This window comes from Aulonocara sp. 'chitande type north' Nkhata Bay, linkage group LG11 (assembly GCF_057382095.1).
Source record: "Aulonocara sp. 'chitande type north' Nkhata Bay isolate Kocher_YH1m ecotype deep benthic linkage group LG11, A_spYH_male_GT1.1, whole genome shotgun sequence".
NCBI classification, from domain to species: Eukaryota; Metazoa; Chordata; class Actinopteri; order Cichliformes; family Cichlidae; genus Aulonocara; species Aulonocara sp. 'chitande type north' Nkhata Bay.
This window is the reverse complement of record NC_141354.1, coordinates 32406913-32479001: the sequence shown is the minus strand read 5'-3', so window position 1 is coordinate 32479001 and position 72089 is coordinate 32406913. Positions and strand designations below refer to the sequence as shown.

General features: G+C 37.8%; 3 protein-coding genes across 7 annotated transcripts in view; all 3 read left to right on the top strand.

Annotated features, from left to right (window-relative positions):
* The first annotated feature begins 110 nt into the window (after positions 1–110).
* On the top strand, positions 111–18490 carry lingo4b (leucine rich repeat and Ig domain containing 4b). Of its 4 annotated transcripts, XM_086312196.1 has the most exons (4): positions 111–471; positions 1644–1677; positions 15507–15612; positions 15766–18490. In XM_086312196.1, the coding sequence occupies exon 4, from the start codon at positions 15778–15780 to the stop codon at positions 17590–17592; it is 1815 nt and encodes a 604-aa protein (XP_086168322.1). In that variant the 5' UTR covers positions 111–471; positions 1644–1677; positions 15507–15612; positions 15766–15777; the 3' UTR covers positions 17593–18490. The 4 variants fall into 4 exon arrangements, with proteins under 4 accessions (XP_086168322.1, XP_086168320.1, XP_086168321.1 ...); XM_086312194.1 differs by lacking the exon at positions 1644–1677; XM_086312195.1 differs by lacking the exons at positions 111–471; positions 1644–1677 and adding an exon at positions 14137–14340.
* A 5977-nt stretch (positions 18491–24467) lies between these two features.
* On the top strand, positions 24468–67167 carry LOC147319522 (semaphorin-7A). The gene is made up of 14 exons (XM_086312192.1): positions 24468–24880; positions 34912–35051; positions 37717–37779; positions 41134–41229; positions 41574–41679; positions 45630–45737; positions 45995–46134; positions 46883–47061; positions 50501–50609; positions 50791–51001; positions 59327–59442; positions 60701–60873; positions 61305–61360; positions 62621–67167. The coding sequence occupies exons 1-14, from the start codon at positions 24802–24804 to the stop codon at positions 62965–62967; spliced, it is 1923 nt and encodes a 640-aa protein (XP_086168318.1). The 5' UTR covers positions 24468–24801; the 3' UTR covers positions 62968–67167.
* A 4119-nt stretch (positions 67168–71286) lies between these two features.
* Positions 71287–72089, top strand: part of tlr18 (toll-like receptor 18) — an 18117-nt gene continuing 17314 nt past the window's right edge. Inside the window, exon 1 of one of the 2 annotated variants that reach the window (XM_086312190.1) lies at positions 71287–71441. In XM_086312190.1, the coding sequence (XP_086168316.1) occupies positions 71398–71441 (44 nt within the window). In that variant the 5' untranslated portion in view covers positions 71287–71397. The remainder of the gene's footprint in view (positions 71442–72089) is intronic. The other variant, XM_086312191.1, reaches the window with a different exon arrangement.

The following is a 72089-nucleotide window of genomic DNA, read 5'->3' as shown; positions in this document are numbered from 1 at the left end:
GGACCAATAGACTCATTCTTCGTTACGTGCGGATTTGCAGCTCCGACGCATGGCACCGCTCCAGCCTTAAATCTGTGTGACTTTTGCTCCGTGAGCTGAGCAGAGGGATGGAGATGCGGAGAGCGCAGCATCAGTAGCACCGCGGTTTGAGCGCAGGAGCTTCTCCACAGACTCAACCACTCACAACAACACAGACAGAGACACAGCCGACCTAAATTACTTTAGTAGCGCAATTATTGGAAAACTCCCGGAGGTATTCGGCAGTTGGAAAAGGAAATTAATGAAGAAGGAGGGCGAAGTAAATTGCGCGACTCTAGCGTGACAGATGTTGGAAAAGTCTGGCTGAATGTAGACCAACCGAAAAGGGAGAGGAGGGAGAGGGAAACCGTCCTTAACAGAGATGAGTACGCCTTTCTGTGGGAGATGGGCAGTGAGAGTTTAAGCGCTGAAGGCTTTAATGCGATGATTCAGGTGAGTTTCTTTATTTTCCTACAAACTACTTTGTAGGGTTCCATGAACCAGTCATAACAGAAATAGGCCACACTATATTTATTTAAAGCACGAGTTGAGCTTAGGTTTGGTCTTCATCTTAGGGTAGGTGACTCTAAAACGAGCCAGTGTTTACTTTATATTTTATTTTTATGTGGAATCGCTAAAGTTCGCATTCTTACCACTAGTCGCAGTTCTGTGAGAACTTAAACAAAATTGAAAAAAAAAAAAAATGAACCAAACATTTATATTATTTATGTATTTGTAGCCTACACCGTGTTTCTATAACATTTAGTCCAAACCAAGTCTGTAGAATTGCAAAACAGATAGTAAAAATATCATAACAGTTATAATGTGAAGAACTTTTGTGCCATTTATTGTGAGTTGTCTGGAGATTGCCAGGGCTGAGTTTAAACACTGACCTATATTCATGCTATTATTCCTTTTTTTCCTGTATGCGTTTATTTATTTTATTACTTGAAACCACAAAGATAAACATACCTTTAATGTCACTTTAATGTTCAGCCAAGTTTTTTCTAGAGGTCTGCTTGTTTCTTGTTGTTGTTGTTTGTGTTGTGGAGTTAGAGTGTCCATGGGAACAGTAATCCTCAGGATAGTTTGTTCCATAAACCTAAAAAAGGGCCACAGCAGACTTTGTTTTAACAGCGTTTAGGCAGGATTACTGACAGCTGTAACTGCAGCCTCATTTCCACTACTTTGTAGTATACGCCACAGTATTTTCAGTACTGTCGCTGAAAGATATGTTTGTCAGTTTGCTATTATTAAAGATATGATCATCACCTCACCTGTAGTCAGGATCCACATTTCAGTGAAGGTACAGATATGAACTCAGACCAGCAGCCAACTCTTTGTCCCCCCCTCCTGTCATAATGAGGACACACATCATATCGGTTGTGGCTCAGGAGGAGCAGATCACCATCAAGGGAGAACCAAGGATTTGACACTTGGGATTCTGCCAAATGGCAATTTAATCAGAGGGCATTTTATGCACAGGAAGTATGTCAGTCTCCTTGTTAGAAACTGATTTATCTGGACTGTTATATTGGGCAGCCACTCCAGACCTCAGTTGATTGGAGCCTTAGGCAAAGAAGTACAAGACAAGTTTTTAATTGTTTTTCACTTTTATTGCACAGCTTCAGTGGCAGATATATGCAGCTGGGTCTTGAGGTATGTTGGTTAGACAGTGACTTTGCATGCTAATGTTGTGGTGAGTTTATACATTTATCTGTATTATTGCTTGCATGATATCATAAAGAATGAAAATTTTCTCCTTTGTTTTAATGTTAAAAAAACTTTGATGATGAATATTAAGGGCTTTTTTGTACTGCGGGAAACTCAGAACCTTTGAATTTAAATTTCAGATCCCACTTTAGGTCAAAGTAGGTAAAATTAAGTGGAGTATAATCAGCTTTGGTCTGCTTTCTATATGCTCCCAGGTAGAATCCAGACATTCATTTTATACCTGCCAAAGAAATGATCTTGAAGAGCTTGGCCAGATAAATAGTGTAGTTGGCTCTTTGGTGGAAAGAAATATCATCACCCCTTCAGTTATATATATATATATGTGACTCACATGAAGACTGAAATTATTATAAATTTAAATTAAAACATACTTTCTCTTCAACTGTCAACACTGTCAACCATCCCACTTGTTTTCTGAGGTAGAGATTTTAGACAACGTTTTGCTTAATTAGAGTGTGCTGTCTACACGATTAAAAAAACATGTTTAGCTGTTATTTGGCAGCTTGAACCTAAAACATTTGTGGAAATAAATATTCTGTAGAAAGAGAAAAAATCTTTACGAAGAAAAAGCAAGCTGTTGTATAATATTAGGTTTGTATTAATCCTAACACACTGTTTGGGTCAAATTTGACACATTTTGACATAGTCAAAAAATAGTCTAATTGTTTACTGTTGTATTGCTCTTATACATTTTTTCTACATTTTCCTTGTTTTTGAGCAGATTTGACCCATATCTTTTTAGATGGATTTTAGATCTATCAGTGTGGGTCAAATCGAATAAATGATGGTTTTAGGGGATCTTTGAAACTGTAACACTGTATATTGTTATGCGACATTGGTGACAGAGGACAAGAGAGACCTTTACACTGTAACAAGAGCATCACATCACCTATAGCCCTTTATTATTTCCTCACATATCGCACAGAGACAGGCACTGACTGATCATGGGGTAATCTGAAAAACAGTGAAACAGTAAAACAACATATATAGGAACAGAAATCATACAGAGGTCAGAGGGTGATTTGAGACATGGTGCCTTGACATGAGATCTGGAATAGATAGACAGACAGACAGACTATTTACACATTAAAACTAATCTGTAGTTCAAAAACTCTTTTACGCACGTATTATGAGGGAATCCTTGGCTTTACATACTGTAAAGGCACAGATTAAATTGGGCACTTTTGTAAATTTTGATTTGATTTATTATATAGCACAACTTTTGCTCATGTATTTATGGAACTTGTGTTTTCCTAACTTGTATGGTTAATTACAAGCAAACTTTTTTGTTCAGCATCCGTGAAGACAGCTTAAAAAGAATACTTTACAATACTTCAAAATGACACACATTTCCATATAAACCCATCACATGAGGAAAAAAAGAGACATGTAGGTGGGAGATTACTTCACTGCAGCTTTGACTTCTTTCCAACAGCAGCTTCTTAATACCAGGCTCCGCCAAAGAGCTGTCTGGGAGAAGGTATATTTTAGCCTGGAACAATGCATCCTCATTTCCCCAGCCGCAGTTTCAATCTTAACAGCTATGAGATTAACATCACAGTTCCATTTAGGAAGGGCCAGAGTCGTCTCTATTTTTTGAGGCGACTGAGGTCCTTCAACATCTGCCAGAAAATGCTGAGGATTTTCTATGAGTCTGTTGTGGCCAGTGCGATCCTCTATGCTGTTGCATGCTGGGGGAGCAGGCTGAGGGTCGCAGATGCCAACAGACTTAATAAACTGATCCGTAAGGCCAGCAATGTTGTGGGGATGGAGCTGGACTCCCTCAAGGTGGTGTCGGAGAGGCGGATCAAAGTCAAAGTCAAAGTCAACTTTATTTGTCGATTCTGCCACATGTACAGGACATACGGAGAATAGAAATTGCGTTACTCTTCAATCCCTAGATAAATAGCAAATGAACATTTAAATATATTTAAATATAAAAGTGATTAAAAAATGCAAGTAAAATAATTAAAAAGTAAAAATTTAAATAAATACAATTTTACATATAACAAGAAAGCTATATAATATACAATATAATGGGTAAGTGCTGTCCAAGATAAAGACAATGTTGGATAACACCTCCCACCCACTCCATGACATGTTGGTCAGTCACAGGAGCACGTTCAGTGAGAGACTGAGATTACCGAAAAGCACCACTGAACGACACAGGAAATCATTCCTGCCTGTGGCCATCTCCCTGTACAACGCATCCACTTAACACACTGTTTGCTGCTACAACTACACATGTTTCTTTTCCAAATATTTATTTATAAGTGACTTATGTATGTATGTATGTATATATATGTATATATTGTACTATTCTTAGTTAGCGTATTGTCTGTCTTGTCTTAATGTTGGTTTAAAATGGAGCACTGTAACAAAAAATAATTTCCCCCAGGGATCAATAAAGTATTCTGATTCTGATTCTGCCCCCCCCCCCCCCCCCCTTTCCTTTTTGTGCAAAAGCTAAATCTCTTAATCATGTGCGGTTTGCCTTTTCATCAGTCTTAACTTATCCTGGTTTTGGAGGGATTGCACATGAAAACGACTCGTGTACTGTATCCAGGGCAGAATCTGCACAGCACATTTGAACTCACAGTACACAACACTCACTATTCAGGCCACATAGTCATTTGAAGTCCTTTTGTAGATGAACAGAAACATCAGATGTTTACTGCCACTGGAGGAATGTAGTCAGGGCTTGAGTAAAGACTTGAAAGCCACTGGCCCATTGCTTGTGTTAGCAGCAGTCTTGTGTTGTTTGGCCATGAAAAAGAAAAAAATATGTAATAGAGGATTTCTTTCATGCTACATGTTTTTCTAGGTTGTGTTTCCATTTTCATGATGCATGCGTCCTTTCCGGTTTATTCTATTATTTTATTCATCTGTAAGCCATTAACCCATTTCACATGCGAAGACTAACCCAACGTCCAACAAAGAGTAAAGCATAGGCACTTCCTAAGCTTTTCTATGGTAAGCGTCCCGGATTGTTTCCTTCAGGGTAAGATATTGTGAGGGCAAGGAAAGAGAAAATCAAAAGGGGCATGTTACAGTATGTTACTCTTATTCTGTTTGTGTATTTTTATGACTCTGATGTTTTTTTGATCTACTTAATTCTACTGGTTGTCAGTCAGTGAGTGTGCTTAATTTTATCATCAAGTAGTTGTTGAGTCATACACTGGGGCCATTCAAAGCACCTCACTTCAGAAAAAATAATGTATAGTGTGGTGGTAACACAGTTGCTAGTTTAATTCCAGACAAGGACATAAATCCCCTTTGGGTGTTGCAGCAGGAAGGTCATCCAACCTAAAACTCTGCCAAATCAAACATGCAGAGCTGAAAGTTAGCATGCTTCAAACCATTGTTGTGGTTACTGGAAGCTCGATATGTCATATACAGATTGAAACCACAGTAGGTCTCAAGCTTCTCGATCAAGCTGTTTTGTTGTCATTCACACAACTACTTTCATCAGTTTTTGTATGTATAACTGCGTGCAATTTCATGAATGTCTACAAGGACATGCTGTTCAAAAGCACTTCCTCATTTGTATTATTCATTGAATCAAGTCTACAAAGGCACACAGAAAACAGTCTGTGAAGAGATAAAGAGAATCCAGTTTGATGCAGTTAGTATAAATAAGGCTGTGACCTCAGGGCTTTTGCTCCCCCTTTTAGTGCAGACATTGTGAACACGTATAAAGGGTTTAGGCTTTAGAATTTGGGCTACATTAAACATGAACTAGTTTTTCTGAAGCAAACTCAACTTCTTAGTAACCTACCCTATCTTTATTCGCTTTATCCGCTATTGAAAATATCACTTCCTGTCCGCTAGGAAGATTTAAAAAAGCAAACGTCTTCAGGCCATTAACCGGGTCCTTTTTCTGACCCCATTTAGCCATAGTCATAAAGGCTGGACAATATTTGCTCTAGGTCAAAAAATAAACAAATAGAGAACTAGATGGAGTGGCCAATCAGAAATTTTCAAAGAAATAATTAAAAGTAATTAATACAGTATTGTGAACTGGAGTAGTCAAAAGCTTATGTCCTTCTTGTCACATTCATGGCTACTGCTGGGCCTCACATTGTAGTATTTCTTTCCATCTACATGGTGTAATTGATTGCTTCTCAATGTAAAAATACAAAACTATGTATATTAGACCTAAAATTTCCCTCTTTCAGAAAAAGAAAAAGCCGTATTGTTTAATGCTGTTACTCCATCAAGACGTCTTCACTGTGTTTTGGTGGAAGATCTAATGACAGAGCGTGTTGTACGCTGTTCAAATCACCAAGCTCTTTAAAAGAATACTGTCTCGAATTTAGCAGTGCAGTTCTTATCAGAACTTTATCAGACAATTTGGGTCATTCCATCTCAAATCTATGCGGGTCTTCTACTCGACCATCTCCAATTTGCATAAAAATGTTATGGTCCAAAGTTTTTTCTTCTCAGTCAATTTGTATTTTTTCTTACTTTTGTTCTCTTTGGACAGATTTAGGACAAAAATTATGCAGAAGTTGGATGGCAAAATTCTACCATGTTCATAAATATTCATTATGTCCAATTCGTCATTGACGATGACGAAGAGTCCCACTCAAGGCACTGACAATAAACCCCCATTTTATGAAATTAATAAGAAAGGGGACTTGACCAAGTTTTTTTTTCTTTCCCTTTTTTCTGGTGAGATGGGACTAAGTCACTTTCTGAATAGCATTGATTTGTTTCCGTTTGCTTTTGTGTTGCTAAGACTGTCTAGGCAGGCTTGTGGTAGTAGCCTTGGCTGCTATCAGATTAGCATTAGCATTAGGTCTTCTAAAAAAGAAAAGCTCAACCTGCATAAAAGGGAAGATTATGGAGTTGGTGGATTTCTGTGAAGTAAAAGTTCATTCTGTCTTTGGTGTTTGTAGTGATTTTATAATTTGGCTTATTTTAGATAAAAAAAAAAAATTATATCGGGAAATGTGATCAGAAATGTCTTTTTAAGACATTTTTTAAGGACTTTTAAATTTCATTTGTTTTCTAGTTTTCAGTTCTCAATTTTCTCAATTTAGGCCTTTTAGCTATTTTACCTCTTAATTGTTTTCCTTTCCCAGATTCCTCCAGATCATTCTTTTCTCCTACTGTTACTTATTTCTACTATTTTCTCTTCCCTTTGGTTCTTTTCACCGTACTTTTCAGTATTTCTTTATTTCATACTTTATATTTCTTCTTTTTACCTCACACATTAGTTTTCTCTTTAATGTTTAATGTGTTAAAGTGTATTTTTTTTTATAATTTTCTTTGCACGTTACTTTTGCTGGTAATCTTTAATTCATTGGAATTGTGTAGGATCCAGGTAGTTCTCCTGTCTTTTGTCTTTCATCACTATAGAAACATAATTTATCAATAAGCAGTTTAAGACCCATTCTGCTGTTCTGATTGCAGCTATATTCTGCACTCGGTATGTAAGTTGTCCTGAATTATTGAGTTTTTCATCTATGATCTGTTGCAGGTTAAGAGCCCTCAGCTCCCTATTAATGTGTGACCTCCCATTATCTCTTTGTTGTATAATGATGGATCCAGTGCATCATATCAGTTAGCTGAGATGACCTCATTTGTCACATCACATAGGGTGCTGCGCTGAATCTAATTCCCTTCCCTCATTTATTTGTGCTATTATTAATATTGCAGACGGTGCACTTTGCATGACGTTGCACAGAGTCTTAACTCTCTCCTTGTCGGAATGAGGAATTACAGCAAAGTGCTTTACCCAACACACAGTCTGGAACAAGGCTGATATGAGTGAATCTGTCACTGTGACCCAGTTCCACCACACATTAAATTGGTAATCACACCAATATTCAATCACACCATACTTAATGTGTCTGTTCTTTGTTCCGTCTTTTTTTCTCTTGGCAAAATCAATGATAGTGACATGCATACACCAAGAGATAATAGAAACAGAAAAAATACACAACTCTTGAAGACAGAGGCACAGAGACACACGCTAATTATTTATAACCAAGAGCTTTTAAAATTTGGACACTGTTATGATGGGCGATAATGGAGTTTGTACTTGAGAAAAATCTTTACCATGTTAAAATTAGCTTCATAAATCAATCAGTGATCTTTGGCAAACAATTTATACAGTCCTATTTGTCCCAAGCAAAAGCTTATAACCATACTGAGATATTTTCTTCTTTGTTGGATGTGTCAATTTCAAACATGCAACCAGGCAAGAACAATCCTCCTTTGCTATACTCATATATTCACAGGTCTTTGCTTTCCTCCCAGCATTTTAGAAGGTGATCAAATTAGAAATGTCTTGCATGTGCTCCACACAGTTTGTAAAATGTTGGCAATGAATGCAGAGATTGCGTAATGTAGACATGAATTATGTGAAGATTAGATTCTACCATCACAAACTGGATTACGTAACAACACCTGGCACCTGATATGTAACTGCCTATTATTGTTTCATTCATTAAAATTTGCATAACATATCTTAAGTCCCGCAAATTATATATATATATAGATATATATATAGATATAGATATATAGATAGATAGTAGCTACATGATTGTAGTATTAATCGTAATTTTAAACCTAAAGAACTATGAGAAAATATGAACCATATTTCATTTTGCATCTGTTATGTATATCTTTAACATTTCCGTTGGAGCTGTTTATAAACCCACGTGTTGCTCTTCGACTCTCCGATAGGCTGCTAACTGCAGCCAATAAATAATCGTGTAAGGTTTCTCCTATTTGGACAGTATTCATAAACCAGTTGTGCGGCCAACAGCAACTTTAGTTTCTTTAGAAGATACACAATGCTGTTGAGTTTATATACAATTTACAAAGCTACTGAGCCAAGCTTGCTAATGTTTAGCTGATGTAAAATACATCCATTGGCATATATTTTATGGCCATTATAAGCTTGTTTACGAGCATCATTATAAATACACAAAGACATTAAACAGAATTTTTTTATGGAGCACCAAATTTAAGTCTTTTAATATCAAACATTTTTTAAGCCTTTTTATAACTTTTTGTTTTTAAGACCAAGGAGAAAAAAGTAATAAAATGAAACATGTATGTACTTGAATAATACCGTACAAATTCATAGTATAGCGTGGCCTAGATGCAAGAACTCAGAGCGTTATGCTGGGTTAACATTATGCAATTTTGTGATGTACTCGATGAATGATGACAATGTAAAAGAATAGTGTCAATATTGTGTTTGTGGCTCTGTTATACTGTAAGAAAGTTCAGTATTGGATGGCATAACTGTGTTGTACAGTACACAGTGCTTTACTTTAAATTCAGAACAGTAAGGCATGCTAATCTGTTTGCCCTATTTTAAAATGCATTGTGTTTTCATGTAACCTTTAGATAAAACACAAAGTTAGTGTACCTCAGGTTGTTTCGCAAAATGTTTCACAACATGAAAAAACATAACCTCACATTATATCAGATCCAATATCAATTTTAAAAAATTAGGGCATTACATGTAAGTCCTTTGCTAAGTATAACTGCTCTTCTTTCTCCCCATCTTGTCTTTCTTACATTTTTCTCAACGACGTTATCCTGTACTCTTTTCTGTCCTTGGAAAATGCATTAGTGTGCCTTCAGATAGCAGACACATTGTGTGACAAACTGCACACTGCACAAACAGTTAGTGACATTTTTTGAGCTTATAAAAATATTGCATTTGAAATTGCTTGCCACTTAAAAAATGTTTCTGCCTTTGTGCTAGCTTCTCTTCTGTAGGTGCTGAAGTATTACAACCACAACTTATAAATATCCAAAAAAAAAAAAAATCCAAAACCACAGTTCCAGATCATCCCTCTGCATTTTAACCCCTGAGTACAGCACTATAAATGATGCATAAATTATGGTTTTGCTTCTTTCATCTCTTTGTATACAAGTGATCAATTCACCTTGTCTTTTGCCTTTTATGTGTTATATATTTATGTGTTAAAAAATTCTCAGAGATTTCATTGGAGAAGAAAACTGAGTTAAATTTATACAGCACATTTAAAAGTAGAGTGTTTTGTATGCTCCAGTCGTGGGACAGTATACAAACAAATAATGGAGGAACTATATTGTGGGCTGCAATTCATTTCTTATCATCCAACAGTTTGTGTGCACTAAGCTTGATGTCTGGGAGTAGTGTATGACGTCTCACAGTGTCCATTTAATTTATAGGATTGCTAAAATCTCAGAGTGTAGGCGTATTTAGAATACTAAAGAATCCTGTCACCCAGCTAAAAACCTTTTTAATTTCCTCCTTCTCACTAAGAAGCATTAAGAAAAGAACATCCATGTTCCAGAATAGCATCCTGAAACTTTACATCACTGTGAGACACTAAACTCAGTACAGCAGGCTAATCAGCAGGTTTAAACAACTGCACAATAAGGCACACAAAGGACTTCAACAAATGTTAATGCTTTTAAACTAGGCCTTTTTACCAAATTGCCTTTCGTTATATTTTGCAGGATAGATTTTGCAAGTTTATTATTTAAAATTAGCTCAGTTCAGAAGTTTAAAAAAAATAAATCTTGAGTTTTTTCACACTTGGGGCCATTTTTTCCATCAAGTGTGCAACGTGTTTCGGCTACAAGATTCTGCATTTTCTACATCTGAACACCAGATCGATAGATCTCTGCAATATTTTTAGTCCATCATACTCTTTGGCAACCTTGGGATCAAGATTTTTTATAAATTCAAATTATTTTGAATCTTTGTTTTTGTTGGTTTCAACAAGATTTCACTTATTAGCATAAGTTAGTGACCAAATGTGTGACCCTGCTCTCAATGGGGTAAAACTATAGTCGGTACTTTTGCAACTGTAGCTCCTTTTGTGATTCAGTTTTTCTCTGAGCTTTTACACTTGTATTTCAGATATTTTCTTTATAGATGTGCCTCCTGACATGAGCTTGTTTACAAAGACTTCCTCAGATACACCCAAAGGGGAAAGACCAGGAGACTTGTGTTTTCTTTCTATGCACTGAACAGCTGTTCTGCCAGTAAACCCTTTAATATTTGCTGCTTGCATGCAGGTCTCAGGGGCCGTCACATTGTAGCAGGTGCCAGAAACCCTTAAAAAAAAATGGAAATGCACAGCTCCACCATCTCCCCCATCAAACGTGCTTTTAACAACTTGAGTGCACACACCCACACAGAGAAGACACAAATTCATGCTCTGTGATCCCTGCACTGTTGTTCTGTTCCAGTCTTTTTAATTGGGGATTTGAGCCAGGCTCTTGTCTTTCTCACTGTGACAAGCTAAAAATAGCCCTTTGACAAGTGTCAGAAAACTCAACCGGGCTCAGACTGTGCATTCTGTGTCAGATGGGGCTGCTTGGCGCAGGGATTCAAGCTTGGGGCATCGAAATTCAGTGGAGTGGATACTGCCAAACTGTCATCCTGTGGCCCATGTGAGCTCATGTTCCTGTTCCATGCACCTGTTGCTAAAAGAACTTTTCTTTTCATCTCAGTAATTGGATTCTGTCTGTCACAATTCTTCACATTTTGCTTGAAGTCCTTTCGTGACAAAGCGATCGAACATTAAAGAACTCAGCTAAGGTGGAACTTTAAAGGGCTGAGTTTCAGAAAGACGTCCCTCAAAGCTAATGAAACCACAGTGCAGGCTACAAGAGAAGTTCAGGTTAATTGAGAGTCATTGCCTCTTTCTTCCTCGTGGCAGTGTTTTAGCAAAGTAATGATGCAAATTGCTTTTCAGTGAGTAAATACATGGATCATGTTAGGTTTGATGAATAAGAGGAACAGCAAAAATGTCTCATTTAAGCTGTGTTTCACATTTCTGGCATCAGCATAAACAAACAACATCCATACTCATGAAGCCATCTCAGTGACTTTAGTAGTCACAGCAATCATTAATGGTATGCTACTTTTAATTTAAATCATTATAATCTTAATTCCTGTGGAAGAACACAGCAACTTCGGACAGTGAAGAAATGACTGAACCTGCAGCAACACTAGGGCAAAGAAGAAAGTCCAAATGTTAACATGGGTTGGAAACTAACCACAGACTGATGTAAGGTGATAAGAGCCCGAACTGAGAGGCTTGATGAGTTATGTCTGATGAAAGAACAGAGAAAGGGAAAACTGAACAGAGTATGGAAGGTGAATTATGTCGAACAATTATGCGACAGTTGGAGCCCATCCAAAATACTCTGCCAAAGAATTGTCTGATGAGATGTTACATCACTGATATTGTTTGCATTTTGGCAATGTGAGGGGTTATTAGGTAAGAGCTGGCATCTTCTTGGCTTTAGGCAAGTGGATATTTTTGACTCATGCATAAAAAGGTTTTTGCAGGGTCATCAAATGGCAGCTTCATATTGGTCAATCAGAGTCTGCAGTATCTTGCCAGACTCTGGCAACATAAGCAAATCCCAGGAACTGGATGGAACAAGTTCTCACAGTGATCAAACAGCATGCTTACTAAACAGAATTAAACTGAAATGAACCTGAAGTGACTTCTTAGAAATGACTGCAGGGTATTTCTAAGAAAAATATATAATAAAGAAATACAAATATACATATATAATTGAATTAACCAGAAATAATAAAACACTTAGAAAGACTGAAAAGAAATACAGGAAACGTTTTATTATTAACAACTCATTGTGATTCAAAAATGAAACAAAATATAATAAAAATAAGTTATTTGCAGAGTGTGATTTTCAATAAATGATTTTTTAAATCTATTAATTTAAATTGGTAGCTTGTTTTGGAAAAAAATGTATCCATGAAAATAACTGCAACTATAGTAGGCAAGACTATTAAACCTGTTTTTGTATTCCCAAAGGTAACCACAGATTTGTATTTATTTATTTTATTAAATGGATTAATTTAACCCATAGTCTCCTCATCTTCAGTCTTCTTTTCTAATTCCCCCTGTAGGAGGTCTTCTGCAGTGTGTTGACCCTCGTTTGCCTGCATAACTGCAAACAGTACTGTAGTAAAATATGATGATCTGCTAAACTCTTTTCATCTTCATCTCATTCAGTTAGCTGTGTAGCTTTTGGACTGTAATGACCTATTGTTTCTTAGTGGCATATTGTAAAGCCACACATGGATCAAGGTAGATTTGGAACACAACCAGAATATCCCCCCATGCATGCAGCAGCAGCTGTACTTTCAAAGAAGCCCAGTCACTGACAGGGAAAGTCATTTGCACAAAAAACAAAATTGAAAGTTGCAGCACTAAGAAATGCTGAGGTAATATTTAAAAAAATAGATACCTCTGTATATATTCAAATTTTTAAAAACAGTAAAGCTTTTAGTATTTTTATTTTTGTGTATTTGTGTTTATCTTGACAGCTTAGCGTCTTAAACCAATAAAAACCATGCTGTAGTCAATTACTGTGCATGTGTGAGCAACTACAGAGTAACACATATTTAAATGCAGGGAGTTCTCCTGGAAATACAGATATAATGTCTGATTTATTTTCATTTGTGAAGGTTACAAAATTTAAGGGGGTACTCAGTTTTCCATTTGTGCCAGTCTTTGACAAATGCACTGACAGTGCACTTTTTGTGTATGTTTTTCATTCTAATGAGAAATTGTATTATTAATAGAAACAACAAGTGTTTCAGTATGATAGAAAATAGTTAAAACAATTAACACTGTAACATGACACTCATGTGACCACAATCCACACAGGGTGAGAAATAACAAATTCATTTATTTCCCACTTTCTAATTTGATGGATGGGTCAGTCCTGGGTATAACTCTGGAGTCGTGACCTTTGGCTGGACTGTATCTTTATGGTGTGCAGATAGACACAGGGGAGGTGTGAAACCAATTGCTGATTGGCTGGAAGGTCTCGGCAACTGACAGGGTACAGGCCTGGGATATCTCCCAGCTGTCAGTCTCTGTCTCTCACAACTTAGCTCAGGGGGGGGGTATCAGCATATTTAACTTGTGAACCCCATCAATGGACAAAGTAAACCAATGCAGTTTTGTAAAATACTATATTTGCTACTCATGGTCCATTTCTTTAGGTTTTTATTTTTTATTTTTTATTTTTTTTTACAGTTTTTAAAGAATATAAATTTAATACCATGTTATGTATTTTTTGCCATTTTTAATAGTTGAAGAACTTGAGCTTGAGATCACATATACTACATAAAATTAGCATAACAATTAACCTGCAGAAACAAAATAATAATAATAGTAATAATAACAATAATAATAATAATAGTTCACAAACACCAGTAATAAAACGTAGCATTTTACAGCCGATTTGACTTTAGCTGTGGTCAGTAAAAACTGGGAAATCACCAACTATGCCTGGCTGACGTCCAACATTTATTGGTATCTTTCTTGTGTGACTGCACTCTAATATATTGGTCTAAAAGGAGCCCTGTGAGTCTAAGAGCACAAGTGTTGGGTTTGTGAGTCAGCGCTCCCAGCCTGCCAGTATAAGAGCTGTTTGCATGAAGAACAAGGATGAGACAAAGACTGTAGAGCTCTGGGACTGTTGGCAACTCAGGCACTCAGAGGAGAGGCTGCAGCGAGGGTGGGTCCACACTCTGGAAACTGTTTGATGGTGAAGAGTAAGCTGCAGCTGCTGCAGGTCAGACACAGTTTGGCTTTAGTATTTTGAGGATTATTTTTGTATTGTATCTTTTTTTTTATATGAAAGGAAATATCCTGTGTGAGAGCAGTTCAACTTCTGGACTTGGAGGTTTTCATGCAGCTGTAGAAAAGTGTTAAGAATTAAGATTTGTTTCTTTTAACGTCTGTTAGGTAAGATTTGTTCTTCATATTTTAGCAGGTCTTAGTGGTAGTTGTTGGAGAAGGGATGCATAATTTATATTAGATTCTACATTCATCATTTTCTTAAATTCAACTGGCAAGCCAGACAGCAGCATTATGTAATTTACTGATATTTCACTTTGCAGCATTTTACAGACAGCAGGGCTCTTTTTTGACTCTGTTCCCTAAAGTTTGGAGGTTGCTTTTACTTATCACTCAGTTTCTTCACTGATTATTTTAGAATATGTTCATACAAGATTTATGCTGTTATATTTTCCTACTTAATTTGTACCAACAATGGAGGCTGCTTTGTGTTATCATGTCTTCTAAACATCTATATGAAAATATGTTTATCATTATAGTGCTTTACTCTAAAGCAACACCGTAGAGCAAATTAAGGTACAATTTAAACAAAAGATATTTGTGCACAAGTCTTGATGGATTCAATAGCTCTAACACTGACTGCATTAATATTCTGTTCATAGTTGTGAGTAATTAGAACAGATTGGCTATAAAAATAGGCACTTTCTGTTGTTCACTTCCTTATGTAAAAATGCTGTTGCAATGCACCTACTGACAAGCAGAATTAATTATGCAATATACTGATTGCAGGACTCAAAATTCACACAATCTTGAATTCTTGATTTCTTTCACTTTGGCAGTGATTGGTTTAACACACTGGTCAAATGGTTGTCTTCCCCTCATGTGAGGTGCACACTGGTGCCTCAGACACTATTCTGTGTGTTGCCAGATGCTACAAAATGAATCATTTAACTCACAGGACTGGGTTGCCTTCTGAGAAAGCTGTATTTGTGGTGGTTTTTAATCCATTTGGTTTGTCCTGCTAGGAACACTAAGCTGATTAAATAGATGGGGTTAATAGATCTTACAACTAATAAATGTTGAAACTTACTCAGCCTGTTGTGGAGTTGCCATTTTTTCACTTAGTTAACCTTGGTTTTTCTGATTTTCTTTTATCCTCAGGTGACACAAAAGGGCATGTTGTTAACAGAAAATCATCAGTGGACTTAAGCTTGACTCCAACTTGACTGCCACTGGTTATGAAAATCTGCACTTCAAAACTAAAACGGTATGTTTTGATTAAAATGTAAGCTTGTGAGGGCAGTGAATTCAATACAAATACATTTTGCTTACACTCTGTCTTAGAAACATTAAGCTCCTATAGAGAAAAACATCTTTATAAATGTTTTTAAAAAAGGTAATTATGTGCATCTCTTTTCAGGCCGGGCGTAAGATGTTTGTGGAGTCAGTCGTCCGATGGGGCTTGTGGAGCATCCTGCTCCAGTTTGGACTGGGCGTATCTGCAGGAGGCTGTACTCCAGGCTGTCTGTGTCGACCTGAGCCCAAAGAAGTGATCTGCTCTGGAAAACACTTAAATTCAGTGCCAGGGGCCTTGCCCAGTGATGCCAGACGTTTGGATTTATCCCGCAACAGGATTAAGACTGTGGGACGCCGCCAATTTTCTGGCCTTGTGAAACTTCAAGAGTTGGACCTCAGTGATAATATAATCTCCATGATTGAGGTAGAGGCTTTCCTGGGCCTACAGAATCTCAGGACACTTCGGCTTAAGAATAACCGCCTCAAGATCATCCCAGTTGGGGTGTTTTCTGGCCTGTCCAGTCTAAAATTTCTGGATTTGAGCCAAAATGAGATTTTGGTCTTTCTGGACTATACCTTTAAAGAAATGGTAAATCTGCAGACACTGGAAGCTAGTGAAAATGACTTGGTCTTCATCTCCCAGCGTGCTTTCTTTGGTCTGCAGAATCTACAGGAGCTCAACTTAGACCGTAGCAACCTGACCTCAATTCCCACTGAGGCATTGTCCCAGCTCCAGAGCCTGACACGTCTACGAATGCTACGCCTCACCATTTCTACACTTCCCAACAATGCTTTCCGTAAACTGCAACACCTGCGCAGCCTCCTGATCACAAACTGGCCAGCACTGGACACTATAGCTGGCAACAGCCTAATTGGTCTAAATTTGACCTCGCTTGTTATCAGTAGCTGTAACCTAAGTGCAGTTCCTTATTCTGCACTTCGTCACCTGGTGTATCTGCGCTTCCTGGACCTGTCCTATAACCCCATCACTGTTATCCAAGGTAACCTGCTTGGGGATCTCTTGAGACTTCAGGAGTTACACTTAGCAGGTGGCAGCCTACTACGAATAGAGCCGGGAGCCTTCAGGGGACTAGCCTATTTTCGCATGCTTAATGTGACATCCAATCAGCTCACTACTTTGGAAGAGAGCGCCTTCCATTCTGTTGGGAACCTTCAGGTGCTGCGGTTAGATGGGAATCCCCTAGCATGTGACTGCCGGCTTCTCTGGGTGTTTCGTCGCAGAGTGCGCTTGAACTTCGATGGACATCAGCCCACTTGCTCCTCTCCTGATACAGTAAGACAGCGTGAATTCAAAGACTTCTTAGAGAAGGAACTTCCAAGGGTTTTTACCTGCCGCCCTGCTCGCATCATGCACCGTAGGCCGCAAGAGGAAAGAGTAGAGGAGGGCACTACTGTTCTCTTTTCCTGCAAGGCTGATGGGGATCCATCACCATCTATCACCTGGATCTCATCCCATAAAAATGTGATTTCTCCAACAGGAAGAATCAGAGTTTTACCAAATGGAACTTTAGAAGTGCGTTTTGCCCAAGTTCAGGATAGTGGCACGTATCAGTGCCTGGCAAGTAATGCAGCTGGCAATGACAGTCTGACTGTCAGCTTGTATGTGAAGGGGCTCCCACGCAACCGAAACATGTCTTTCGTCACAGAGGAGGGCTTGGTAGAACCTTCAAATACCCAAGCTGCAAACTCCTCAGCTCAAATGGCTAAGCCATACCCATTCGATGCAAAGACCTTGATCATTGCAACCACCATGGGCTTCCTGTCGTTCCTTAGCTCAGTTGCCATCTGTTTTGTCTTCATGTTTTTCTGGAGCCAGAGCAAAGGTCAAATTAAACACACTGCAACTATTGACTTTGTTCCTCGGTCTTCCGTGGGTGGAGGGGGAGGGGATGGAGGTGATGGTGGCAGATTTACCATGAAACTCATTTAAAGCTGAGTTAGAATTAAAAGGAGCGTTTATATAGAATTTGAGTCCTTCTGTATCACTGGTGATTTCCACTGAGACACTCAAAAACCAACACTACTATTTAAACACCCCCTAAGAAGGCAAATCGGAGCCAGTGTGATGCACTTGTGCCAGTCCTCTTCTAATTTTAGAGTTGAAAGTTCCATCTCAGCACCAACATGGCTGTGTTATCTAACTAATGAATATCTTATGATCCAGGGATGGGATAATGTTAGCAGATTGTAGGTGGAGCTGTCTGCTGGTTGCTGTGCATTTATTTTCAAAGACTTGTACATGGAAAAAGCAATTCCTTTTTTTCTTTTTTGAAGCATGTATTTACTAAACAGTTATAAATCTCATAGGTTTATGTAGTGACTGAGACCACAGTTAGAATTTCACAACTATCATATTTAAAAAGTACCAGGTGCTTGTTTAATCATCTTTATTGTACTAATGTGCTAACTTTTGTTTTCTTTTGCCAACACAATATAAGCCAAGCTAATTCTGGTTAATTCTGCTTAACAATTGAGGTAAAAGACTGTCAATTCAGCATTGGTTGTAAGACTTTAACATGTACATATATAGCCATAAAGCTTTTGATACATGCAATAAATTATTGGAGTAGAGTAGCCAAATAATTTCTTATTCTTAATTCAATTGTTACATTTTGGACATTAGAACTTTTTAGAACATTTCAAGGTTGCTGCTTTGGAATTGATAGCTAACCCTAATGTACATAGGAATGTATCCTTTCCCTTTTCAAACAACACATTTTTCAGGTCTGTCAGTCTTTTTACAGATGTAGTTAGCATGTGATTGCATTTGATGAATCTTTGTTCAATCAAAAATTGCATTGATTTTGCTTTTTATATAAATATATACAGCAGGAAAAAATTTAGCTTTATATATATATATATATATATATATATATATATATATATATATATATATATATATATATGTATATATATATATATTTCTTTTGTAGCCATTCCACCCCACCCTCACCCCTTAAAGACACACACACACAAGCTAAAAAAACATGTGCCTCAGTAACATTCTCACCATTGACAGAGAGAATGCTCACCTGATCATTTTCATCTTGTAAATATTTAGGTCAAGGGCGTTTGTGTGTGCACTGTTCATTCTGTCATTTTATCTAGTTCTGCGGATTAGTGTCACTCAAATAATGCACTCTTTTTGTGTGTAAACTGAACCGTGTAGATGCACTACGCACAAAGCTTTATTATGCCATGAGAGAAGGATGTAGGTCTAAGGATGCAGCATCCACATGTTTGTCTATTATTTGATATCTTGTAAAAATGACTTTTCAGTGATATGTCATTAAAAGCCTACATTTAATTCTGGTGTGTATCCATGTACGATGATTTATTTGCAATGTTATTGAATTAGAGTGTTTAAAAAGCATCTTATCTCTGCCAGCAGATCTTTACCTGAAATTATTCTATTGTTGAAAAAATTGGCAGCTTTTAGCTTTTTTTACATAACGAAAGCGGTAAGTCTATTGTGAGAAATGGGTGTTTCAGTTTGATACAAAACGTAGCCTTGTTGCCTCACTGTAAGACCGCAAAGCTACAGCTGGCACTCAGCCACACAGATGTACATTTGTGTTTTTCTTTTCTGTGAAGTTGAATGATTATGTGTACAGAAGAATGCTGGTATGACTGCCTTTTATTTATTTATTTATTTTACATTTTTTTCCAGAGCCACGTGTACCACATACAAAATTACAAATAATCTATTTAGTTAGACATTTACTGTCTTTTTCCTTCCTCCTTACCTGCATACATAATTTTTAATGCTGACTCTCTGTTCACAACACAATATTCTCCCTGAGTGTGAGATAAATGTTAAATAATGAACCCTCGTTTCACCTTAGCACTCTTCAGAGACTTGCAGTAAATTCACTGGACAGAAAATAATTTTGTTTGTCTAATGCAGTTGCCCAGAATAACCCAGAAAAATGGAGGACAAAAAATGATAATCACGTGTATGAGCAGAGATTTAAACCCTTTTGGATTACCTCTGCATGTCTCAATCTGTTATATAGGTCTGTCTGGCGGGTGCTATCCTCCAGCCCAGCTTGGCCCGTCATATTATCTATTTTAATACAACTATGTGCTCCCATTGGACAGAAAGCCAAAAAGGCAGATTAAAGTGGTGTTTATAAGTCACTCCCCTCATGACTGGCATGCTCACACCACTGAGAACACCGTGGTCTTTGCTCTTAGTTCGTTTCAGACTCCTCTATTCTTAATGTAACTATGGAAACATTTCTTTACAACATAAGGTGCATTTTAAATTTATGACGTTGGTATTTATTTGACACTACCCTTAGTGACACGGGAACAGGCTTAACACCCAGACCATCTAAACTACAACCAACTAACAAAAGTCTCAAAGCAGAGTACTGGTTTTTTATTATTATTGTTCTTTATTTTTATCTTCAAAGAGTGAAAAGTCAAGCTCCATTAATTTAGAAAACACTTTTATCATGATGTTTTGTTGGGGCTGATATTCTTAACTATTTCAGTTTTGATTTAAAATTGGCTTTGTACCCTTAACTGCTGTAATTTTCTCGTTTTATCAGGTGTGACTCAGTTTCAATTGTCCTAGTGTGGACATAAACGGTCTCTGCAGCCCTTTAGATAAAAGACCCTCAGAAAAGAAAAGAAAGAGAAAGAAAGAAAAGACCTCGCTGGCAGTATTACTCTAACTAAATTGAACATGATGCTACATTTTCAAACAGAAAAAGGTGGCTTAAGGCAGATAGCAGGCTTTTTTGATATGAATGAATTTCTAATATGATTACTCCTTATGATGATTGCATACTAGAAAAAATAGTAAAACTACATTGTATAACAAAATGCTGTTACCACAACCAGATATTTTACTGCAAGATTTGCTATTTCATTAGAAAATGAACAACAAAGCTTTATATGTAATACTGACATGCTCAATATGAATATTTTTTCAGGCTTTCTACACACGTTTCTTTAAAGAACTGTTAAAACATTGAGTGAGTAGCAGTCAAAACGCAGGCATCAGCTCTGTTTATTGATGTTTTGTCCATGTAACTCATAGCTTTTTTATGCTGCTGAAGTAAATTACTGTGCTGACTGTTTAGTCACAATTACTAACTCTGTTTGATCACTAAACTCGTAGATGTTCTTTTATTTTATGTTCTATCCTGGTCTTATCCCAGCGCAACACAGTTGAAAAATGTTGGTGGCACTATGAAAATAAAGTCAAGTGAGGGAATCACCAAAGCTTTCAGGCCTAATCCTCTTTAGGGCATCAAGACTTGTACCAAATCTCATCACAATCCATTCAATATTTTAGATTTCTCGCCACACTGGACTGACTGACATTACTGTGCTGTGGTGTGCAGGATTTTTATTTCACCTGCTCAAAGAACTAATGAGCAATGCTATCAGTAATAATACATTACAGAATTTTATGTCACTTTATTACTGTGATATGAAATAACCAAACAAGACTGAAAGTATTCAGTATTGCCTGTTTCCACTGTTATTCTGCAGTTACTCCTACTGCAGAATAGAATAACAAGCATACTGTTATTTACATCACTAATCTTTAAGTGTTTCGTAACACTCTCTAAATAACCATTTTGCATCATTTAGCTTGAGAACCTTTGAACTAAAAGGGAAGAATTAAATTAATTACAAAGAAGACATAGGCACATGCACATACTCACACAAGGTATTTGCTAATTTAATACTAATTTACATGAAACTTTAAGTTTTTCAGATCAAGTTTTAATATGCTTACTTTTAAAGCCCGATCATTATACCTATGTAAACAAGTGCTTAACTAGATTCATTTTAGTTGGTGAGTTTTATTTAATGGTAATAAAATATCTTTCAATAATTTTCATTTTATTTTAATTAAAAAAGATTTTAAATAATTAATAAGTTATTAAAATGTCACAGTCAGAAATCATTGTTATTTACCACGACTACAAACTGTGTTGTTAACTGGTTGCTTCACACATTAATGGACTGGGACCCTTTGATGCAGATGACAGTGTTTGAAATATCTATGTGACAGTTTTAGGCTTGTTGTCTGTCCAACCATGGAGAAAACAAAATGAGCAAGCAAATTAATCATACTATCTGTTAAAGGTTAATTCATTATCATTAAATATCAGATTTATCTTGCTTCTGTAAATTGTGTTAACTGTAAACTGCAATTTGACAGAAAGACGGTCTTAAAACTGACAGGACAGCCTTGTTGTAATCCTTAGTTTTAAGTAATTCCCAAAAGGTTGATTCTGTTCAGCGTTTTCAATGAGAGAAACGTTTCCTCACTCTTCCAAGTGACTTCTTCAGTATTAGTTTGAATTAATGAAACCAAGACTAAAAACCCTGCTTTTGGCGCCATCTGGAGGTTGAACATTATACACCCAAATAAACGAGTACATGCATTATTTCATTGTTAAGCGAGGAGATTTGTTTAACAAACACATAAGGGTTTATTGTGTTAAATTGCTATTTGATCAGTAAGGAGTGAAAGCATAAAGAGTGGGAAACCAGTTAGCTAACTGTAATCTAGATACAGTGCATTACTGATACCAAAGCGGAACGCATGCCTCAAACAGACATTTTTTTCCCCTCCATGTCATACATGAATTGAGCCTCTGGATTTGCAAATATGTCTAGATTTGAATTGGTTTGTGGCATTTTCATGCAAAGCAAGATGATGTTGCCTAATTTGTATTATCTAGTTAAAGACTTCTTCCATGAATCCAGATCAAGACTGAGATCTGGATCAATTCCATAAAGTACTCACTTTGAGCTTGGGCCAAGCCCTACCTTTAGTAAATATTTCATGCAAATTTAACCTTAACTATTAACCTTAATCTTACAAAAATTGCTGGTGGATCCATTAAGGATAATAATAAGTAAACATACAGACCAAACACAGTACCGTACAATGCAAAATATGTTGCCATTTGATGGTAAGCTGTTGTGGCCTGAGTGTCCTAAGTTACGTATGTTGTGTACAGTCTATCTGAAATCTCCATATGCTTTTAATAACCATAAACATAAAAATAATAAATAAGTAACTAATCCACATATGGATCAGAATATATCCCCCATGTGCCCCTGTGTGAATTCAATAAAAAAAAAAAGCCAATTATGAATGAGTGTGTAGTTGATCTTCCATTAACAAGTGAGGGTGACTCTCTGACTAAGCTCAAAGGCCTTGATTATAAGGGGTTACACAAGGAGACAGTAAAGGCCTTTGAAAGAAGTTAAAAATGGTAAATTGCCCCCCTAGTGGGCGGGATTTCAGAGGCTTGTTTCTTCCAGGATCCACCTGTGTGCCTCATAACGTGCTTTCTCAGTGAGGGAAACACAGGAATGCCTCTAATTTGTTTCTCAATGTGCTATCCTGCTGATTTCCCTCCAAGGAGCTCACTGCTCATAGAAATTTCTCACAGAAGCCCAGATGAAGGTTTAGATAGCGCCTACAGAGAACGATTTTATGAAAATGGAAGCATCTGTTTAGTTGCCTACACTAAGAGGCATTCACCATTAAGAGTGGTTCAGTTTTTCAAATTTGAGTTAGCTTCCGTAATGCAAGCGCAGCAGAGTAAACCTGCTGATTCATTCTTATTCAGGCACTCAGGCAATTTATGGAGACATATTGATTAGATATTACAGTGAGGAAGTTGCTGAAATATCATCATTGGTTGATGGTAAAACTTGATATTTTTTCTGTTAAACTTCCAATCCCAGACATTTGGGGTCTCTCTGATGGTTGCTATGGGTTTCTGGGTATCTTGGGTAAAATATATCAATAGTGTCAAGGTTCGAGTTTTTGAGGAGGAGACAAACGACTGCATGGTCCTCAGTAGATGTCAAAATAGTGGTTTTTATTATACACATCTACATGTGGGGAAGATGAGCATCATAAACCTTTCAAAGCTGATCTCCCCCGAACAACCATGTCACAAGGCTTTTATTGCAATGATGACGTCAAATCACATGATAAGTATCAGTCAGTTGTCAGAACTCAAGAAGTTCTTCTTATATGGCCTCCAGATGTTTCCACTCAGTCCAGCACTCAGAGAAAACCAGTGTGTGCGGTGTGTATATCTATTCGTTTCGATTGTGAGTGTGTGTATGTCAAACAGGGAGCATGTCCTGAGACGCCCTCACAGTTCTCCATAAGTGTGTGCGTATCCTACATGACTATGTAGGTGCGTGTAGTGTGGACTTAAATGTGTGTACTCTGTGTAAGTGTATTCAATTGTTGTCCAAAACCAAATATGGGGTTGTCTTTAGTCGGCCTCAGTTTTGACAGCATTACATTGGAATGTGTGGGGAGTGTGTAGTGCATGTATCTGCAGACCTCTTATTATTGCTCAGTTTAACATAGATATAAATCAAAGATTATTCTGTCAACTGATTCGACAATGCTAAATGATTGATTAATGATAGTTCTGACTATAAACTGTCACCATAAGAATACAAAATAAAATATCTCTTGTCCACACTAGGCTTTTAAAGAAAACTCATTAAGTGAAAATGCTGACTCTTTTGCAGAATTATCAACCTCAAGGAAATCCTCTGCAGACATGTAATGATCATGTTACAATGCCTATAGGTGCATAATAGACTGGAATTAAAATTAGGTTGCTTATGATTAAGGACGTTTGAATAATTTAGTTTGCCATATATTTAATTGGCATTAGAACATTTTCAAGGCTGTACGATGACACAAATGTGCATTATACCTTTAAGAGATACCGTGTACGATTCAAAATATCTATGAAAATCATTTTTTATCAGCAACAGGTATAATGTGTAATGCCTACACGCGCCAGCTGTAAAGCAAAAGCGACGTGTTTGCGCTCGTTTTTGCACTCCGAGTTTTCATTCCAGCGCCCCTGCTGAAAGGCTGCGCTCCCCCCTGTGCCTTTTGTTTCTGAGGTGGAGCCTGATACCCCGACTTTACCAAACTGAATTGCCGGCGAAACAGACGGACAAGACAGGACCGGAACCAGCAGTCGTTCTCACGGCTCTGGGACGTGGCATATCTGGGGGGTCAGGCGGCTGCAAGGAAGAAGAAGGGTTTGGGGGAGCGCTTCGTACGGTTTAGTTAATTTCACAATCGACTTCACGCTACAGAGTGACGGGAAAGATGAATTATTTCGTACTGCTGTCGCTTTTCGCCACGGTTATCGTCGGAAAGTCACCTCGGCTGAAATTTGTTCTGCGTGGTAAGTAACTGCTGTAACCTTCATATATCGTGATGTTCTAATACATGCAGCAAATTATTTTTAGGAGTCAAGAATGTTTTGTGTTCTTATTTTGTGTACGGAATGAATGAGTGAATACTTGCACTGCTGGAGAGATGGACGGATGAGTGGATGGAGGGATGAGCAGATGTGAGTTATGTCATGGGGTAATGCACCCGTTTTTCAGTACTTCCTATTATCTTTTGTTTTCCTTTAATTGAAAAAAAAAAAACCCTGCACACATAAAGCCAATAAAAACAGGGCTACCTCTGGATTAATCTCTGAAAACACCCCCTCCCCCCCGATGTCCAAGTAGTAAATTACGCGCTCCGCCGTTCAGGCCCTGCACACATGTCCCCGGGCTATAATAAGACGAGCACCAAGAAGAAAGCGATTTTTTTTCCTGTATAAATCTCAGTTTTAACAACTGTTAATCTAATGTAGGCCTACTGAAATCAGTTTCTTTGTGTTACCATTTTTTCAGGTTTCTCCGTGAGCACGGTCTGTCCAATCTGTATAAATTGGATATAATTTGTGCAACTCGTGCCTTTCTATCCGTCTTTTTGCCAACTTGTGTGTTCCGTTTATCTCAGAGCATTACAAGTTAGCGGTGTGTTCGTGTCTAGTTTGCATAGACTCTTATTTTAGTGGCTGTCCCTCCATATCTTCACATCTTCCGGACGCACAGAGCGGAATAAAACCACAAGTGCTTAAAAGCAATATTTCCTCTGCCAAGAGGGGGAACATGGCGCCTTTCCCCCCCTAACGCACGTCAAGGCTGTACCCTTTAAACACCCGTCTGCCGCCGCCGAAAAACATCATTACTGTGAAATATGACTCTTTGGAGGTTGGCACAGTCACTGTGCCTCCCGCGTCCTTGCGGAGCTGCAATGCGGGACACGGCAGCTGCTTCACACTGCAGAGGAAGGGTCCTATTCAGTGAAAAAGAGAACTGCTTTAGTGTAGCAGACAAAATAAATAAATATATCCTATATGTGTACACATGTACAGAAAAGCCAAGATGAGGACAGGGAGTGTGGAGCAACGAATGGAAAATTCCAACCCGCCTCCTTGTTATCTATTCCACTCACGCCTTTTTACACCTCACACAGTCCTCTAATATATTCAACAATCAATAGAGATGGGTGCTGTGTGTCAAGGTATTGGTATCTCTAACCCTCCCCGCGGATGTACAAAACGCACAAGATGACGGCCTGGACGTGCGTGTCATATCAATCAAATTCATTGTTACGCAATTTCAGGGTTAGCAATGAACGCCTATCCTTAGGACACACAAATCCAGAGACACACACAATTACACATGGAACACTGTCAGAGGAAATCCATCAAAGGCGCAGTCTGAAGCTTCAGCACCTCGGACAGCTCCGAGGTGCTCTAATGGTGAAAATATTCTCATTTTGTAGGCGTTTGCCAAATGAGGACATTAAACAGGGTTTCATACCTTCACAGAGTTGTTTGAAGGTTATAATCTTTCTTTTTCTTTTTTTTTTTTATAGATTAAAATAGTATTTCCTTTAGTGGTTAAGATAGGAGCTGGTGCTTTTGATTACGATATTATAGAAGCAAGGGTTGGAATTACTTTGCATTCATTTGGTATAGACTACACCTTTGTCCAAGTCCATTACAATAAGTGCATTCAAGCTAAGCACAGCAAGCTTTCATCCAAACTGTAAATATCTCCCCCCCCCCAAATGACAAAGAGGATGCAGGTACAATACATTTGAATTTTATGGTGGTCATAATTTTAAGTTGTGGTTTTTAGAGTCTTGACCCTAATTAATTTAATTTGGCTACACATTTTCGATATCCATATCTCAGTATGAATCAAAGCAATGCTACTGCCCAATAAAATACAGCACCCAGAAGGATCTTTAGGCCGAAGAATGGTAAATAAATGGTAAATGGCCTGCATTTGAATAGCGCTTTTCTAGTCCCTAAGGACCCCAAAGCGCTTCACACTACATTCAGTCATTCACCCATTCACACACACATCCACACACTCTTAAGTAAAGTTAAGAAACACCTCTTTAGAACAGTCACTAAAATCAGTCTGTCGATATGTTCTCCATTGTTCTCTTTCTCTTTTTTGTGTGGATGTGTGGACTACCAAGGATGATACAGAGAATTAAACGACTAATAAATCATCATATCCAGTGCAATTATAGTATAACTTACATGTTTTTTTGCAGAGTGCTGTAAGATGTTAATATGCCAACTGTGTGAAAAATAATTGGATTGCTTTTTTACTTAAGAGTGGTCTTTCTGACTAGCTGATGATTCTAAATTGAGGAGTCACTCTATGTTTTCCTCTGTTTTTAACAACAACTACTAACAAGTTAAAATGATCAAATTAAAGGCCAGTTTAACCAAAGCAGCTGGCTGAAATATGCCAAAAAACAAAGCAGAGGGAAATTGCAGAGTAGCATGATAATGCTTTGTGAGCTGTACATAAAAACTACAGTTTATTAGGTAGACCTTGCTCGTACAGGGTTGGACACTGTTTTCTCTAAGCATAGATTCAACAAGGTGTTGGAAACATTCCTGGACATGCAAAGGAACAATAGGAAGGCTGTTGCCTTTAAATGATTCTAAATAGATTGTAAGGGGTCCAAGGTGCACCAAGAACATATGCTCAAGAAAGTGACACCACCATCAGCAGCCTCAAATGTTAATATTAGACAGGATGATGGTGGTTGTGGTGTAATGGTACTTTTAAGGTTTCATGTTGTTTATGCCAAATTCTGACCCTGTCATGGTCCTGCATCATTGCCTATTATTTTGAACTAATTTACTGTGTCATTTCTGTTTATTGATAAATATGTTCTGTTTCATTCTTAGTTTGCTTATTGTTGAAGTTTCCATCTTGTGTATTTCTTTGTTCTTTTGAGCCTCAAACCATTATTTCCAAATTATATTAGAGTTTATTTTTTGTCCTCAGTATTTCTTGTAACATCTTGTCATCTCCCCTAGGTTTGGTTATGGTTCTCACTTTCTGTTTTATTTTGGTTGTTCCTTGTTTCTAGTGTCTTTTGTTGGGTTAATTCCCCTCATGTCTCATTGTCTTTCATTATTAACACCTGCGTCTCATAACCCAGCTGTGTTCACTTTCCTTAACTGCTCTCTTTTTGCTCATTTTTTGTCTGCACTTAACCTGCACTTGTGTGCTCCCTGTAAACTCTGGATTCTATTTTCCCTTGCAGATTTTGTATTTTTTTTGGACTTTTTCAACTACCTTATCAAATGTCACTATTTGGGTCCCAATTCCACACTTCATGATAGCTGTTAGTTTAACTTCCTGTTACCTTCCTGCATTCTGACCATCCTCCTCTGACATTAAAAAGGAATCTTTGTCCAGAGAACTGCAGCTCACTGGATATTTTCTTCTTTTTTGGACCTTTCTCTATAAACCCTAGAGATGGTTGTGTGGGAAAGTCCCAGTAGATCAGAATTTTCTTAGATATTTAGACCAGCGCATCTGGGATAAACAAAAATGCCATGTTCTTCCCAATTATGATGCTCAGCTTCAGCAGGCATCGTGGCCATGTGCATTGAGTCACTGCCATGTGATTGGCTGATTGGATTATGAGCAGTGAACAGGTGTACCCACTCATTAGTGTGTAATGCACTAGTGAGTGTACAGCACATTACACATAGAGATTTAAGCCAGATATTTATGTAGAATAGTCATAACAGCAGCTTTAATATCATATCAGTAAAGCAGAAACCATCAATATTCACCCACTGTTTTGTTTGCACTTTTTTGTTTAATTGGGGAAAAACTGTTCTGTTCTCCTCACTTCCTTAAGGGACTGAAACATAATAAGGATTTGGAATAAGGTTAACAATAGTTGTTGTTTTTTTTAAAGCAAGCTTAAGCCATGCTTTCCTTTATATTGTGTGTACATACCTAATGAGTGACAGTCACATTTGGCAATTACATAAAATGCATATATTGGCAAAGTAGGACAAACAGAGAAATCAAGAGAGAGGAAGACAGCCAGCAGCAAAAGAGAGTGAACACAGAAAGATAATTTTAAAGAAACACCCTGAGAGAGAGGAACAGCTCCTCCTCTCAAATATAATTTGACATGTACAGCATCTTAAATATCAGACAATTTCCCAGAAGTTCAGCGATCTTTTGTGTTGACCTTTCTCTTGGAGACTTAAACACATCAATACAAAATACTCTTGAACTATGAGTCTTATGGATATTCTCTTGTCATGTTAATAATGTGAGACGTTGAGATCCACCTTTTAAAAAAAACTGAATTAAAAGCTTTTATGCAAGTAAAAACAAACAAACAAACAAACAAAAAGCAGCAAACAGAAAAGCTTCAAAAGATCCCTTACCTTGACTCTGCTGCTATCTGTCTTGCTAATTTTAAGACGCTGTTAAATAAACAACTGTGTTCTACTCTTCTTTAATGTGCACATTTTATTGCAAATAGAACTTAGCTTCTTTAAAAGTGACTCACTAATATGAAAAAAAAAAGTATTACATGCTCCTCCAAGAAGTTAAGTCTTCAGCCACTGAGTTTAATGAAGCTTTTTTTAAGCAACCAGCTAAAAAGGTTGTTTTTCTTAGTTCCTGGAAAGCTGACCTTTTGAAAATTCACGACTTCCAACCAGTAGTAATGATTAAGTGTCTGAGTAAAGAAAAAGGAAAGATACACACTGACACAGAACAGCAGAGAACATTTAGGAGCTCAGATTACACCCAGATGTGTCTGGCTCTTTGAAAAATTCTGTGGAGACATGGAAAAAGATGCTGTTAATATGAATGCACAATATGTTCCTACGCTCTGCTTTTGCTCTCGAGGCAGGCCACAGACACTCATATTCAAAAATGTTTTCTAATAAAGGATAGGTGGGGGAGGAGACTACCTGTAGTATAATTATGTTAACCCCTTAATGTCTAGTGTATCGTGTTTAATACATTAGTTTTGGTGGGCTTTTGAGACGTCTGCATCATTAGTGTAATTAAAAAAATTGTACAATACAATTTTATTCAATAAACAGAAAAAAAGAAGCTAAGTGTAGTGAATATGGTGCAAATTCATGTTCTCAATTATTATATACTTTGTATATTTGCCTTCCAAAGAACTTTTTGTGTGACAATATCTCCATCAAATGTTATAACACAACCCACGAATAAGGTGCAAGTACCCTGTACTTACATGCATTTTCCAGGCAAAAACTCAGGTTTTTGCAGGAAACAGTGAAACAATTACACTGTAAAACCTACAATAAAGGCGCAAATACCCTACTTGCATGCAATTTGCGAGCAACAAGGTGCAAGTAACCTGTACTTATGTGCGATTTGCAGGCCACAAATCAGGTTTTTGCAAGACACAATGAAACAAGTACACTGTAAGTACCCTGTTCTTTCTGGGGTGTGGGACGTGTTCGAGAGCGACTAAGGTGCATGAAATTTGCAGGCAACAAGGCGCTAGTACAACGTACTTATGTGTAATTTGCAGGCAACAATTGAGGTTTTTGCAGGATACAATTACGCTGTAAGTAACATGCATTTTCTGGGGTTCAGGCCTTACTACGGAGTCACTTAATCTTGTCTAATTTCCAGGTATTTTACAGGGAAAGAGTGTGAGGTTGAGCATTTTTATAAATCTTACTTTATGTGCATTTTTTGTGATTTTGCCTGCAGCTTGGTTGGCAGTGATGAAGCCCAAATTGGGCAGGCCGCTGTTACCGTTGCTCTTAGTTTAATTCTGCAAGTACACAGTTAGATTTCACACCTACATCTCTGAGGGCCATGCATCTTTAGACTGTCTAGATTAGGAGAAAAAAAAAGGTGAAGGTCAGATTGAGTGCAGAGATGTAGACACGTAACCAGGGTAAAAGTCATTATACAGAAATAGGAGAGGGATGTTAGTATCCCAGATGCGACCTCGTCTGACCATGGGAAGTGGAATGACAAGAGGTTGTGACCAGCCCGTCCACCAACAAGGGAAGGCCAAGTCTTAACCACGGCCTCTCCCCAAAGTTTTTACCAATTAGATGAACCCACAATTCAATATATAATCCTGTGTAATGATAAGTTAGGTTTTCACTTTCAGGAAGTCGGCTACAGCTAACTGCTTGTAGACTGTGGTTTTCTGCCAGAGGGGGAATCCATGTACATGTTTAAGTATTTATCTGCTTGAGGCAAATAAATACTTAAAGACTGAATTGAGACTACCTCCCACTTTTATCTCAGAAAAAAAAAGAATCCTCAACAAGAGATGCAAATTGTACTTTAAATTATTTTAAATATCATAGCAGCCTAAGTAACTACTGCTTAAGTAATTTTCTGCATAATTTCACTATTCAACTGACTTCATATATTACCTATAAAACAGTAATAATCACTTTTCTCCATTTACTATTGGAAATTATACTTTGTTACGTACAGTCAAACTTTGGAGAGCATAGGCATCATCTGAGCATATAAACAATACTTACACTCAGAACAACCATGGAATTCACAAGTATTTTTCTTTTCAACTTGGAAAATGTCTTTTACTTTGTGACTAAATGTCCAAATCTTTCCTCTGACTGTCAGCATATTTTTGCAGAATCTCCCCAATTAGTAGAAAACCAAAACTTTCTCAAGTGATTCCCAACTGTACGGACAAAAACTTAAGATTAAAAATAAATCTTTTTCATTATCATTTGGAGACCCAAAAAGTACAATGTGCAAGGCTAAATCATATATTTTATTTTGGCTTTTACAAACAAGCCATTACTACTACACTTACTGGCCACTTCATTAGGTTTACCTTGCTAGTACCTTGCTGGGCCCCCTTTTTCCTTCAGAACTGCCTTAATGATTCGTAGTATAGTTTTAACATGGAAACATTCCTCAGATATTTGTTCACCATATTGACATGATGGTATTACACAATTGCTGCAGACTTGTCATCTCCACATCCATGATGCAAATATCCAATTCCACTACATCCAAAAGGTGCTTTATTGGATTGGACTTGGTGGATGTCATTTAAATTCAATTCAATTTTATTTATACAACACAAATCACAACAACAGTCACCTCAAGGCGCTTTATATTGAAAGATTTAAATATAACACCATAATTCTTAGCGCTTCACATAATATGAACCCAATAAGATAGTGTGGATAGTATGTGGTTTAAACTGGGACTTAAGCCTTGTTATTAGATGGAACATAACATGTAATAATAAATATTGCATATTCTTATGATAATATTTAAAATATATATGTATATTTTTGTACATCAATCCAATACAGCAAAGAGAAGATTAACACATTCAGATCTGTGAGGGTCACTGGATTTGTGACTGGTTAAATCCATAAAACAGATCCAGCCTGTGTAAATATTATTTGTCATATGGTATTAAAAAAAAACACTTCAAAAACCTTAGAAACACTGCTCTGATGTATTGTAATGCATGATTATATATAAGGTCCAATTACTTATTTATTTTTTTAATCAAGCAAAGACGTGCCCACAGTTTTAGCACTGTACTCTCAGGGGAAACATTTTAGACCATTAGCTAAGGAAAACCACACTTAACTGAAAACTGATAAAGCTACTGTTCTGTTTTATGGTATATTCAGATTATGCCACGTAATAATCAGGAGGAAAACAACTCTGAGAGATTAATTATTGTTTTAGATCTTCTACACTCTTTATTCTTGTGGGGTGCAAAGTGACCTTCAACAACAACGGCTACGCTGCTAATAGGAAATGACATCATCTGACTGGTGGCTTTCATAAAAAACAAAATAAAATAATAAAATTGTTGTGCTGAGTAGAGAAAGCTGGGTTTACTGAAACAGTGTCTCAGATGTGGACCAAAGGTTCCTAATTTTACATTTTTGGAAGTCCCCATATTAGAGAAGAGGATTAGGGCCACTGCATGTGGTAAAGCTGTATTTGGGTGAACACCTTTCAATTTTATTCTGATTTTTTTTTTTTAAATGTTTGCTGTTGTCCAATCCAAGAAGCTTAACTGTTTTTTCCTCTTTCGAAAAAAGAGTGAAGTAACATAGCCTTAGGAACCCGTTTTGCTTCTGTTAACTGCTAAAGCAAATATTCATACAAATCTATTGTGTTTATTCAAATCTGCACGCTCTTATGTCTGCCTTAAGACTATCACTGTGAAACTATACTCTAGTTTCTCTATAGCCCACTTCTTTGTATGTTTCTCACTTCCTTGTGAAGTACCAGGCTCATCAAGTAGATTACTGCCAATAAAAGCGGCCGCTGTTTCCATAGAAACTTGCCAGCAACCTGTATTGCTACCACTCACCACTACTGCATCCTGGTTCCTGCTATCAAACTCGATGTCTTTTTCACTTCAGGGATAAAAAGAACATCTAGTCTCTCAGAAGCATTTATGGGGGCATGATAGTTTTTGATGTAAAGCTTTCAGAGGTTTTTCTGAAGTATCTTTTAAGCAAATAAAATGTTGAAATATCTCCTGGAGCAAAGACTAATCAAAATGAAAAAGGATGGCTGCATGAGATGTTTTATACTCTAATATTTTGGTTCCATAGCATTCACTATCAGACACAGCTTTTAAGAACTCCGGAAAATCATTTGGTGCCATTCTTTATTTAAATTTGTCTTTTAACTAGTGGGTGCGGTTTTAATCTATTTCTAAACACAGGCACAGTTGCAGTGTAGGTAAGTGTGAGTCTGATTGGATCTGTGATTCAGAGATGCCCAAATGTACTTTTGATTCAACCAACAATCTGTGATAGGATTTGCCCACATGATTATTCTGGAGATTTCTGTGCTCCCACCAGATGCCCTTTTCCTCTGACACATAAGCAGGGTTGACTCACTGTTTAATGAAAAACCACAAAGGGCAGTACTACTGGATCAAGTGCTTTGATAAATCAAAGCATTCTTAGACAGTACTTTCTAAACTACTTTCTTGAGCTTTTGTTGCTGTTTTTGACCTTACAATAATACATTTTTCTATTGATTTCTTATGAATTGGAAACAGCTTTTAAAGTATGATTTGAAAAATCTACATCTCCTTACTTCTCTTTTTTATTCTTAATTATTTTGTAGTAGCTGTGGTATTTTAATAGTTCACAGGTAAAAAGACACACATAAGGAGGAAGGTCCAGAATTAAAAGTTGAATGTTTTCACACAAAAATCCAAGAAAAACATGAAATCAACCTTATAAGAGTTCTGCAAAGAAAACAGAAAGGGGAAGAAACTTTGAATGTGGCGTGGGTGTTTGTGCCAGATGGGTTGGTTTGACTTTTTCAGAAACTGCTGATACAGTTGAACCTTATTTCTCTAGGGGTTTACAGAGAATGGTGTGAGGGAGAAAATACCCAGTGAGCAGCAGTTTTATGGTGTTGTCTTGCTGTTGTCAGAGGAGAATGGTTAGACTGCTCAAAGCTGAAAGGAAGGTAACATTAACTCAAGTAACCACTCGTTACAGCCAAGGTATACAGACGAACATAGTTAAATACACAATAAAGCAGAGTGACACTGGGTTCCCTGTTCTCAGCTAAACCCAAAAACTGAGGCAACAAATTTGACAGGCTCAGTAGAATTAGATGTTATTTCAAATTTGCCTATTACCCGACTATTGTCTATCCCTTTATGACCACAGTGTGCCCATATACGCTATGATGAATTAAGGCCTTCCTTTGAAGGTAAAAGGAAATACAACGGGTAAACAAGAGGTGCACAAAACTGTACTACTGAATAATAACCAAGCATTAACCAAGCAAGAAAGGAGAGGAAATGATGGACAGCAGTAATAAGAATTCAAAAGCTTGACAAATATGTTTATAGCAGTAGGAACGGATTTTATTAAAAACTGAAATGTTTGCTGCTGTCATTGTTTTTTTTTTTTTTAATCTTTTACCACAGGGAGCATTTTAATTGTACATGTTAAAACATAAATTTTCATAACAAAAACAACAATGTACTCTGACAAAGCTCTCATTTGTTGGCTCATCCCTTTTATTTGTCCCTCAGAGCCCTCCAGGTTCCATTTCAACAGACCAGAGAACTATATCAGCATGTACCACCAGGAAGGGAGTGACACCCTTTATGTAGGCGGCAAGGCAATGCTCTACATGTTGACGTTCACATACAGAGGGGTTCGCGACCTGCAGGTACTGTTTGCTTTTAGCTGATTTTTCTGACTTATACCCAGGTGATTAAATAAAGTGGTTCTTTTAGGATGGTGTATTATTATGTATATTTTATTTATCTATTTTATTTTAGATATGGAACTGTAAAGTAAATATAAATGATAAGACAAACTGCCACATAAATACTTCCAAACCTTGACCCTGTCCACCACCTTCATAAGCAACTTCAGCAACTGAGTTTGGACGTGATGTCATTAAAGGTTGTATGACTCACAGCAGAATATTGATCTAAGTAGAGATTTAATTAGGGAGACTGATTCTAAATACCTCTATCCAGACCTTTAAGCCAAATGAAGAATCATTTTTTTTCCACAGCCAAAAATTAGAGACATTCTGCACCAGTTAGTGGGCAGCCTCCAGGTGTGAACAGGGAAGTCAATGTTAGCACAGACCTGCCAGTCTACTCTGGATAGAATAGGAGTGAGCTATTAAAATTTGTTTAGTCACTTTGGAACATTTTCTTTACACATCTACTCTAGCAGATAGTGAGCTTAACTTTGCATAAAGACTCAAGAAGTGGAAAACAGGGGTGTCTGACCTTTTTTATGATAAATTCTTAATGGACAACTGTGTATTTATTCTTAAAATCCCTGGTTTCAATTTTTTGGAATGAATGAAGGTCTAATTAATGAACTGCTTTACCAAAGTTGTCAGGAGGTGGACATTATTGCATGGTATTATTTTATAAGGTAGCATATGAGATTTGTTGAAGAAATCTGTTTGTGGTACTAGTAAGCATTACATGATGTGTTTATTGTGTTTCTTGGAAAATGAACTGTATTTGGCACTGGGAATTAAATGTAACCAGAATTCCTATACCTGCTGAAAATAGACACCCTGTAAATGCATTTTAATTCACAAAAGTCTCTTGCTTTTGAAAGTATGGCTAACCCTCTTACTGTTTGATATGAGCTGTGGGATGAAAACAAATATAGCTGCTATCCTGCTGTGAGGACGACACAGAGAGCCAAAGAGGGCAGAGAGAGAGAGATCACTAGTCTGCTGCTGGCCCATTAAAGCAAATCTAGTCAAGACCAAGGCAGTTAGGTCAGGCATACATTCATTTCTTTCTATGAGGATAGAAAACATAATTCACTGAGCTAATAAGGTGAGGATACTGTAGGCACGAGATTACACTGTGTGCACTACAGCATAAACACTGACTAGCCAAGCAAATTGAAATTGACTGTAAACTCAAATAGTTTGCTAAAAATAAATATGTCCTACTTTTTGGAATGATCGAAGGCTTATTTGGTGGTTGTGACTCAGAGAGAGGTGATGTATTTGGCAATTAGGAGATGCTTTCAAGTGAAATGGTGTGTTTCTACGTTTATTTTCACAGTAAGTGACAGTTTGACAGGATGAGTTACATGCAGTGCAGCTTAGAGGAGTTGTCATGTCAGTGTGTGGAGAGAGAGAAGAGAGGACCCAAATGCAGGCTGGTGAAGGATGCGGACGGTGTTTATTACAAACACGAGAAAAACAGAACATAAGACACTGAGTGAGTGAGTGAGTGAGTGAGTGAGTGAGTGAGTGGTGAGTGAGTGAGTGAGTGAGTGAGTGAGATGAGCTGACCTGGAAGCACGCAAGAGATTGACGATGACAAGACAATGAACAGAGGGAAACTGAGGGCTTAAATACACTGATGATAAAAAACAGGTGAGAACACAGCTGAACTAAGTCTGACTAATAACACAGGAAGCAGAAATGAACATAATGCACACAGACAAAAACCTAACACAATAAAACAGGAAACAGGGATGGAAAACTAAATGGTGACAAAGAGTATAGACAGAAGAAAATAAATGCCTAAGAGCATTATACATCAAATCTTAATATCACTGACACAGAATGAAACAGTGAGGGATTGTTTATTGAGATTCAACACTTGTAGAGTCAGACATTTGTGGTAAAAGGTCAAAAAACCCAGTTATTTACTTTGCAATGAAGAACCAAAGCTTGTTTGACAGATACAATGCACAAGCATTTTTTTCAAAAGGATAATTTTGCTATGCAACTTAACACTGCTCATTCGTGGAAGGACTGTCCCAGGTAAGAGTGGAGGAATTACACTACACAGTCAACCTCCGCACTATTCCTGGATTCTTCTGTAGAGCGTAACTCCAAATTAGTCAGGGAATATTCAACAATCACCATGCATACCGGGAGTTGACTGTTGGCCATTTGTCCAATAAGGTTAGTATGACTTACAATGTACAGTAAGTGTAGCGATTGTAAATTGTTTAAATTAATGCATATAAAATATGCACTGGTATCGTTTTAGATGGTCCACAACTTGCCAATTCAAAGCAGAGAATTGAGCTAAAACATTTTCATTGTTGTAAAACAGTGTACTTTACCCTGAGAATGTTCCTTTCAAATTCATGGCCATTTCTGTAGGGCTGTTGAAGGATATTCTGTGAAAATGTGGAAGCAAGGTAAGGAAGACGAGGACTCCAAAGTGAAGCTGTCAAGTAATAAAGTGACTCTTGAAGGCACTGAAAAGCCGTAGTGTCATATAATATTGTGTGTATTGTATTTTAGAAGCTCCAGCCAGCTCAGTGCATGCTGAAACAGAGAATATTGAAGTAAGTTGGCACAAACTAAACAATCACTCCTCCCACAGATCCCAGTGGTATCGGATCAGACTGCAATTGATACCTGCAAGGCAAAGGCTGCACCACTCGAGGTAGAAAGTCCTCTTCACCGTCAGCACCTCCATCACTTCAGCAACACCCCTCATCCATAATTGATATCATCCTCTTTCTTATTACCATCATCATTATTATCATCCGCAGCAAGGTTTGTGTCCAATGTCAGAATGTTCACGTCTGACTTTTCAATTCAATTATTCACATAAAGCTTATGTTAAATCTTAAGAACTTAAGACACCAAATAATTCAAATGAGCATTGTAAAAACATGCACTAACAAACAACAGCATAGAAAATGATAATCCATGCAGATGAGATAAAATTACACAGGAGACACTGTCACCTCGATAAACAAACACTGTGCAGCTGAGTGAGCAGTGGATAATTACATTGAATAATTTGTGACTCCACAGAGAAAATGAGAGAAAAGCAGTATTAAAACAAAAAAGTGGCAAGATAAATCTTCAATTGAGAGTTTAAATACTCTGAGAATAAGACACAATACGTTCCATTAAATACTGAGGGTCAAAATCTGCATTTGTTAAGTAAAGGAAATAAGGGGATTATAAACCTTAAGTTGAATACTTACACCACCTACACCTACCAGCTTTCATTATGCAGGCAATGTAAAGGTCAACGTATAGTTTTGGGACTATGATGCCACAAGAGTCCATGTGCTGTACAAAGAAATAATTCAATTCCTGCTGCATGGAAGCACTATAATACCAGAGCAGACAGAGGAAGTCTCTCAATTCAATATTTTATGGAACAATAATTAAATAAGTTGTGAATTCAGTTCAATGCAGTTGTGTTTATGAAGTATACATTCACAACACCACTTATGAGCAACCACTTGTGAGTGGTGAGAAGTAAGCTGCCATGCAGTGGTGGTGTGCAAATGTTAAGATGCTGAAAAGGAGGAATAGAAAAGAAATGCTCAGTATTCACTGGAAGTCACCAGAAGCCTGAGCCTACAGTAGCATAACTAAGGCCCCGGTCAAAGAGGTCTAGAGAGAGGCACCCACCAGCTCGGTGAAAACCCATTGCAACTGGTTGCAGGAGGTAACTGGCAGTCTCTGTGAAATCAACTGCTAAAGCCCCATTCACACAGGCCTATAAACCAATCAGTGACCCACTTTAAGCAATCACTAGGGAAAAGCGTGTATTACATAGGTGGTTGGTGATTGGTTGGTAGGGGTTGCTGGCAGTTGCTAGTTTAAAACTTGTCACAACGAGATATAAATTGTTGCACCAAAAATGTCCTTGCACTAGCTTTGTGCAGTAGCAGATTGCTGCAGATGCCCTTACTATAGATGGGAGAAGTTTACATGTCTGCAAACACTGCCAAATTACTCACCAGGTTCCAGTGAAACTGTGAAAAGTGTGACTCAAGCTAGAGATCTACTGGCTTCAAAAAGTTTTTGAAACGTGTTGGTTGCAGTGGCAAGGCACACTGTTAAGTTTGAAGGCAAATGTGCTCCACTTCTGATTTCTGTAGTGAAGCTGTAAGTGAAACTTAAAGAAGCTTCACTATAGCCCAGAAAATAAATGGCCAATATTTACAGACGAGTCAGTGTTTTCCATGCAAACCATTTGTGACCCCAGCAATCTGCTAACAACCAAAGAAATCACAACAAGCGCTTTGGTTCAGCACCTCTTACATTCTTTCCCTAGATGAGATAAATAGAAGGTAAATTACAAATTCTATAGTGATTACTCTGTGCAAAAATGCACTTCTGAATGTATCTGATGGTAACATTTAGTCAGCCTAGAATTCTACTAAAGCAAAAAATTACCCTTCATATCACAAGGCAAAAACCGATAACAAAAAGATGTAGCTGAAGTTATGGCACAGAAGAAAGGGCAACCAGAGCTAAAGCTTACAGAAAGTCTGATAATGACAGATGGTGGAGAATGAAATACCCTGAGTCATGCAGCAAAACCTTGTCCGATGAAGGACAAGAGGCCAAATTTTCAGTAATTCACAACCACTGAGTGTGTGAAAAACAAGTGAGATGAAGGTTGAAAGTTATCCGTAGGTAGCAGACTGAGTGTAATTTCACAGACTGATTGCATATCCGAGAAGGTTTTAAAGAGTCTGTCCACTTCAACATCAGTCATCAGCACAGTCATTTTACAAAAGCTATGCACAATAAATACACACAACAACAGAAACAAACCATATTGAACACAACAAGAAGAAACTAAAACTCTTTTTTGACACTGTTCTGAATGGGACATCTACAAAGAAATTTTCTGCATGTTGAAATGTTCTGATTTTAAACTTGAATCTACCAAACCCAAGGACAGCCACTCATTCCATAAAATAGTTTAATGATGTGGTTTGTGCCTCTGGAGGAGCTTTGTTAGTTCTGAAGAAATGACTCACTTCCCATCAGTTAGTATAGCATGGCTTGGGGACTCTGATATGTGAAGAATGGTTGGTAGTTTACTCAAAAGTACCTCTTGCTTGCTTCTTGAGGAACAAAAACTTGCTTGTTCCTCCGCCAGATAGCTTATAGCATTTCAGGCATGTAACTTGACATTTAAACTCACTTACTTTGACTTCACTCCTGCATTTTAGCCTGAACAACTGAAAATCCCTGCCGAAAGTAGAACAGAAGAATAGAAACTTGCATACGCTCAGTGAAAACCAAACATAAATAAATAAATAAATGTCAGCCCACACTATTGCCTACCCAACCACCTACATATCCACCTACTCACACTCACACAAGCTCTGGCCCCAGTCTTTGGATTTTGCGATGCACCTTCACTGTCTCCAGAGACCCATTTGGATTTGTGATAGATTGCTTACGAAAAAAATACACATCTCATTTTTTATTAAACGCACATTCCAACAAACATCTATTAATTGTGAGGATACTAGGAATATATTTTCATCTTCCATCTAGCAGTGGATTTGGGATAGGAGTCTGTTTTTTGTGCTTAGTAAATAAGTCATGCATATGGAATATTGCAGTGATGTACTGCAGGTTTAAGCCTCCTGAGTGCTGTCTGCCAAAAATGTTTGGCGCATGAATGGCTTCCAATTTTTCTTAAATCTCTTTTGGTAATCCACTCTTTCTCTCATAATCTGCCGCGTGTTGTGCTCTTGCTTTGTCTCTCAAGCCCTCTATTCCACATTGGGCTCTTTCCCTGTTTGCTTTTTCAGTCCCTTGGTGTGTTTTTTTGTTGTCTTTCTCCCTTTGTGCTGTACCTTTCTCTCTAATCTCTTTTTCACATACTCTCCTCTGTTTTCCCTTTCTCATTTTAATCTGTAATCCCTCTACCTATCTGCACTTCTTCCCATTTTCATCTTGCTTCTGAATCATTTTCTGCCTTTGTCTATGTCTGTTTATCTCACTCATGTGCCTTTTTCTCTAACAGCTGGAGTGTGATAATTTCATCACAGTCATTCAGAAAGTAAATGACACATTCATAGTATGTGGGACAAATGCTGGAAACCCCAGGTGCTGGATGCTGGTAAGAGATTTCTTTAAGTACGTGTGCTTCCCTTTGTAGTGATGTGAGTGCTTCACTTAGAGTCTAAGTAATCCATGGATCAATTGTAATTAGAATTTATTTATCTTCTTTCTTATTTCCTTAGTTGGTTAGATAAGGGCTGGGAGTTTTTCTTTCCACAGAGGGCATTTTCACTTCGTGATGAATATGTTACCCCATGGCTAAGTTGAAATGTTCTAAACTCTGTGTTGTAGTAGAAAGATAAGTGGGTGCTGGGTGTAATACATTTAGACACAAAATGAAATGAATAGAGTTTAAAAGCTACACCTCCACTGGGCTTGATTGTCTTTGCCTTCTTTCTGCAGGTTAATGACACAGTGCTGACTGATGTACAGGGTGCTGGGCAGATATCTTCAGCCTCTCACATATCACCGCAATTCCCTTCCCATAGGGCCATCAGCTTGCCTGCAGGTAACACAAAAAAGACCTGCAGTAGTGTAAGTTCATGTGTATATGATAGAAAAGAATACTGTTTTGATACTAGCAAATGAAGGCACTGCAATAAAATATGCCTGACAAAGCAGACTCAGTAGACCCAACAGATCTCAGCTATAGGCAACATACAGCATACTGGCGTCCAATGTGGCTTAAGTGTTCAAACCAAAGGAGAGTTTGTGGTAGTTTTTGATGGTTTGATCTGAAGAGAATGACCCTCATCCACACCAGCAACAAAAAGAATATAATTTACAACTATAAGAATATTAGTACAGTGGTGGTAGCTATTAACTACACTAACAACTAAATCCACAATCCAAACTTAGCCCTCAATTAGGATTTGTTGCTTCATTTCATTCTGTCTTTTATTTAGTTAAATCACAGTAAAGTCTTGGGATTCACTTAACACAGTTTACTATGATGAGCTTGGTTCAACTGCATCAACATAGAGAATATAGGCAAAGGCTACAGGAAGCGCAGGTGTTATATACTCCATGTGTCTTACTATGATACTACAATCCCACCTATATTTTAAAGAGCAAAACTACATGTGACATTTGTGAATTACTGAGCCCATAAGAGCATGTGACTTGAGAATGGTGCAAAGGTAACAAAAATAATTTATATAGCTGTAAAATAAAATACATCTTCAAATTTTGAAGGCAGTCAATCAAATATACTGGCGTTTAGTTTAGTTATGTAAAAAAATCTATCCTGTTCAATTCATTTTACTGTCAGTATTGATGTTAGAACTGGACATCAAACTAGCATCTTATGAAAGCAATCAAAGCTCAAAATTAATTGTGCTACAGCGAAGCCTGTAATCAGAATGAGACTGAATGATGATTACAGGTGTGATGGTTACCAACAGTGAAATACAGAAAAACTCATCTGCAAGCAGCAATAAGAGGGCAGGGGGTTCAACAGGGTTCAGTCACCATGGCAACTCATGTGATCTTGTTAAACGTGTGTCTGCAAGCACGTGATAAGAAAGAAAATGCATTTTTGTGTTCATTGCAGCGCTTCCCAAGAAATCCCGAATGTCAGGGAACAGTGCTGCATCTGTGGACCAAGTTTGGTACCAACAAACAGTTGCTGAAATTTGATCTCACATTCTGTCTGGTAGTTTTGCTGCCAAATTTCATTGGCAGTAGGAAACAAATGGCTTTGAAAATCTTGAATCCATCTTATAATTTCACTGAGGGTTGGCCTAAAGATAATACAATCCAATTTTAATAAAGATCTGAAGAATAAATGTGACCTGTTAATAATTATTGACATCCGGCAGCTATTCATGAAAATTCGATATAGCTTACATCACAAGTTGACCTTGGGATTAATCATTTGGCCTTTGGGCATCTTGAGGCTTCTGGTTTTGAGAATAGAATAGAATAGAATAGAATAGAATAGAATAGAATAGCCCTTTATTGTCATTGTACATGTACAACGAGATTGTGGGTTGTTTTGGGTTTGGTTTTGTTTTTTAAAAGTAGAATAGCCTGGCTGTGGCTGTGGCTGACAACTGATTTTAGAAATGCCTTTAAAACAACCACGACCACTAAGTGCTGTACAGAAGAATAAATGAAAGATGTATTTAAAAAAAACAAAAACAATGACATACCAGCTCACATGAGGTATAAATTCAACTAACAAAATGAATAAAAGGCATAAAACATGAGCAGAACAGCAAAAACCATAATAAAAGGTTAAAACAACTATGGGTGCGCAACTTCACTGCTTATCCCCAGTGATCATTCTTTTGGGATAATAAAAGAAGAAACTGGTAGTAATGATGAATTAATGTTATTGTTTTTTGTTTTTTTTCTCAAATCTCACTTGGTTCATTTTTGTACGAGGGACTCTTACTTTCTATGGCAAAGTGACAGCTTTGCCAAAGATCTTATTTTAGAACAAAGCCACCTTCAAATCTTTATATTAACTTTGCTCATTTGCGACAGGAGCAGCAGTGTGACACTTGTGTGCCTCTGACTCCCAGGAGCCATCTGTCTCTTATTATCAACCTCTATTCATGTAATGCAAATGAGTGAATGCTTTTATCTGAAGTACCTCACAGTGTTTTAAAGAGTCAGTGCTTTACAGGACTGATGTGTTTGCAGATTTTAAAAGCCAATGTGTTACTTTTCTAGAGCACATGGTGTCTGGATTAAATCTGAGTCTTCTGTTCAGTTTGCGCCATCAAAATGACGTAAATGCAAATAGGTTTGAAACTATTATTGTACTTTAAGAATGAATAATTACCATCTGGGTTAATTCCTTATTGTTCACATTTTAAATAGTTTCTTCAGCATAACACTTTTGAACAAAAATAAATCATGACTCATTTCTAATGACTCCAATCTAACAAGTACAGACCCACTTGTGCAACCACATAATGTATTATATAAAGCTTACTGTGCAATTTATCATTGTCACCATGTGCCAGTCATTAATAAAATGCTATATGTGGACAGGAGCCATAGGCCAGTATATTGGTTTTGAGGTTATAAAAGTAAAACTAATTAGCCAGCCTTAGAATATATGTCATCCATTAATTAAAGAATTAATGATAAATCAATAAAGGAAGTAATGAAAGTAATGATTTATTAATTTAATGCCTCCAGCACTTAAAGCTGTTAAATGTTTTTTGTATGTTTTTATCCATCACAGTTGAGCAACATAAGTCATTTCAATCAATTTTATATAGTTAAAAGTAACGCTTAGTGGAAGGCAGTTGAATGAACATGGCATTCACCACATCAATCACTTAATGAGTTTACTTACACAATAATACCTATAGCATTTAGGTGCACGTAAAAGAGGACACAAACACTAAAGCATTGATGTAAAGTGCTGCATCTGACACCCTGAAAAGCTCATGTCTTCTTGCTACCACCAACTATGCTCAAAAGGTTTCAAAATTGTTTGAAAATGGAGAGTTTAATGTGTATTCCTGTGCCTTAATAGATCATGCACATAATTAAACATCCACAGACCAGTGAGTGTCTGTTATGTGAGTAAATTTATTTATTTATTGTTTTTCTCCAATTATCTCATCTCTGTTCATAGCAGCGATGATGGATTTCTACATACCCTCTTGAGTGGCAATCCCAGTTCATATTTGGTGAAAATGCAGATCTGCTAATGAACTGTAATGCTCTTAATTTGTATTTCTCCTAAATCAAAGGCAAATTTCGGTGATATAATTCACCCGTTTCATGAGACTGATTTACAAGACCTAAATGCCCCGCTTCATTCCCCAACAAATAGAGCTCCTGGTTGTGCGGTTATTTGGGATCACATTAACATAATAGAGATGTTTCTAATTAAACTAACATTTTATTGGTCATACTGCCTGATGAGAGACACTATTTGTTAAACCGCACTCTTCAGAGGGGTTGTTTGAAGAAACACTCAAATCAGTGAGAGGTCGCACTGCAGGATGCTCTTTCAGATTGGGATCGATTGTGGAAGCAACGAGCCGGCCCTTTGCTTGAGCTGAGCAGCATTCAAATAAAGATCAATCCTAATTAAGATGTTAGTGCCATGATTTCAAATGCTCCCCTCTGCATTGCTATGGAGACGGAGCTCTAACTGGGGTTTGGTGATTGGTAGCTGCTCATCAGTGCAGTGAGCTATTCTGGCTTGATGTCTTCTTTGCTCTGGCTTTTCTTTCTCTCCCCTGGTTTTTTTTTAAAATTCTGTCTTTGTCCCCTGATCCTCTTTTTTTTCTCGACTCCCCTGCTTTCTGTTTAATGTTCTCTTCTCTGTATCTTTCTCAGTCACTCTTTTTCTTGTGTCACTCCAATCTCTCTTCCTCTCCCCTTGAGCCTTGTACAAATCCATCAAGCTCGCAGTATGCCTTCTATTTTTTTTACCCACTGTTCACCCTCTATTTTCTTGTCCATTTTTCTTCCTCGCCATCTCAGATGGGAGTCTGTATTCTGCTATGTCGTCGGTAGAAGGTCATTCCGGCTCGATACGGCGTACGTTTGGCTCCCAGAAACTCCTGAAGACAGAGAACGTTTGGCTGTTAAGTGAGTAGGAGGAGGGAAGTCACGCAGAAACCGTACAGGTTTAGACTAATGCATATGGAGATGGTGGGTGGTTCTGTCTGTAAATCATCTACTATTATTCCCTTGGGAAAAAACATGTAGGTGTATTCACTCTCAGAAATCTAACTACTGTGATTAACCATTTACACAGCTACTGATTCTCCCAATTCTTTTTTTTCACTAATAAAATATGTTATTATGTAAAATAATCAAGTGTTGCTTATCTGCCTCATTATCAGATCCACAGTTTGCTGGAGCATCTATAATCCCCTCCTCAGAAAAATACAAGGAGGAAATCTACTTTTTCTTCAGTGAATTCAACAAGACAGCCAGAGTGGACGAGGAGCCATACAGGGCTCGCATAGGCCGAATATGCATGGTAAACATCCTGCTCGTTTTTGGAAATTTTCTGCTCTCCTATGTGATTCCTGACTGACTCACTCAATTGATTGTTAAATGAATTTCAAAATAAATAATCCTTAATGAAATTATTGATGGTTAAAGAAAAACATTGAGGCTTTCATTGATTACCGTTGCAATTAGGAGTTAGGAAAGTGTGTCAAACTAGAACATCATAATAAGTCCTGACCAGTCTCTCTTTACTGAGCAGAAACTTTAACTCAAAGGCTCAAAGACTCCTGCCAAGTGCTTAGTAATTCATAATTAAGTCATATCCTTCCACAGACAGCTTTAGAATATTGTGGAGGTGACTTTTAGGAGAGCTAGTCCACCCTTCTCCATCAGTTGGTGTGCATGTTCAGTTACAATAAACAGCATTAATGTGTTTGCTGACTGCTTGTTCAGTGGCTCTGTCTTGTGTCCCACTTTGCCGAATGCACATAATTCAGTTAAAAGAAATCTGTTAGAGGGCAAGTTTTAAAAAGCTAGATTTGATGTGCCCACCTGTGTACTGTGTACTATAGGTTACAGGACCATCCTGTATATTCAAGCAAAATTACTCTTTCCCAAACTGACAGAGAGAAGAGAAAAGGATTGCTGGTGGCCTGGATTAGAGGACAATATCTTTGCAGAGGACACTTTAATTTTGTTCTGGTTTCAGACCAAAATTCAAAGGAAAAAAATCACCTTCAGGACATTGTTATGACCGTCTTTATTTATATTTCAAGGTTGATGAAGGGGGTGTCAAAAATCTGATGGCAGACTCTTGGACCACCTTCTTGAAGGCACGGGTGATGTGCGGTGCAGGAAACACTCAGCAACAGTACAACAACTTGAAGCAGGCAGTAGTACTGACTGCTCAGGATAAAAGGGCTGGGGTTCTGTATGGCCTCTTTTCCAATGCATGGTAAGTATGAATTACCCGATCCTGCTTTTTTCTGATTCCAGATCTGGCATATCCCTCACTGTGAGGAAGAGATGGGAATTTATCTTTCAAGTGCAAAGAAATATTAAGCTCAATTTTCCCATCTTATAAAATAAAATGTAACAATTGAATCCACTGTAGAATAACATCAAAGGAGATAGCAGAAGTGAAATAGTTACATAACGTGGTGTTGATAAGAACCCTATGTTAGCATATGTAACTTAAAATCTTAACTAACAAGTGTTATATCAAACCAACATCCTTCTAGCTTCTTATATAAGCTCGCTGATTGAACATAGAGTGAAAATGAAAGAGCTCTTGAGAGACAGCACTGGATCTTTTTTATTCTTGCCAGCTCACTTTGACCACAGTTTACAGTTAAGTAATAAATAAATAAATAAATAAACATACAAATAGAAGCTGCTGGTGTAGCAGCATGAAGTAATCCAAACTGCTGTCGCTCTGATGTTAGCTTATGGATCAGCTTATTGTCACCGATATTTGATCCAGCTTTTTTGGTCAGTATCGGACCAGTCATAATCATCATCAGCATCATCATCTCCTTCATCTTTGTGATTGTCTTCATCATCTTCTCCTCCTCCTCTGCCTCCTTCTCCTCACTGCTTTCTTTAGGGTTTGCCACAGCAGATCATCTGCCTCCATCTCACCCATCCCTAGCATCCTCTGTCACACCACTCCTTTGCATGTCCTCCTTTATTACATCCATACATCCATGAAAAGAGGAAGATCGTGTGATCACGTACTGATCAAGCTTTTAGGAAAATAAAAATGAAAATAAAATAAAAATGAAGGGAAAATAAAATGAAGCAGATGTATAACATAACAAAGTAACCTACATTTCTCCACCCGCACAGTACACACCACATACCACACATTTGCAAGAAATGTTCTTGCCAGAGAACATTTTCTTTCCTTTTAACTTCAACAGAAAATTTGTGTTGGATTCCAAGTCCGTTAAATAGTTTTCGGTAAATGCATATTCCATTCCAGAGATATCAGTTGCCATACACAAAACAATATCATAAACCGCTGGAGGCATACATTAATTGTTGCTCATATTAAATTTAGTGCAAAGGAAATTCCAAAATAATGCACACAAGTTTGCAAACTGTAACGTATATGGATCCATATATCAGCTAAACATGAACAATATATAGTGACTGCCCTTATTTAAAGTATTATAGACATTTTACAACCTTAATTATAAAAAGTGTAGTTGTATAGGCTTGCTCAGTGTAAATGTGATAAGCATTTAATCAAATCGTTAATTGACAAATGCCCTGTATTAGATTAAACACTCTAATGAAATACAAAGCTCTTTGTGAGGATTGGGCTATAATACTGAACAACCGATCTATACAGGGAGTGCAGAATTATTAGGCAAATGAGTATTTTGTCCACATCATCCTCTTCATGCATGTTGTCTTACTCCAAGCTGTATAGGCTCGAAAGCCTACTACCAATTAAGCATATTAGGTGATGTGTATCTCTGTAATGAGAAGGGGTGTGGTCTAATGACATCAACACCCTATATTAGGTGTGCATAATTATTAGGCAACTTCCTTTCCTTTGGCAAAATGGGTCAAAAGAAGGACTTGACAGGCTCAGAAAAGTCAAAAATAGTGAGATAACTTGCAGAGGGATGCAGCAGTCTCAAAATTGCAAATCTTCTGAAGCGTGATCATCGAACAATCAAGCGTTTCATTCAAAATAGTCAACAGGGTCGCAAGAAGCGTGTGGAAAAACCAAGGCGCAAAATAACTGCCCATGAACTGAGAAAAGTCAAGCGTGCAGCTGCCAAGATGCCACTTGCCACCAGTTTGGCCATATTTCAGAGCTGCAACATCACTGGAGTGCCCAAAAGCACAAGGTGTGCAATACTCAGAGACATGGCCAAGGTAAGAAAGGCTGAAAGACGACCACCACTGAACAAGACACACAAGCTGAAACGTCAAGACTGGGCCAAGAAATATCTCCGGACTGGTTTTTCTAAGGTTTTATGGACTGATGAAATGAGAGTGAGTCTTGATGGGCCAGATGGATGGGCCCGTGGCTGGATTGGTAAAGGGCAGAGAGCTCCAGTCCGACTCAGACGCCAGCAAGGTGGAGGTGGAGTACTGGTTTGGGCTGGTATCATCAAAGATGAGCTTGTGGGGCCTTTTCGGGTTGAGGATGGAGTCAAGCTCAACTCCCAGTCCTACTGCCAGTTTCTGGAAGACACCTTCTTCAAGCAGTGGTACAGGAAGAAGTCTGCATCCTTCAAGAAAAACACGATTTCCATGCAGGACAATGCTCCATCACACGCGTCCAAGTACTCCACAGCGTGGCTGGCAAGAAAGGGTATAAAAGAAGAAAAACTAATGACATGGCCACCTTGTTCACCTGATCTGAACCCCATTGAGAACCTGTGGTCCATCATCAAATGTGAGATTTACAAGGAGGGAAAACAGTACACCTCTCTGAACAGTGTCTGGGAGGCTGTGGTTGCTGCTGCACGCAATGTTGATGGTGAACAGATCAAAACACTGACAGAATCCATGGATGGCAGGCTTTTGAGTGTCCTTGCAAAGAAAGGTGGCTATATTGGTCGCTGATTTGTTTTTGTTTTGTTTTTGAATGTCAGAAATGTATATTTGTGAATGTGGAGATGTTATATTGGTTTCACTGGTAAAAATAAATAATTGAAATGGGTATATATTTGTTTTTTGTTAAGTTGCCTAATAATTATGCACAGTAATAGTCACCTGCACACACAGATATCCCCCTAAAATAGCTAAAACTAAAAACAAACTAAAAACTACTTCCAAAAACATTCAGCTTTGATATTAATGAGTTTTTTGGGTTCATTGTGAACATGGTTGTTGTTCAATAATAAAATTATTCCTCAAAAATACAACTTGCCTAATAATTCTGCACTCCCTGTACAGCCATGAGCTAGGTGCAAACACAAATACCCTCTTTTGTTCCAGGTTTAATTACAACATCAACACAATAATTTGGTAACAAACACAAACTTAAGTTTAAGCTCAACCCAAGTCTGCGCTGAATGTGTGTATATTTGTATAGCCGTGATTAAAGCTCACTTACAGCAATATTTAAAACAAAAGAGTTAGAGTTGGAAGGTATTATAGGGGAGCAGTTACTGACTATGTGGTAGTGACAAATATTATCAAATTCAGTGAATGTGGATTCACTGAAGACAAAGGAGACAAAGGAGAAAAGTCGGAAAACATAAACTGTAGCAATTTTAAGTCTTTGTACAATTAATATAATTACTTGAAATGTTGTATCTATAATACATTGACCTCAGACACAGACTCAAACTTCTTGTCTTCTACTTAAAAGCCATTTTCCATGCCTTTATTGTGGTTGTAATTACTCCTTCCTTGCTTTTGTTCAGGGGCAGAACAGTGATCTGTGCCTACTCCATTGAAGATACTGAACAGGCCTTCTCCACATCTAAGCTGAAGGGCTACAGCGGTCAACTCACTGGCACACGCCCTGGGACTGTAAGTAAAACCTAACAACCATCAATCCTGCTATTTTTTTAATTAAAGCCCAGTGCAAAAAATGTAATGAGTTAATTCATATTTTTAAATATAATTCAGGTGTTATTTATAAAGGAATGACTCAATACAAAATAAATTATTTGGAGTCCATCGGAATAGAGTTCGTCACTTTTTCCCTTAGTGTCTCCGCAAAACCCCCGGAGCAGCGGAGAATCAAAACAATGTGAAAACTCTTGGGGTGATGAGATACCACCCAGAAATTGAGGATGTGATCCGGCCTGTTGGTGTGGCTCCACTTGACCTGCCCTCAGATGACCAAATCACACATACAGTGGCGGACATCGTACGGGCAGTTAACGATGAACACTACAGCGTTCTTTACCTTGGAACAGGTGTGTGTCTGAGTGTGTGTTTATGTACAAGCACATGTGCTTGTGTGTTGTTATGTGTGTTGTTAGCTTACAATGTCTCTTGTCATGCTAAAGGGTTTTGTTAGCTATCTGAAAGCAACTAATGAGTAGCTATTTTCTGTTCTTTAGCTGCACTGTCCCCACATCAGTAGTATTTACATTTACCTCTGCAGTCCTTTCCTTAAGAATTGTTTTTCTTTACAATATAATATTCTGCGCTTCACTTCAAATACTGCTTCTGATGAGCAGCATTTGCATATTAGCCACTCTCTACTGTCCCGGTTCAACATGCAACACTAGATTAGAAACGAAAAACAAACACAGACTAAAATATGATTTAAAAAAAATTACCGCTAAGATATTCTTAAATTCTCAATACAAGCTGTGAATATTAAATGTGAAAAACTGACAAACTGTCAAAATATTTTCTTCTCAAAATCTAGTCAAACAATCCATAGCCTTCACAAGACTATTTCTATTTGATCAAAGCAGCAATTCTGAGCTGCTGCTTCCCATAGCAGTTACTGGAAAAATTGTGTTGTGCCTAAGGGAGATCACTATGGCAACCATCACAAGTCATATGCTCGTGTGTCCATGAGTGTCTCACCACTCAAGTTCACCAAAGATGAGTGAGTGTCATCTTTCAAAGTGCAAATTGTGACTGCTGCAGTGTATATGTGCTTGTCATTCATAAAGCTTTTCTGGTGGTATTAAAAAAGGCAGATTGATTTCCTCTCACTATGAGCTCTACAAACTGTGCCAGTAATAGGAGGGAAAGGATGGTGAGCTATGAGCAGCAATGGGTCTCTATGGTGGCCTAAAAAGAAAGTAGAGCAGTTTGAGTCACACTGGTATCTGAGGCTGTGGGAACACATTGTACTGCTGTTTCCTACTGACAAAATATTTCCTGTTTCTTGTTTTTACTTTCAGGGACAGTAATTGGCATGCAGAACAGAGCTTGTGTTATCCATTACAACACAGGTTATATGTTACAGTTCAGCTTTTACAATTTTCAGATTCCCTTTGTGATCACTTCTGAATTGTCGTTTAAGAGCGTTCATTTTCCCTTCTGTTTAATATTGCATCACCTCCACCTCAGAGTGCTGGATAAATATTCATTCTGTGTACCCCGTCAAGCTCATCAGTCTGCATAAATTATTTCATACATGCTCTTGTATCTGTGTAAATGATGGTGAGAAGCTGCCTTCTTAAAATAATTCAGTCTTTAGTGAGTGAAGAAGACAGGCAGCTCATGCATAGTTGGGTAGTTGCATTGTTACAGTCTTAATTTAATAAAAGGGGTACAAGTGATGAGCGCATGTCCACCTTGAAACCACAGACAATGGAATCATAGAGAGGCATTTTCTTCAGACATTAGTCTTTCTTGGTAAAAACCCTGGTAAGTCTTATTTAACTTATTCTGCCTCATTTACCTTGCTTTAATTTAATTATGTGCAAAGTTCTTCTTAAATGAAAAAATCATTTAAATTAAAAATATCTTACAAAGCTGAGCTTAAAAAACAAAAAGAAAAGAAAAGCAATAATTAGTAGGCAGGACAAAAAACACCACGAGTGCTGCAATGTTCAATATAATTACTCCCAGTAAGGAGTGAGCGGAAGACCAGCTGAAGCTGGCATTTACACTTTGTTGTACACTTTGTTAGTTTGCTTTAAATCTGTTATGTTGTATTTGCTATTGTTTGGACAAATTCATTTAGTTTGATAAGAATGCTGCAATTCAAAGTCCAAAGCAGACCAAACAACCACTTTGATTCAATCTAAAATGACATGACTGAGAACACAGACATATGCTAAAGTATTTAGAAAAAGGATCGTCTGATGAAAAGTTTTTGTTTTTTGTTTTTTTTTAATTATACAAAGAGAAATTGTACAGAAGCAATCAAAAGAAAACATTGCAACAACAGCAACAAAATAACAACCAGTTAGGTTGTTGGCAATAGGTCAGAAACAAAAATTAGGGTTTAAAAGACCATGGGAATTAAAGTGAAGAGAGGGAGGGATTTAGCACTCCCACTCACACTTAAAGGCTCAAGTAGAACGACAAGACTCTTGTTGCTGTTATGCAAAACACCAATTTGATGGCAGTTTCTATGGAAGTGGAAAACATCACTTACTCAACTTCCTCTCATCTAATTTCTGCACCAACCTCTTGTTTATTCTAGTCACAGCTCTTTGCCAAAGTGATGTATTTGAAGGCTAATTGAACTCCCTTTAACATGTTGACCTAGAACAAGCTGACAGGGTGGTGCCCAACTCCTAATTAGCTAAATAGTGCACTGTATATTTTGCTTTTTAAACCCATGTAACTAGTCTCAGTGGGACTACACTATAAGATATAAACTGACAAAACACAACAGTTTTTGACAGAGTGAGTTTCTTAGTCTTTTGATCTCTAGCCAACAAATATTTCAACAAAATTTATGCATATAATAACTGGCTACTTCAATAACTGTAACAGGATATTTTCTGCAAGCTGCTGCAAATCTGCTTTCATACAGCAGAGTTATTGTAGTGCTAGAGTGGTATAGATTAGAGATGGACCGATCCGATATTACGTATCGGTATCGGTCCGATACTGACCTAAATTACTGGATCGGATATCGGAGAAAAATAAAAAATGTAATCCGATCCATTAAATATCAGGAAAGCACCTCACAAAACTTGCAACACGCCGTAACTCACCTCAGAACGTTAGCACGTTGGAGCAGTATGCATCACATGATAGAGCGGCTGTGGCATGCGGGACCTGTCGGTGGTCTAGATAGCATGTGGAGTTTTGCTAGCAACCTGGCATTTCATCTCCGACAAAGTTATCCCCGAGAGAAGTAAAGCAAGTGTGTAAGTCCATCTCTGAATGTTTGTAAAGCATTCCTGCGTTAAGCTTAACGAGCGACTGCCTCTCGCTCTCCGGCTGCTACTTCAATCATGAAACTGCTTAATGATCAGCTGATCGGCTTTTCTGTCGCGAGTCCGTGTCTCTTGTTTGCTTTTGGCCCACTTTGCACCAGACAGAGGAAACCAGCGGCTGAACAACAGCAGCACGTTTAAGCTTGATCAGCTGTTGTTAGAATGTATTTAATATTACTTTCTACTCGAGGATCTTTTTCTACGTAGCTGACGCTGGTAACTGTGCAGGGGCGCATCTAGCAAAGTTTAGCCAGGGGGGCCGATAGGGCATTAACAGGGAAAAGGGGGCACAAAGACATACTTTTCTTTCTTATTCTCATTTAAAATGTCTAGCTTTTAATTATTTAATATTTATCCGAATCTTACACCCAAAGTTTTAATCTGATGTAAAATGTATAGAAGTCCATTATTGTATATAGTGACTATTAAGTCTAATATATATACCCTAGTAAGCTATAGTACTTTTTTCCTTTGGGAAGGTACCATCTGTGCAGTCTGCAATTTTGTTGAAGAAAGATGTTGAATCTATTTAATATTTCTTGAAAAATAATTGATTTCTGTGCATTTATTTTTTCACACTGCATCAAATTAAGGTTGATTACGTTGATTAAGCATCATGAGGTGGCGCGTGAGGGGTGGTTCCCTATTTTTTATTTATTTATTTTTGTTGTTGCTGGGAGTTGGAACCCTGTTAGTTAGGTTGCTTAATATTTACGCTAAGTACTCTTTAAAATACCAGAATAGGGAGGATGGTGTAGGTTTAAGTTTATTAGATTGATCAGTATTGCTGAACTATGAAATTTTTTTTGCATATAGGTATAACAGAATAGCTTTAGTGTAGTTGTTGTTTTAAACTTGAGTATGAACATATACAAAATGCAGCAAGATATTTAAAAAAAAAACAGTTTTGTTGATTAAAAAACACTATATCGGATTCATATCGGTATCGGCAGATATCCAAATTTATGATATCGGTATCGGTATCGGACATAAAAAAGTGGTATCGTGCCATCTCTAGTATAGATAATGTACCCAAATCTCAGCCAGGGGTTGAGTTTGATAATGTACAGTAGGTGCTGGGTTTTCACAAGGACGAAAATTACTTGGAATAGACAAAATGTTGTCTCTAGCTCCTGTGTGTGGATTTGGATGCCGTTTTAGTAGTAACCTAATTGATGGAATTTAAAAAATGTATCCCACAGTCTTAGCTACATGTAGAGAAGAAACCAAGAGCCAGGGCTGCATTTAAGATAAAAGTCAAAGTCTTGGCCAAGGGCAGCTGCAGCCTGATCCCAATCTGAATGAAACAAAGCTAAGGTGGCGGGAAACTGACTCTTTGAAAGTTGCTGAGGCATCAGGCGTAAAAGGAGAGATCAAATAACCCCTTCAGCAGAAAAACTGTCTCAACATAGCTGTGTGGAGAGTAAAACAGTAGACCCAGAATGCAGAATGCGGAGGAGTCAAGCAAAAGCTGTTTACTAAACCAAAAATTGTAACTTAATCTAAGACACAGAAGAACAAAATACTCAGTCAATATGAAAATAGACACGAAGTCAGACAGAGAAATGTAGGAAGCGGAACTAAAACAAAACATGATAGAAAACTAACACTCTGAACCGAAAACAAGGCAAAAGAAACTAATAAAGGCACGAACACTAACACCTTAGAAGGAAACACATTAAGGCCAGAGTTTAAATGTGAAAACTGACACAAAGAAATTCTGTCGAATCCACTGTAAGATTCAATAGCACCGTTTTAAGACACACTGGGACAGTTATCACTGTCACCTCACAGCAGGAAAGTTCACAGTTCAAACTAAGCTGCCAGCTGGGACCTTTCTGTGCAGAGTTCGATGTTCTCCCTGTGCCTTTCTGGGTTCTCTCTAGGTACTCCAGCTTCCTCCCATAATCCACAGACATGCATGTAAGGTTAATTGGTGATAATAATAATAATAATGGATACTTTATTGATCCCCATGGGGAAATTACTTGTTTTTCTCTGCATTTGACCCATTCACTCAGTGAAGCAGTGGGCAGCCCACTAAGCAGGCGCCCGGGGAGCAGTGTGTAGGGACGGTACCTTGCTCAGGGGTACCTCAGGGTAGCCGTTAAGTGGATTCGAACCGCCGACCTTCCGATCATGGGGCGACCACTTTACCTACTGAGCTATCCCTGCCCAATAGTGATTCTAAATTAGCTGAAGGTGTGAATGTGAGAATAAATGGTTGTCTCTCTCTCTCTCTGTGATGGACACTTCCACTTCTCCAATTCAGGGTGGAAAAGAGGGCTGAAAACTATTCCAGCTCCAATAGGGCGAGAGGTAGGATACATCCTAAACAGGTTGCCAGTCTGTCACAGGGCTAACACAGAGAGATAGATCATTCCCGATCATTCACACTCATATTCACACCTATTGGGAATTTAGAATCACCAATTAATCCAAAAACACGTGGAGAGTTGGTGGTTTTGAACCCAGGACGTTCTTGCTGTGAGGCAACAACTACTGTTCCACCATGATGCCCGAATTGCATAATTGATTCAGAAAAATGATGAATGAACACGGGTTTCACTCTCCAAGCCCAGTGTTTTAAAGTATTCTCTCTGTACCTTTTCTGCTCATGTAAGCAGACAATAAAAGTTAGCAGTTTTGGATGAGTTTTAAATGAGGGAATTCAAAGATGTTAATGTTTAAGAAAGACTGTAGTTATGGCAAGGGAAGCTTATGATGGATGTGATTACTACCCCAAGAATCATTTGTTCACAAAGAACTCTCTTTGTTTTATCCTGCCTAAAAACCGTAGAAGTTTCTTCAATATGAAAAACATTCCTGAGATATTCTGATATCTATAAAGACATATAGACTCAGTGTTATTCATGTATACAAAGGGGAGAGAAGGAAAAGTGAGCTGCAATTGGCCCCTGAAGTTCAATAGCCCAAAAAAGCAACAAAGGAAAAATAGATCGCAACCTTTGAGAGGCAGTGGAAAAAGTGGAGCATTTAGCCTTTGTTACAGGGGACTACTTGAAATGGAGCAAAGCTAAAGGACAGTAGTGAAAGATTTGTTTTCCACGATGTGTCAGTAACTTAAAGGTAAGACACAGACCAATGAGCTATCTGACTAGAAAAACAATCTGGGGAAGTGAATGTACTGAATGTATTGTAACTTAGAGAGAAGAGAGTTCAATCTTGTTACCAAAAACAGGCCCATTTTAATTATCGTTATCATACCTGGAAAGCTTTTATATAATAGGTGCACATAACTGCAAAGTTTTAAAAGGGTACTGGGATAAGAATTTACAGTAAATGAGTATGATGTGTCAGCAAACCTCATCTGAAAAAGCTAAATATAACAAGAAAAAAACTGATTTACTCAGCAGATGCCACTGAGTTCAGCACTGTCACCCTTTTCCCCCTCAGAATATCTTGCGGCTGTCTTTGTGCTGATATACACTGTTTAGATAAAGGAGCTGAAAATAGCATTTGACGGGATTAAAGAACCACATAAGAATAAATTAGATAAAATATGAAATGTTATCTTTGACAACAGGGGATAAAAGATTTGAAGTTTATGAAAAAGAGACGAGGCAGTTTGAGGACAAAGGAAGTCCAAGCGGCAGCAAGAACCTGCCTGTCTAATTATAAATGAGAAAGAGCCTCACAGAAGGAGCATTCAGGAAATGAGGATGTGAGAAAAAAAATAAGGTATCACAGTAATCACATTTTCACAGTAGGGAGAAAAAACATTGAGAGAGGAAAAAAAGATGCAACAAAAGAATAAAACAAGTTTGAACTGTTTTGTTTTCTGGCATCAACAAAGGCCCATCGAAGTGCATGTACTGCACTGAGGGTAGAACATTTACATTTCAATTTTTATGAAACAGTTTGCAGCAAAAAAAGAACTAAAAACAAGGAAAATATGCAGAAGAGATTATGAAAAACTTGGCTGTTTAGTAGTGTAACCTGATTGTACAAATCAAAGTGGCTCAAAGCTAGAATAGTGACTTGTCAGTTTTCAAACTCAAGCTGAATGCAAAGCAACATTATTAACCAACATAAATTAGCAAAGCTAAAGAATGGTGTACTAAATCCTCCAAATAGGGCTTACTTCCTTCGCTCTAAGTGACAGTTGGATCAAGTATTTACATGGACGATGTGCTGTGAACATGACTTTGCTCATTTGTGCAGCAATAAAAATCCCCTTTCCATGTTGGAAACACAAATGCAGACAATCCAAAAGAAGAGAGAGCAGCTAACAGTTAGTAGCAAGGATACAGTTAATGAAATACAAAAAACACATTCAGTGCATTTTCACTCGAGCTCTGTGTTATTGTACGCAGCAGTAATGAGAAAAACAGATGTTTAGTAGAAGTAAGTTGTTTTGCAGCAAATTCGGTGGCTCATAGTAATAGAACAATAATAAATCGAGGCTTGCAGAAGCATTTTCACACTAAAAGCTCAAATTTGAAAGTTGCTTAAAAGTATGACTTCTTGTCTCATTCTTGAACTCATTAAACTTGCAGTAATTATTATTATATATTGGAGGATTAATCTTCCGACAGCCACTGGCTGTTTTTAATCCATGTTCTTTTTGATGTTGGAATACTATCTGGCATGAGGATTGCTGAGTGGTAGTTTCATAGAGGATGAGATATGCATGATGAGATATGTAAGAATAAAGTTGAAATAATGCAAGTCTTCAAACAAAATGTTGACATGTGGCCCTTTTAAGACCTTATTAATGCCAAATGGCATTGTGTTCTACTGATGCATGTTGATGTAATGTGTTTAATTAATAAGGACAGACCATTTGGAACCTGATTTGTGCAAACCCGGGGCAATAAATTGAGATTTACCATAAGTCTGTGTTATGGCCAAAATGTTTCAGCTCAGTTTGCAAGAAATGTACTTTTAATGCGAAACTGCATCCTTTGCTTTTGAACATTTAGTATCCAGAGGGGATACTAAATGTTCTCGGTTACTAAAAGCTGTGACATTTTTATGAAGAACAAAACAAAGTGCCTAAGTTATGAAACCGATCCAAAATTCATTCAGAATCCAAACCTCTGGGTTGATTTCCCCTGCTGCCCATAGAACTCAGACATTTAAGGTTACATCACCATTGGTAACATGACTTCCTGTCTTACGTTATTTTTCCAGGTAATCATTTTGCACAGTTCAACTAAAGAAAAGCTATTTTTGAGCTGAAATTCTTATCTGCCATTTTGTATTTGGACCACCTATCTGTCATAAAACCTCAACAGAAGCATAACAGGGGCTGGAACTCAGTTTTAACAAAGAAATTGAAAAAGAAAATACCACAAAGAATGTGTGGCTTTTTCATATGTAATCGTTTCCTCTTTTCTCCTTTGTCTTATACAGAACAAGGCAAAATTCTCAAAGTTCTTCATACCAGTGAGGATGTCTTCATCATATCTCAATACTCTCTGTTTCACAATGAAGGCCCTGTTCTAAACATGGCTATTGATACCCAAAAGGTATGAGTAATTATGTTGATTTGTGTGGTAGAATGTGATTTTAGCTACATTTGTCATTATAAATATGCATTAGGGCTTGGGCTATGCTAGGAACGGCCACAGCCTGTGAAACATTCAAAGAAAATTAATTGTACTAGAGCTGGTTATCCTTGCCACAGCACACAAGCTACTTCATTAGGTACACCTCTCTAGTAGTAATTTAGAAATTACATGATTTACAGTCCCCAGTATGTTAAGATGGATCTAGTTTCTCTTTGAAATTGCATTTAAGGGTTTTTGTTTGTTTGTTTGTTTGTTTGTTTGTTTGTTTGTTTTTTCAGAGAATCATGGTAAATGTGAATACTTTACACATTATGAGTAGTGGGCGGGGCATCCTGTTTGCCTTCAGAACTAACTTGATCAACAAGTAACTGAAAATATTCTTCAAAGATTTTGGTCCATATTGACATGATCACACAGCTGCTGCAGATTTGTCAGCTGCAAATGTCCTGTACTGAATTGAGATCTGGTGACTTTGGAGTCCATTTGAATACAGTGAACTCATGGTCATGTTCAATAAACCACTTTTTTAACTTTTTAAAATTGTGCATTATCCTTCTGGATATGGCCATCGGACGATGGGTACGCTATGATCATACAGGGATGAACATAGTTAGCAACAATAAACATGTAGCCTGTGGCATTCAAACAATGCAGTTAGTACTAAGGTACTCAACGTGTGCAAAGGAAATATCCAACACACCATTAAACCCCAACCAGCAGGGACCATTTTTACAAGCCAGGGTGGAAACATGCTTTCATAAAGTTTATGCCAAATTATGAGCCTGCTTTTTAAATGTTGCAGAAGAAATTGAGACTCGTCAGACTAGGTAATTTTTTTCCAATCTTCTATTGACCAATTCTGGCGAGTCCATGTGAAATGTACCCTCAGTTTTCTATTCTAAGCTGGCAGGAGTTCCAGCTTCCCTGAATAAGTTTCCCACATGTCAATTGCCTTTTTTTTCATTTTCTAAGCATAATTAATCTACAAATACATTCTCTATTTGCTATCTTATTGTAATTTGATATAATTGAGGCTTAAATTGTTAATATTAAATAGTCATTTGTCCTTAGTTTGTCCCATGAAATTATGTTAATTTGGGTATTAGTTTCATTGTCAATCAAGATGACTACTTGCAGTGGTTTAAGTATAAAGATAGCTCTGTCTGCTATTTATGGCTTTAATATTGATGCTACTATATTGCATCATCCTCCAAAGGGACACCTGTATGTTGCTACAGCGATGGAGGTCCAGCGACTGCCTCTGGCTGACTGCAGTCGCTATGGTGACACCTGCAGAGAGTGCATCCTTTCCCGGGATCCATACTGTGGCTGGGACAAGTCCAGGAGGAAGTGCGTCGCCATCCCACCCGCGTACAATTCCTCAACTGGGTATGATTAGATGTGATGTTACTGCTATTGTTGGTTTTTATTTGAGCAGACAACAGGCTTTCATTAGCAATCTTAACAACACAGCATCAATTCCAGCAGAAAAATTACATTTCATATATTTTGATTGACAGTAAAAATGGCTGCAAATACAAAGTAGCTTCAGTTTCGGGGGGGCATGACATGCTACTGCTACTTCCACTGTTTGACATGATTAATAAGTTTTCACTTGGTTTAATACATGTTGTTTATTTTCAGTTAGAAAAAAAATTACAAGTTAATTGTATAGAGTTTTAAACCTTTAACTCCTTTGTCCTTCCTCTGCCACATTTTGGAGTCATTTGTCTGCATGTTTTAATTTTTAACAATGCAGTGGCTCATAAACCATTTGTGGCACTAATAAGAAATTTGTCCTCTGTCTTATTTTCCAACAGGGGAATCATTCAGAATTTGGACGGTTCAAACTCCTCAGTTTGTGAGGAAGCTGCTGGTGAGCCTTTATCAACTTTCTCCCACTTTCTCTCCATCTTAATTAAACCAAAATAGGAACCTTTCTGAGCAGCTACAGTAAAAAAGATGATTATCATATAATTGAGCAGATTCCAAAAACCCAAAGGGACAGATTTTTTTTAGCATATTATAGCTTGCCCTGTTTCAGAGTTCAAATCCAGTTATGACCTCATAAAATGATTGCAGTTTGTAGTCTCTCAAGAGAAAGCGATCTACTCAAGTGATCTGACCTTAGCATTGCATTTATTCCAAGTTGTGCCACTGGTGTCAAATGACCTTCCTATAAACACAGTAAGAGGTTGATCTATTTTCTTGAAAAACAGTATACAAAGATTATGAGAAGCAAACGCCTTTAAACTCATATCAGGATTAATCTAAGAAACAGCAGTAATGCAAACCAGTGCCAAATCTCATAGCACGCTACTGCCTGCCAGGCTTTCTCGCCTCAAAGGGCATGCTGTTTACAGTCATTTTCAGTGACTTCTTGGACAGTTGGTTACATTATAATTGTTTTAACTGTGAATTGTGTAGTGGAAAACAGTAAGAAATATTGAATATGGAATTATACAAGTCAACAAGAAAAAATTAGAAAATAGTGAATATTGAAATCTGATAACCACCAGAAGCTGGATGATGTTATGTGAGTAATGTGAGTTCTATATTTGGTATTTTCCAGTACTTATTGGTCTTGAATATGATGTGTATTTCAAGATCTTTTGGTTTTTACTTCTGTTGAACCAGTTGCATTTTATTCTGCTTACTGTAACTGAACTTTTGCAAAGTTATTATTAGATGAACTCACCAGAGGCCTCAGCCCAAAAATGATCTGTGGGTCCATTTTGAATACTTGAAGAGACAGGAAATAAGATAGAATTAGCCTTGGGCTCCAAAATTATAATAATATTGTGCTGTGTAAAAGTTCCCAATCAAATTTGCACTTGATTTTAAATAATTATAAACAAACAGGAGGCATAATGAATATGCAGACTTCAGATTTTTGGGTGCCTGAACATTTGACAATTGTCAGATTTTTTTTTACTGTTGTTGCTTTTTTATTCTGCCTCAGCAACAATTTATAAAACAATGCTAAAGGTTCAGAGCTGGAAATATGAAAGATGAAAAAGCGTTACGTGGGTTCGGTTACCAGGTGTCCACGGAGAGATCTTCACTCAGCATTTACAGCTGTAATGTTAAATAGTGAATTTCAGGTATAAAATTCCTTATCTCTCTTCCTTGACAGCTCTGAAGCTGCGTCGAACTTCCCCTAGAGAAGTATTCGTGCAGTCTAACACATCAGTCTTTCTCCCTTGCCCTGTGCACTCCTTCCATGCCACTTATCGCTGGGAAAAGGACAACTGCATTAAGAACTACCCCTGCATTTTTTCTGGAGACTTCTGTGTCCTGGGGCCAGTTGTTGACACACCCCTAAAGGAAGGTGTCTTTCGCTGCATGGCTACCGAAGACGGATTCAAGGTGGAGGTCATTTCCTTCAGGCTGGTAAACGATGGGAGGCTTCTGGCTGCCTCCCTTGCCTTCACCTTGGGGCCATCACTCCTGCTCGCCATGGCTACCCTGTGGCTTCATTAACTGCAGCTAAAACTAATGCTAACTCCTCATCCTTACTGGCTCCCAATGACAGGAAAGACAAGGAGCCATTGCTCAGAGATGAGGTTCGCAGAGCATTAAAGTGCACAGTTGCGTTGTACAGCGGCAATTTGCCGTTTTCTATTTCGGTTTTTAGAGAGGGTCCAGAAAATATCAGTGAATACGGGGTTTATTCTATATTTTTTAGAATAAAACAAAATAGCCGCAGCTTTAGCTGTCTTAATCAGATCAAAAATAGAAGACGGATACAATGCCATTTAAAATAAAGTGATTAGGAGTTAGTGTCCATGAACTCACATGTTTTGCAAGTTTAAACGTAATTCAACCATAAAGTGCTTTGCGAACCTTTCCTCTCTGACAAATAAAGATAAACATATCTTATAAGTTTGGCAAAAAACACCAATACCAGGCCACTTCTTTCTACCATTTATCTACTTATTTTGAAATTGATTGATTGTGCTTATTTGTGAATGTGTAAACCTTTAATACTGCTCTTGCATCTAATCATTCATCTTGTTATACTTGTAATGAGCTATACATTGGTATAGCTCATTAGTACTTAGAAAAATGTCTGGTATTGAGATTTCAAAAGCCTTAACACTTCTGGGACATAACTCCTAAGCACAATTTTGCAGTTGAGGCAGAATACTGCAGACTCAGTTGGACTTGGCGCTATAATTAGTGCAGCTGAGTCTAACAGCATTGCTGGGAGGAAGTGTCAGCTTTTTGACAGGAAGTAGGCGGGTGAGCACGAGCTCACCCTCGAACATCACTGTGTCTCTGCACCTCCTCTTCTGACAAAGCAGTTCTTGCATCTTTTAAGAAGATTTTATCAGACATTATTACGCCTTGTTCACAGCTTTGTCCATTTTTTGGTTTGTTTTCTTTTGATGCCCTAAACATCAGAATGTGAGAAGTATCACAACATTGTTTCTAGCATACAAGGGTTACTTTGTGAGAACTGCAAAGCAAACTGCAATTTACAAGCTTTTAACCGAAAAATCTTAAATCTTAAATATAAGTATTCAGTAAAGACATTAATCTCTGCAAAGCTGCATAAATAACTAAAAGCTGTGTGAAAGTTATGTTAACAATCATCATTGAGCTGGTTTTGGGTATGCTGTCTGGAGGTCATTAGTCTCCTGTGTCCATTAGGTTTTTGGAAACAGAGCTATTTCTTCTAAAGTCAAGCTAATGTGCTGCACATTAAATACAACATCTTCCAGCCTGGCAATGTGTAAAGATGTGAACAAGGTGTTACAGTATTGCAACTTTAAGAATGACATACTTACATTATCATAGGGGCAGATGAAGCTAAAAGGAAAGCATAACAGAGTTGCATTCAGTTGTTTTTCAGCAGAAATAAAGGCTTGTACTTAGATGTGAGATATATGTTCTATATTTTATTGTTCTGCAAATGCTGATTTCTACCATTGCTGCCTACATATGTGATAATTTGTCTTGATGGTTTGGGTTTTTATACCATAGTTAGAATGTGAAATGTGACCATTGATTGCTTTACCTCTTTCCAAGGGACATCAGAGCAAACAGACAAGACAACTGTTATTTTTCCACACTTGTATGCTGTGAAACAAAAGGCTTATTGGACATATTCAAAAAGTATTCTTTACTAATGTACAGCAGCAACCACTACCAGGGGTGAGAACAATGGGCTTAGAACAAAACGTCTCACTTGAAATGCACCTAGTGCATCGTCTTTTAATTTTTTCTGATAACATTGGGGTGGAATTATAAGGAAAACAAATTAAAGCCAAATGCAAAATGAATGATTTGTCAATGTAGCTGCAGTTGAGCGGTACTGAAGTGCCCAAAACTATGCCCAACCTTATGAATACTGATCAGCTGACTAAAGAAGTAGACTTGTGTGGTAATGAATTATGCAGTGGATTAGCATGTCCTCCAGAGCTCTGAGAATTATCATTCACTAATGGTACATAAATATAGCCATGCCGAGCTTTCCACAGTGGCAGAAATGTCATTAATAGCTAATTAGACAATAGAGCTGGCTTGTCATGTCCTGTATTAAAGAACTCATTTTATATCATGAGGGATAGGGCCAGCAGACATGTTCCCAAATGTGAAAATTGTGAGACAGACTTACATTTCTCACTTTTCTTGGTTGTGTGTTGCTGCTCAGGGATCTGCTTATTTTATGCCTTGCACTGATGCAGCCTATTGACTGTGCTAAAAAGGAAAAAAAACAATTGAAAAAAAACAAAGCTGTGTTGAGCCTCATCCGCCTGGCACTTACCGCTTCCTCTTATGCTTATTTGTGAAGTCCCGTGCTCCATACCATGCATAATGTTTCCTGTCAGACAAACCCTGAGCACATGTACAACATCGGTCTTCCTCTCAGCCAAACAACATACACAGATATACTGCAGGTCTAACATGCATATTAGTTGTGTCTCTGTGTTAACACCAGGTTTGGAATATAACACCAGCCACCAGCCTGGTAAACTGTTAGTAGAGGCTGTTAACAACTTTTATCCTGCCAGAGAATTTTGGCATCAAACTAACTCGGCATACAAAGATGTGTTAAAATAATTTCCTCGATAACCTTATCTATATTTCGACTAATAAGTACTGTATGGGTCGATGTAATTTCATCCAGATAGTTGTTTTGCAGGACACTTTAAGAAGAATTGCCTATTCTGTCCAGTTCTAACAAGCCAAATGATCCTGATATCTTAAGCTTCATCACTGCGCCCCTTGTCCATACAATCTACTTACTGAAAGCAACAGATAAAGAAAAGCTTTAGTCATTTGTTCTGATGCTTAAGAATCAGTTTATATTCTCAAATTTACCTTACCTTATGGATAATTGCTTTCCTTTACAAGTAGCATAGACTGACGTAGCATTACATTGCTACTAGAGCATGGCATATGGTTCATGTCACTGTGAGAGCGAAGAAGTGGTTAATTTTAAGATGAATGTGAAGATCTAAGGTGGCAGATATCATTTTCAGAGGAAGTTGTGGATGAAAAGTGTCAAATTAAACTTCTGAAAAATCGTTATGAGAATGAAAATTTTTTAATCTTCTTAGTGAAGACTGGTTTATGTGTAACTGCTAGCTCTTTTACTGTTAAAATCTACTTTGTTAAATGTATTCTTCTTTTATTCGTATTGTTGTAGTCAGGTGCAAACCTTGTATACAAGCTTTTGATCCTGCAGTGATATTTTTCCTCATAGTTTGCTAGGTAAATTGTAACAACAGTTTCTAAACGTGCATAATAACTCAAAAATAAATACAGTACTGCAGTAGATGCATTCACAATAGTTACTTACCTAACCAATGACTTCTTCTGATAGACTGGTGACTACAATTGTGACTACATAGGAATTCAGTATATATAATCATTGCATCTGAGAATAGGATAAAAAGAAAAGAGTCAAGAGATTGTTGACCACACTTTTATGTTCAAGTCTGAGAGGTTGTTAAGTCTCTCATTCTCAGCCTTTAGTTTTTCTAGAGTATACTAGACTGCTCACAACTTTGCTTTTGTATGGATTTGGGACACAGGGTTCACTTACCTAGCAGGAGTGATTACCTTGTTACGCTGTGTTAAATATGGTTAGTGATTTGTTGTTCAATGGAGCTGATTCCCCTCTTCAGGCTTCCTTTATTCAAATATCCACAATGAAGGTAGTACAGCATTTAAACCCAAATAGCATCTTGAGACGACATCTGCAGTTTATTTTAGGTCTTGCTTTAATATGGATGCTCATACAAATGCTGAAATTAGGTTATTTCACACTCATAACTGTCATTGGAGCCAGTTTGATCAAGGCTAATATCCTTCAAATCAAGCACTTGATTTGCGTCAGGAAACCATTTTTGGTTAGATCATGCTGTTTGCTGTAAATGAGCGAGGCGGGTCGCTGTTTTGTCTGCTCTGGGGTTTTGAGTACACTGTACTGTACATGATGTGTGCCCATGATTCTGTGTCTTAATATATCTAATTTTAAAAGTAACATGCCAAACTCTATTATATAAAAAAGAGATTTATATTGGTGCCATGCCAGTCTACATAACGTCATCTCATAACATGTATTTTTAAATAAATGATATCTATAGTACAATAGATATTCATGTAACAAATCCATATTTGACATGTGTTTCCCTGAACATGTGTGGTGAGCATTAATAAAATATAAGTATAAATAAATGATGTATTGTTTTTATTCGAAAGCAACAAGTATAAATATAAATAATTGATGTAGGAAGCATAATAATTATTTTTACATATATTTTATACATTTCTTTTACAAAGGTCTTAATTGTTTTATGCTACCATTACTACTTATTTGATAGATGTTTGCATTTTGTTCAAGTTCATTCAAAATCTACTTGTTGTTTACACCACATTTTACAGTTCACAAGAGGTTGCCACTCATTTGGATTTGCCTGTCAAGACAAGCAGGTTTTGTCATCTGTTGCCCAATATTTGGCATATTGACAAGAGTATTACAAAGGCTTTACAGCCCTAAAGGATTCATAAAACCAGTCTATAGTATTTATTTCCTTCTTTGTTTTTTGTTTCCATGCCGTTTAATTTTATTAGGTTGCTTCCATGTACCTTCAAAGCATTCAGCTAAAATCCTTAAATCAACAAAACAATAATCTGCAGGTCAAACCTGACTTCGGCAGTAATCAGCAATGAAACAGGTCATTTCTCCCATAAAAACCTCAAGTGCTTCATTGTTTGTGTGGGCTGGTATTTAGGTGAGTCAGGAAGTAAAGTATTTGACGGAAAAGAGCACAGAGGCTTTGTTTTGATTTCTCATAACTTCATTTCCTCATCACAGTGGGCCATTATGTAAACAAACAATGAACAGTGAGGCGATGTTGCGCTGCATTAACACCTTGGCATGTGCATGATAGGCACACATAAATAATGACGTTTCATTGTTAATTTTCAAGACCTCTGAGTCTGACTTATGAAAAATAAATGTACATGTAATTATATATAACTTTTACATTACTATACAGCTTTAAACTCCATATTTGAACTACTACAAATATTAGAGGGGAAAGGGGATAAAAAAATAAATGTCTAGTGCTGAAAGATGAAAATAAAATGTTCACCGAAGGTTTCTCACTGAAGGCCACCGATGAATTGTCTCCAACACTGCATTCTCTAATAGACTGCAATCATTAAGGAACAGTAAGTCTAACTAAAGCATGTACATAAAGGCAAAAATTAAGGTTTTTATAAGCAGTAAACTCCCTCCCATGGCCAAAACTAACTATAAAACAAAAATTAGGTCAGTAGAGAAGCTGAGCTTTCCATTACAAACAAATCCAGATTACTTTTGGAATGTGCATCATCACAGACTTCAAACCATTAAACTCACAAAAGGCTCAGAAAACCTGTGACTAAGCACAGCCTCAGTGAGCTGAACAGGCAGACAGTACTACAGTTGGTAGTGTATGATGAGAGCAAAAGCAGGGCTGAATCAGTCTCACTGAAACCTCTGGAAAATGTCTGCAATGTCTGAGTCATACCATAAAACAGAAGGTATTACAATGAAAGCAAATGAGTCAGCATACAGCAGTGACCTTGTAAAAGGAGAGGAAGCACAGTAAATGAACAAAGCTATTAAAAAAGCATAATAAATGGCATCTACTGGAAATACCTTTAAAGTAGCTTTAATACCAAACACAATACTGTCAAACCAGCTGTGCCACATTAAGTCACACCTGCAGCAGAATGGCTCAAGAAGGACTCATCATCAATCAGCTGATCAATCAGCTCATTATTGTAATCCAGAGAGAAATAATGTTGGATGGACTGCAATAAAATTGTGTACAGACATTTATCTTCCACGGAGGAATTATGGTGTTGACTTTGATTATCTAACTTTCCACTGTGGCATTTCCTTTGTGAATCTCAGCAATTACTGGATGGATTGCCATCAAATTTTGTAGGAATTCCCTGGTGAATTCTTTGTAATAATGTCTATGCCTATGCTGGAGTAAAGCTTTGCAGAACCCCCTTTGACCTGAAGTTATTTTTCTTGCTTAGCTATGTGAAATAATAAAAGATAATGGGCCTAAGTGTGCAGTAAAATGAGCATATGTCTCCTCAACCGAAGACCCTTTAAGGCAGCCTTAAGGGCACACCTTTGATTTTAGCAATAATTTGGCTCATGCTTCGGTCTTCTTTTTAAAATGAATATAAACCACTTGAGATCTTCCACAGCTAAAAGGGGACTTTCTTTTTCCCACAGGTCAATTAGTTTTTAGACTTTCCACTTGAGAACAAAGAGACACTATCATCAAGAATCTTGAATATGAATTGCTGTCTTATTCCAGAAACTCGCTATGCAAATCTTTCTCCATCGACAACCTATTTTCATAAAAAGCTCTAATTTCATAAAACAAGGAAAACCAATAGTCATTAATAGCCACAAATAGCCATTAAATAAAACATAAGTCTGTCATGGTCTGCAGTCCTTCTGAGGTCCACCTTTTTCTCTCTTTTCCTTCTCTATTCTTCCTGTTCTTTCCACTGATTTTTAGTAAGCAGGTTCTTACCACCTTCCTAGATCCCTGGAAGGTGTGGCTGCATGTGATTGAGTTAGCACTTGTTTTATTATTACTCATTGTTAGTCAGTCGGTCTCTGCCCAGCTATCTCTTACCATCTCTGGATCGTTTACCACTGGAAAAGAAAATAACAACCCCACTCTTCCTCCTCTCAGGTGACATTGCCAGCCTGCTCACTTGCTCAATCCTCACTGTTCCTTCTTCACTGCCTGGATTCCTCCTTTAACTGACAGCGTGCTCAGTGAATACCTCAGGCAGCAGAAACCCAAGAAAGTGGAGGAAGGCAAGGAACCATCATGGAAGGACAGGCCCCTGCACGGTATGTACCACCGGCAGATAGAGGAGGTGGCTGATATCCAGAAATCCTACCAGTGGCTGGACAAAACTGGACTGAAAGACAGCACAGAGGCACTAATCATGGCAGCACAAGAACAAGCTCTGAGTACAAGATCCATAGAGGCTGGGGTCTATCACACCAGGCAAGACCCCAGGTGCAGGCTGTGTAAAGATGCCCCAGAGACAATCCAGCACATAACAGCAGGGTGCAAGATGCTAGCAGGCAGGGCATACGTGGAACACCATAACCAAGTGGCCAGCATGGTATTCAGAAACATCTGTGCCGAATATGGCCTGGAAGTGCCGAGGTCAAAATGGGAGGTGGGTGGTGGTGGAGAATGACCGAGCTAAGATCCTGTGGGACTTCCAGATACAGACGGACAAAATGGTGGTGGCTAACCAACTGGACATAGTGGTGGTAGACAAACATGAGAAGACAGATGTAGTGATCGATGTAGCGGTTCCGAATGACAGCAACATCAGGAAGAAGGAACACGAGAAGCTCGAGAAATACCAAGGGCTCAGAGGAGAGCTCGAAAAGATGTGGAGGGTGAAGGTGACGGTGGTCCCTATGGTAATCGGAGCACTAGGTGCGGTGACTTCCATTCTGGAACAAGGCTTTAACATGATGTGGAATAAGTGATGTGCTGTGAATACTTTCTGGACACGCTCTAATTTCCTATATTTCTCAGTTTGTTGATGTATTTAGAGACAAAACCTCACTCATAGTTTTATAGGGATGTAAACCCACAGAGGAAATGACATAATAACTAATAAAATATACAAATGAATAAGACAACCAAACTGTGAAAATGGCCCGAGGGCAGAGATGAACTGAAATTCCTCCACCCAACAGATTATCTTCATGGGCCTGTCTAATTACACAGGCAGTTTTTGGCAGAGGTGTTCACTGAAACTTGGAACAGCGTGGACATGCTTCTTCTTTTTTCAGCAGTTGTTATTTTTAACTTTTTTGTTTTTGCTATTAAAATAGTCTTAGCACATACTCAACCTTTATTTTTAAGTGGGTTTTATTGGGTTAGATTAAAAAAAATAATAATAAAAAAAAAAACAATATCTCAAGGTTTTAACAAAATAAAATCAAATGTATGTGCATGACCAGAGTAATGGCTATGATGAAACTGATATTTCCCAACAGTTCTGGCTCTAATGTTTGTGTTACAGAATAGCAAACATGATTAAAAATATGTGGAGCCTCTGAGGCAAAAAAAAAAACTACTTTCCACATTCCTGAGCGACACACACACACACACACACACACACACACACACACACACACACACACACACACACACACACACACACACACGTGCTCATGCACAAAGACTGAAGAGTGAGTGAGAGAGAAAAAGAATCAGACAGAGAGGGAGGGCCAAAAACACATACAGACTAGCAGAGCTAACAGAGTGCCCATAAGCTTACAGATCCAGTGGTGAGTCACTTCTCACTAAGCACTGACAACAGAACAGGTTAGAATGTGTTATGAAAAGTCCAGCTAAGGAAGACCTGAGCCTGTCCAACATGAGGTGAGTGTAAACATATTGTTTTCATGTCTATTTCAAGCTTGTTTTGTCTCTTAACATTTAAAACAATCTACCTGGATCACTTGTAGTTCCAATCTTTCAGCACATTCTAAATGTTGAATAATAATTCTAATTGCTATATTTGAATTAGAATATATTAGAATGGTAGCATGGCTCAAGATCCTAAAGAGATGTAGTTTATTGTGGAGGCACATAAAATTCACTAGTTGATCTAAGGGGTGGAAAATGTTAACTTGATGGACTTCCTCTACTTGATAGTAATTCTAATTCAATACAGTGTTCCAGACAAAATAGCGTCCCATACTTATCATTTAACAGTACACCAGTTAGACAGGAAGTGGGAAAAGTGGCAGGTTTCAATGCCCAGTAGTAACATTTTGTAGGTCGTTTGACATATTGACTCTATCTTGGCTTAAATATTTGAACCCAGACACAGCTGTAGTTGTCCACTAGTTCAGGGATAGTTCAGTAGGTAGAGTAGTGGCCCCATGATCGGAAGGTCGGGGGTTCGACTCCACTGAACGGCTACCCTGAGGTACCCCTGAGCAAGGTACCGTCCCTACACACTGCTCCCCGGGCGCTGCATTGGTGGCTGCCCACTGCTTCACTGGGTGAATGGGTTAAATGCAG

Coding starts and splice junctions, on each gene's coding strand:
- lingo4b (XM_086312194.1), top strand. CDS start 15,778: ATGTTTGTGGAGTCAGTCGTCCGATGGGGCTTGTGGAGCATCCTGCTC.
- LOC147319522 (XM_086312192.1), top strand. CDS start 24,802: ATGAATTATTTCGTACTGCTGTCGCTTTTCGCCACGGTTATCGTCGGA. Junction 41,680..45,629: donor GGCCATCAGCTTGCCTGCAG/GTAACACAAAAA, acceptor TCGCCATCTCAG/ATGGGAGTCTGTATTCTGCT. Junction 46,135..46,882: donor GCATAGGCCGAATATGCATG/GTAAACATCCTG, acceptor TTATATTTCAAG/GTTGATGAAGGGGGTGTCAA.